We start from the raw sequence: 72,089 nt of genomic DNA, 5'->3' as shown, positions 1-72,089 counted from the left end.
AGTTTAAAAGAGTGTTTTCTTCCTCCCAATATGTAGGCTAAAGCGAAACAACCTGTTGCTGATACTTAAAAAGCGCACTTTAGAAGAAGTAGCACATCCCTCAATTCCAGTGAAATTGTGTGTAGTTGCCTGACCCCCCTCGCCTCAGCTCCGAAATACTGTAGCTACTCTACGTCACAAACTCTACAAACAACGCGGTAAGGTAATTGCCTACTTTCAACGAGTGGGTTAAAAATGATATAGTGAACTTTAAGGACTATCAGAGCAGTTGTGTCTGTACTTCGTGTACCCTGCATTCATAAAATTAAATTTCAGACGCTACTGTATCTTGTTTGATAAACTGGCAGTAAACATGGCTTTTTATGCATGTATCAGGAATGTTTACATGTAGCTTTCCAAGTCTTGTATTTCATATCTAATTTACAATTTAATTGGTCACTAACTGGTCGAATCAAAATAAATTCCATTGGACATCCCATTTTTCACTGAATGGTTAATGTTTATTTTATTGCTGAATTTATATGTTTAAAATAATACATTTAACACCTCCTTTAAACATAATTTTCCAGACAAATACTTTTTAAAATCTATATTTGGCCTACCTCATTGCCTTTTTATTATAAATTGTTGTCACTTTTGACCGGCACATTAAATATTCGGAATGTTTGTTAGACATTGGACGACAAGCGGTTAGCTTAAATTCGGGAAAGACGCAATGTGCAAATAAGTGTCACGTCTTTCACATCTGAGGAACCATGTGAGCAATTACATTACTGAAGTACAGCCTTATGGACACTGCAGTCGCACAGAAAGAGTTACCCTCGTATTCCCTGGTCTAGGGACAGACAGTGCGTTGACTCATGGTCACTGTTTGGCTTGAGGTGCTCCTATTTATCAGCATAACCTTGACAGCATAAATACCAGTCGCCTGCGGCTGCGTCTTCTAATGGATTTGTCTATTTTCCTTTTTTTCTTAGTCCCGCATCCCACCCTGTCTTTCTCCCTCTGGCACCGACTCTCCAGAAAAGCAATACAACTGAAACAACAGTCAATGACCCCAATAACACACACACGCTTTAGAAAAGTACACAGTAGAGTCTCAACTTCATTATTTATAGAGGTGAGGGAATGAAACAGCGAAGTGGTTTAGACCAGTAAAGAAGTGAGCAAGGCGCACCTTGAAAATGACAACAACATGTTTTAACTGCATACAGTATCTCATAATGCATACGCTCTGCAGGGGGGGCAACAGTAACAGTATGGATTTGCCTCATAACCAAAAGTGGCATGTGACTTGGCGTGCACCAAACTGGTGCCGGTGTCCTAGGTCATTTTACTTCGCTGGGGTCCGGGAAGGTGTTGGCTGTTATTTTCAGCTAACTTCATTTAAAACAAATTGCACAGTGTTTAATTATAGTATTCAGCAAATCATTATGTTTTCCCTTTCAGGTAGGCAGTGTTGACTCAGACCGCTAGGAACTGGCTAGGCAATCAGTCAGCCGGAGAAATGGAGTGGGCTTTAGTCATTGTCAAGACACACGCTTAGACGCACACACAAACATACGCGCACGCGCGCACTTAAAGCCAAGTCATTTGTTTTCATAATTTGATTGATTTATTTATAGCATGTTTTGAATGTTGTGCTGCCCTCGCAAAGTTTGTAGGGGTAAACTGCAGAAGCTCTGTGGACTACAGGCTGTTCTCAGCCACGGGAGGCGGGGGTGTTTGTCAAACTGCTAAATTAAAGACACTCCCATGGACCAGGACCAGAAAGTGAACTGTTAAATAATGCCAATTCAGCTAATGCTATTCAGATTCACAGAGAGGTTTGTCTGCAGCTCAGGTGATGACAAGAAAGCATCTACTGCTGTGAGAATCATAGAGGGAGATAAGGAGAAAAAGAGAGAGGGAAAGGGAGGGAGAGATGAGACGTAAAATGGAAAGCACACAGATGGAGTGAAAGAGGGAGGGTGGAGATGGAAGGAAGGGGGAATGAGTGAAATAAAGGGAAGGTAAGAGAGGATGGGGGCAAGGAAAGAAGGTGTGCAAAACAGTGAAACAGGGAAAGTGAAGGAGAGTAATGACGCCATCCAGAGTCTATTTACAATGTGTTTGGAGAATCAGGTGGCAGGGACCCATTTCTCATTTGAAAGAGGGGAAGATGGATGGAGAGGAGGTGAGAGCAGGAAGTCGTTCATTTGCATCCTGTCAGAAGGCATCGGTCATGCTAAGAGTCTGTCAGCGTGGGAGAACAAGGCTTATGGGAGGGAGAGAGAGAGAAAGAAATAGAGAGGAAGAGATGAAAGAGAGTCACCACCTTGAGCCTTGAGTTTGTATGTGTGTGTGTATGTGTGCGTGTACTGTGCGTGATACACCTGTGTGTGAGCACATGTGCGTGTGTGTGTTTGCGGTTATGTTAGTGCAAGTGAAAACTGTTCAATATGGAATAATTGCATCTACAGTCAGTATTGTAGAACACAATGCATGTCTGAGACTCTTGCCCATCCCTGTCCCTGAACAGGCCTCAGGAGAGTGTGTTAAAAGAGTGTGTTAAAAGAGTGTGCATGCACTCTTCCTTCAATACAAAATAACGGTCACTCTGACTGCCGGCACGGAAGTGACTGCTTCCATCAAATGGCATTTGTTTCTTTACTTTGAACCTCTTTAAGGTTGAAATTAAATGAAGAACATGCCATGCACAATGCATGGTGGGCAATCATTTGACAAAGCAAACATCTTTTTCCTGTGTAGTAAGAGAGGGAGGCTAGCAACTGTTCTTTTTAAGGGGGGAGGGACAGCCTAATATGGCAGCTAGAGGTGTGATTGGCCTTACAGGAACAGATTACAGTCTCTGCTAGTCGTCTCTCCAAACGACTGTTTGGTGGGTAAAACAACAGCCACACTCCTCTCTGAATGGGATCAGAAAATAAATAACTGGAGTGCCGTTAGAGATTCATACTTTTCTCCATCATTAGTCCCGTGTGTTAAAATGCAGAGAATGAGAGAAAGAAAAAGGGAATTGACAGTGCCATCAGGACAAGATGGAGGTCGTTTCAGCTCACATGCTTTTCTGTTTCACGTGCTGTCCACAGTGGCCAGGGCAGGGGATTTGTGACATATTTTTCACCGTATTTGAGTGAAAGAAGAACTGGGCTTTTAATGTGACACAAAGCCACTCTCAGCTCTTGTGGATTTTCTTTTTCTTTTTCCAGGTCATCTCTCACCTCTGGGTTGATGGCTTTTGACATGACTGCACCTTGGGTCTCAGAAGTCTGAATTTGGGATGGTGATGCGGGTCACATGGAACTCCCTGTGCTTGCCAAACACACGCACACACACACACACACACACACACACTTGAATTGCAGTGCCCTGTTCCTTTGTTAGTTCCAGACAGTATTATTGGCCAAACATTTGGCTGACTCCTCAGATGCAGGGACATTTTTCCTTAGCAGAAGCCAAACTGGATTTACACACTTTCATAGACAAATAAAGGAGCCACAGGATTAGAATCTTAATTATAGTCACAATCAATAAATATCAATTTAAAAGCTCTAAACAACTGTAATTCATGAAAGTGATTAGGTGAAAGTCTATTTGGTCTTGTGAATAACAAGGTATGAAAAATGGACCTGGAATAAAATGATGCCAATATCCCCATACTAGTTTATGCCATAATTGATTGTAAAAAAGCACCAATGATTGCTTGAAAAAAAAAATCAGCAGCAGACAGTATTACAGCTGCAGAATTACAATATGGGAGAGAACTGTCTGACTAACTTCCTGTCACAAGAGACATTTGAAATGTCAATATGGTCTGAGTTCATTAATGTGAATAGCATGGCTACATAAAGAAACTTGATTCTCTGAAGTGTTCCCAGGGGTCCCATTTTCCCTGAAGCAGAAGATAGCGATCATTATTCACCTTGCTGATACATTCATGCAATGTGGATACTCTGGATCATGGTAAGAAATGCTTTGCCTACCCTACTTACCCTACTTACAATATGATGTCTTCTTAATGATGTCTCATGTCTGATCTCTCTCTCTCTCTCTCTCTCTCTCTCTCTATCTATCTCACACACACACACACGCACACACACAGAAAAATCTCTTTGGAGAATCCATAACCTTCATGATTTCTGACCTTTCCCACACTCCTTTATAAGTTAATTAGTTCCATTTTATGACATTTTTGGCATGGGCACTAAACAACAAATTCATGAGTTGATTGATCTCAGCTGAGATGAGGTAGATAAACTCCAGCTCACACAAGAAAAAATAATGATTAGATCAGGAACATGAAGAAATAGGCGTCTTGAGGCACTCCTATCATGGACAGGAAAGAACAGGCCTACACTTCCTACAAGGCCGATATATCTGTATCTGTGTTTGCCCAACTCTCTATTTATCTCCTTGTGATGCTTCCTTTATTGGTTAGTGATTACTAATTCTGCATAAGGTAATTCGGTTAGCTGTAATGTTTCACCTTAATATATCTCTGAGCCTTATGTGAAAGTTATTTGAGAAAAACTACATAGACAAGGAACAACATGTCAAACTTGGTTGTGTCCTATATGTACTTTACATGAATGCTTAATGCCAGTATTTTGTAGTTTTTTATAATGAACATGGTTATCAATTACCTAAAAAAAAAATTTAAAGGGAAACTCAGGCAAAAGAAAACGAATAGCATACTCTCTACAGTCCCATTGTCTGTTAAAGTATTAGTGTTTAAACTGGAGTAGATGCCTATTGGCATGACAATCACTATTGAAGGACAAACATACGTATGTGTTTTAGAAGCTCAATCACTTGATTGAGTAGCCGTCAATAAAAGCATTAAAACACTGAAATATGTACAATTGAAAGAAAAATCCAACTGCTGAAAACAGTTTCTTGGGGTGCATGGAAAAACAAGTGAACTTAGGCCTGCAAGAGTCCTTGAGTAGATGTTGTTCAAGCTGTCTGCAAGGACACAGTCTACTGGCAAATAGGTCTCCTGGTGTGCTCTGAAAAAGGTTAGCACAAATAAATGTGACATTTTCAATTACTGAGAGTGTGCAAGAGTTTATTCTATGCAATATTCACTGGTCTTCCTCCAAAATGTTTGTTTTCCTGTTAGAGACATTTAATGAGGAGTGAATGCAGTTTGTCTGGCTGCCAAAGTTTTCGCTCCTTTAAAAAGCATTCAAGCTGGCAAATTAAAATGCACAGCAGAAGAAAGGGTGATACATAAAATTTGTGTCTGTTACCGACTCTGCATTTGCGTTAAACAACTTAGGCTTTCTCTGTCTTACTTCATTCATTTCCTTCCACAAATTAGTCAGGGAGGCAGATGATGTGCTACTGATGCCTTTGTTGTGGTGGGTTAAGTGATAATGCATCACCAGTACACACAGGCTCTCTGCTATAGCTCATACTCAAAGTCTGTATGGTGTAGGTTGGTTGCCTAAATTGTTATGAATTGTAACTCTGATTCAAAAATAAATAAATAAATAAATAAATAAAATAATATATTATATACTTTTGTATTAAATGCAAATTCACCTTTATAAAATAAAAATCTTCATTCATAGAACCAAATTAATACACACATCTGGTTACAAACTACTAGTGAGTGTGTATGTCCTTGTCCCTTCAAAATGGTAGAACTTCTGTGGGATAAGATGTTCTGCATTTCAGGGACCTTCAAGGTTTATACAAGTTATATACTGTATTGATGTCAATATACGCTGTATGTTTAAAATAAGCAAGGTTCTGATGTGTTAAACGGCCCTTTTAAGATAGAGTTGGTCCCCCTTTTGCTGCTATAACAGCCTCCACTCTTCTGGGAGGGCATTTCATTAGATTTTGGAACTTGGCTGCAGGGATTTACTTTTATTCAGCCACAAGAGCAGTAGTGAGGTCAGGCACTGAAGTTCTTCCACACCAAACTCAGCAAATCATGTCTTTATGGACCTTGCTTTATGCACAGGGGCACTGTCATGCTGAAATGCTGAAATAGGAAAGGGCTTGCACAAAGTTGGAAGCACTTGTCGCTCTTAACATCGCTCTGATACAAGTGAATCTTGGTCTCATCCATCCACGAGACCCTTTTCCAAAACTCTGCGGACTCTTTTGGGTACTTCTTAGGAAACTGTTACCTGACCATCATGTTTTTCTGCTAACTAGTGGTTTGCATCTTGCAATATGGCCACTGAAGTTCTATTTGTTAAGTTTTCTGCTGACAGTAGTCACTGACACATCCAAGCCCACCTCCTGCAGAGTCTCTCTGATCTCTCTGACAGGTGTTTAGGGGTTTATTCTTCATTACATTACAGGCGTTTAGCAGACGCTCTTATACAGAACTACTTACACAACATTTATACAGCTGGCATTTACACTGTATCCATTTATACAGCTGCCATTTATATAGCAATGAAGCAATGTGCACAATATGCTATTGAACACACCTGACTAATCAGAAACACCTTTGAAGCCATTTGTTCCAAACATTATGGAGCTCACTGTATGTGTGTGTGTGTGTGTGTGTGTGTGTGTGTGTGTATATATATATATATATATATATAGAGAGAGAGATAACTCAAAATTGGCCCACACATGATGTTCTAAAACTTAAACTATGAATAAAGTGAAGTCATATGCTGCCATTGAATGCATATTATCGATATACACACGCGACTAGCCATATAAATATGAATGCATGCTGCGGAACTAGGGTTGGCCAGACATAATCACCTTTCATAAATATTCATTGTCACATAAATATTCATTGACAAGGGTTCCCTGCCGAGGAATCTCTTTTTCAACTAAATGGATCTTTGTCACAATATTGTACTTGTGGTATAATGTGGAAGACCTCTGGCTCCGTCCTGAATTTTAATCTGGCAGTTGTTTCAATAGCTGTAGAAATGTGAAAACAAACATTGCTGGCTAGAGAAACTGCATTTTCTCCCCATGACAGGAATTTTCCAAGCAAAATGACACCCATTTTCAAGGACCCTTGCTTGTCCAAATTCAGATAGTGCTAGAACCCTAGGTCAGCCAGGTGGATGAAGATGGCTGCTGGCTAGAGAATCTAAAAATGTGTTTGTTTTTTTTTTACCACTGTTCACCACAGGTCTGGGATACCTAATCCCACCACTGTCTCCTACCCCCTTTCTTTGTTTTACCCTGGTCTTTTATTTTGCATAGGAAGAGGAATAAATCAATAGAACTTTTAGCTGGATGTCGAGCGATTAAGCTGTAGCTGGTAGCCCTGGAAGTTTAATGGACCAGGAGACCGGACCATTGCTCACCCATACTCTAAACTAGAGCACTGTTGCAATCCAGCACTTTCTCACTCACACACCAGATCCCACAGAGTATGAGTCCTTGCTGGTATTGGATTTTTCAAAAGAAACAACAGAAATTACCTAAAAGAAAAAGAGAGGAGGAAATAAATAAATAAATGGACTGTGTTCTGGCTGTGCCTTTCCCAGAATGCACTGCCAAAACAATAATAACAGCGAATGCACAATGCCGACTGAATGCGCTGCATGGGCAGTGGTTTGCTGTTCTGTTGAATTGTTATATGCAAAATCAGTCTCTTTGTCCTACTATGTTACCTGGGCCTTAAAGTAAAGTAAAATTAAAGAAAGGATAGACTTATAAAGGAGTATGAAAGGAACAATGAACGGGTGAGGACACACACACACACATATACTGCCTGCCATTAATTTTAGGATAAATTAGTTCCTGCTTGGCTTTACATCTATAGGAAACGCATGCAGAGAATTGGAACATCCGTCAGGCTGAATGCATTGTAAAATCTCCCAATATGTAATAACTGGTGGTAAACTGACCACAACGAGATTATTATTAAGAGTTACAGCCTAAACTAAAACACTGCTGAAACTTGTACACTTTGTAACCTTGAGGTGACTGGACACCCTGTGGGCTAGGAGAGCACAGGAAAGGTGAGGAAGGGTTGCGATTTTAGCATGGCTTATCAACTTAGGAATGCAGGTGTCCTTGAGCTTCCTACAGTGCACTGCGGGCGCTCTACAGAACAAAATCAGCTCACTTTTGCATTCCAAGCAGAGCAGGAGACGACATAAATGAAAAACACGGCGCAGCGTTAATGTTTAAGAATACATTTGATTTTCCATAATAAATGTGAGCTGCGGTCTGCCTCTGAATGCAAAATGACGATGTGAAACACACGTCCATCCATACCCCAGCATCAAAGCGTGTTCTCATCATCGGGGCTTGCTGGCACTGAAAATAATGATGAGTGTTTGTAGCTGTTTGTCAATATTGACGCCAGCGCAACAACAGCTGGTTAACACTGCCACTCCAGGCGAAAACGCTAATGTTCCTAACAGCTGCATTTCATGTTTTGTTTTTCTCCCCCTTTTACAGTTCCGACTGACAGCAATCTGAGCAGCACAGGCCCAGCCAAGGGCTATCAATCCCGTCGTTTCCAGTTTGTCAGCTGTGTGGCTTCGTTGATGGTCTTTTTTTTTTTCCTTGGTCGAAGCGCTTTGAAGTTGTAGTTCCTCTTCGCCACCAACAGATGTCAGGAAACGCCCTGTAATGAGCAGTTGGACTCCGGGGTTGGAATCCTGCTGAGAGCAACCAGCTGGTCTTTGATCACTTATTCATTCTCATCCATAGCTGAAGAATAATAAATGTTCAGAAAATGGGGCACTTGTTGTTTACAGGTCCCTTGGATTCTGGCTGAGTGATAGCTTGACAAGTTGAAGATTTGTTTTAAATTCAGAATGTGGCAGTTTTTATTGAAGTGATTTTTTGGTTTTGTCTTAAATCAGGAATTGTTTGGTTGATATGGCATATGTAAGAATACAAAGGCACCATTAGAGAAAATATGGCTCCTTTGATTATTTTATGCATACGAAGCCAACTGAAACTGCATTCATACGCAATATCTTATGACACCAGCACCTCTACTGTATGTAGGGAATCACGATTAATTGGAAAACACTAATTCATACATGGCATACAGACATTCATATGCACACACAAGCGCACACTTATTCTTAGATTCTGTGGTAGTATGAATATAGACTTATATTCAAAATGTATACAACTGAGAAATTGTGTTGAGTAACATAATATCATGAGGTCTTAATTTAAAACCCCTCAAAATTTCTAAGCAAATTACCTTGGCCTTATAAAACAAAATCCTGTGCAGGGTGGTGCATAGAATCCAATGGTGATTGGCTCCAATCCTTGATTTTAACGTGCCTTCAGATATACACATATTTTGTAGGTTTGAGGGTTCATGGGAAACTGAGTCAAAGCCTAGGTACAATAAGAGAGATTCCTTGTTGGTCCCTCCACATGTGGTCAGACCATGATAGGAGTGATGCAATGTCAGAGTAACACTGCTCAGATAATTCAGGAGAGGAAAGCTATGTGCACTCACTTTAGGCTATATATATCCATTCATTATCAATACCCGCTCATCCTGGTCAGGGTTGCGGAAGGTGCTGGAGTCTATCCCAGCATGCATTGGGCGAGAGGTAAGAAAACACCCTGGACAGGTCAGCACTCTATCGCAGGGATATATATATATATTGTGGCTCCCCGATCCCTTATCGGTGCTCCACGAAGAAACACCAGCAACACCACGGCGGCCAGCCCTATCGGCGCTGCTGACCTCTAGGACAAGTGGTGGGAGGTCATTACCTCCCCAAATACCTATTGGAGGATTTCAGGACCAGGGAAAGCACTGTGCAGACCAGGTGAGATTCCACAGGTTCAGCACCATGGACAGAGCTACAGCAGAGTGCAGGACTGTGGAATTTTCCACTCTGCTGCAGCACACCTGAGGCAGCTCAAGTTGATTAGCTCACAGGGCTTTTAAGGAGCAGCAGAACAACAGAGTGGCAGAGTTGCTGGGGCTTCTGATTGAGCCACACCTGTCTTCTCTCCTCACCTGCTCCTGGGGCGGTAAGCGTACGTGGGCCAAACTAATCTCCTCGAACGGGATTATTGAATAACTGAAGAATTGAAATATTGTAGTATTGGAGTACTGCCTCGCCTGTGCATCTGGATTCTCTCACCACAGCCAGAGGGCTGGAGGACAATAGCCCTAAGGCCAGAGGAGAAGTTGGAGAAAGGATACAGCCAAGGACCTGACTGCCCTGTCCCCCCCAGCCACTGTCTAATGCCCTTCCCCATTGTCTCTCCCCAGGAGGAGCCTCCGTGCCCTGGAGAGGAACATTGAAGCCCAGACCGGGAAGAACTTAAGTTACTTTTCTCCCCTTACCCTTCCCCAGTAATTTGTTTCAATAGATTTTTGTTAACCACAACCTTTGACTCTGACTGCTCTGTTTCTAATCCTGTTTTGTCAACTGCAACCTCCGGATTGGCCGGGTAGCCCACGATACATACATACATGCATACATGCATGCATACATACACAGCCATATCAAATTCATGTGAGGAAATCCCTGGCATCATTTCAGAGGATTTGTCAGACAGTTCCTCTGCAATTACCTCAAACCTGTTTTCCTGCATGTGTGGATGTCAGCATCTGCCATACATTTTTCAGCCAGGTCTCTAGCAGTCCCCCTGTTCCCCATCTCCACCTTTTCTTTCTGTAAGTTTCTGTTTTGATATCTACAGAGATGGTCAGCAGCTTCACGTTAGCCACCAGGTACTACTGTCTGTTCCCAGGAATAACAACACTTGTTAGACCACTTTCTGGCAATCTTCCCAAGTTCTACTATGCATTGGCAACTCTTGTCTATATCAAATATTCCGCTATTTTAAAGCAGCAGTTCAGGTCAGTATGCACCTGACAAAACTGTGAGCACAGAACAGTTCTTACTGTTAGTGTGGTAGGGTATATTTTACCCTGATAGTCACATAAATATTGACTATTTTATATTGAGTCATATGTGGCCTTGTATAACTGCTGTTAGTGTTAACACAGAACATTTTCATTTTGCAGAACTGTAATCGTTCCTGGTAGACCTAGGACAGAAAAGGACAAATGGGTGCCAGATCTTTATGGTTAGGCAGTTGACATTTCTAGAGAAGTGGATTTATGCTTTCCAGTAACGCCCTCCCCCCCCCCAAATTGTTTGAGAAATTCAGAACCAGTCTAAATTCTAGCATTTTACCTTTGCCATCCACAAAACCAACACACTGCCACAGGCCTTTTAGTGGTGGTTTTCTTTAGCATGGTAAATATATATATTTTTTGTTCTTATGTGTTTTCGTTTTTAATCAGGGCTGCAACTCGCATTTAATCAAACAGATCTGTTTTTTTTAAAATTCTGTATAGAGAATACATGGAACAAAAATGTGGCTTTCATGGAGTTGCTGCCAACATTCTCTCAACAAGAACATGTTCCATCTAGGCGATGAGGTTGCCAAAAAAAAGAAAACCTCCTGCAAGGAGACCGGTTGCGGCGACATGGTTGTGACATTTAAAATTGACAGGCATCTTCACTGAAGAATTGTCTGCCCCCAATATGTTCTGAAGGGATGCGGCTCTCTGGCTAGCAGACATTTTTTAATGGGTCTGACTGCGGATGGGCAGATCTGTCTGAAAAAAGGCATCATTCTTTGAGTGATCTCATCTTCAGAGGTGACGTCCCCTAACCCTAACCTTAACCCCGAATTCAAACTCTGACCCTAAACCCCAACCCTCAAACTAACGACATTTGTCAATTTGTAGAGAATAGCCACAACAAGCACGTGGAACCTATAGACAGGATCACGGGGAAGAGGTTTCTGTTTTATTTTATTTTTTTGACAGACTCAGCTCTTATATCCATGGTGACCATCTTCAGGCATTCAAAATGGGAGGTGATCTCGCAGAAGAAATCCATCAGTGATTTCTGCAGTTCCTGCAGTGCTATTTTGAAAGAGAGATGAAAGATAATAACTGTGAGCGGTTAAGCAAACAAACAAAAAAAAAAACTTATATGGTTACATCCCATATTCCATTCCTCCTTCATTCTTCTGGGCACTTTAATACCTCTCAAGGGAGGAAAAGATATGAAATCTTTGCTGAGAGGAAAGAAATATATATGCAGTTGACCAAGACGGTTAAGAGATAGATATATTAATGTTGAAAAATATTTGCGATGTGCACAATCTATATCTGTTGCAATTCTGTTTATGGCTGAAACTTCATAGTTATGTTTACAATGTTCGAAATTGAAACACGGTAATTAGTTGGAAATGTCACAGAGGGACGATTGTTTGTTTCAAATAAATGACGTCATTTCAAGAACAATGTAGGACACAGGAGGCGAAATCGCTGCTTGTTTCTGTGTGTCGCCAGAGCCGGCCGTTTTTTCTGCAGCGCTGGCTCGAAATATTAAAGCGGTAAAAAGGCGGCCGTGATGCCTGTCATCTCCGCTGAGTGGCAGCGAGCGACGCTGTTTATTAGAGCCCCTGGGTAAAGGACCCACCCCCCCCCGTGTGCCCCCGCTCCACCGTTCGATCGACGGAGAGAAGCGCCGCGGCTCTTTGGTCGTAAAACGTAACACCTCAATTTACTCAGATCATAAAATGGCCATCAGCGGCGGGCCGTTCCGCGCCATCAGCGGTCCGACGCCGTGGCGTTCTCCTGACCCCCGCGCTGCTTTAAATCACAGCCGCCCTCCGCCTGGAGTCCGTATCAGCTTTCAGCTGGGAGACCTCCCGCGGCGGGGGGGTGGGGGGGGGGGGGGCCTGAAGGTCAGGGTTGTGGCAGGGGCTGCGGCTGCTGTGTTTTCACAGGGGTCAAAGGTCGCCCTTTTGGATTGACAGAGCAGTTCGGTCGTTCCGTCTCCAGCGCTTTGTGTACCAGCATGTCTCCTCCCGCTGCACTGGTGTGCGGTCCAATGTAAGTACAATTAAAGTACTTATTCAATTTTCTTCTAATGCGCTGTCCTTGACCATGATGCTGCTGAGTGGAGGGAGGGCTCATGTCCTTCATGGAAGTAGCTAAGTGTCCGGTGGGGGCTGGGGAGTGGTTATCTTGGCGGATTCGTGTCTCTGAAGGAATCAGTTCGTCCTGCGATGAAACACAACAGCTAGTGAAATGCAGAGTATGGTCAACTGGCACGGACAGTCAAGAGAGCTTCTGGAAACAGGCTGTACAATTGTAGAAAGGTTCTGGTCTGAAACGTGACAGTTGGGTGCACCTCAGAAGTCTCAGTTAGCAATTCGAGGAGGTTCTCAGAAGCTTTGTGTCTTGCACCTCTCAGTAACAACTGAACAAGCATCGGGGAGGAGTCATTGTGTCTACTGCTGTCCTAATGATCAGCAATATGTAAAGGAAACCAACCCATCCCATGTGAAAGTAGTAATATTTACTTATTATTTTTTAACCAAACCAAAAAAAGAACTTGTTAAAATGAATTTGTTATAAAAAAGAAAGACAGCCAAGGAGTACTCATTAAATTTCCCTACACTCATTTCATCTTACCATTTTAGTCATATTTTGTTATTATAAATACTCAGTGACAGGTACCAGGCTTGCAAATAGCAAGAAACTGACCACATACTATGACTCAAGTGAGAAAATGGAGGACGACAGTAATTTTGGTATTGAGGTGAACCGAGTTTGAGAAACTTTTATTAATATTCCCCTCCAGCAATGGCCTACACTGTGGGTGTATTAAGTTGGCAATTTCTCATAGAACACCCTGCCGAAATCTCGCTGAGCTCAATTTTAAATGTAATTTCAATGCCTATTCAGATTGAGTAATGGTAGATTGGTTTGCTCTGTGTGTTTGGAAGTGGGATGGTCCTTCCTCTTCTGGGGGTGTTTTAGCAGTATAGTGGGACTGGTTCTTCATCTGAACCACAGGACTTTCGTATTTTTCCCCCCTGCTGTTTAAGAATTAATTAAACACTTTTGTCATAACGATGCCCAGCTAGGATATCAGGTAAAGATATCAAATAAGGGAGTATATAGAAAGTTAGAAGTGACAAAAATCAGATTTTATAATGCTTTTGTGTCTGATGATTGCATACCCTATCATTAAGTGCAGTTTATACTTTCTGCCTCACAAAGGAATGAGCCTGTTTTCTCGCAGAGAGTCACATTTATTTGTTTAATGCCTTTGGGAATACTCTTGACTACAGAATACTAGAGCCTATCTTTGAAGCATGTTCCTGGCAGCCCCTCTGTTTTTTTATGAATTTAAATTACACAGTAGTGTTGTGGAAATTAAGCCAACAAAATGATAGCGTTTAAGAAAAACCTCCATCGGTTTCTTCAGATGGCACCAGAACTTGGACGCTATCGCTGCTCATTTACATAATACTCTGGAATCAAACTTATTGGTCATAGTCCCAGTTCAAGTTTATTAATTGACATATGTAAGTATGCAACAAACACATTTTAATTCTAACAGGAATAAAATCTAATATCTAAAAATAACATAATAACAGTATTCGCATTAAAAATGTGCCTGATGTGGTACTTTGTTATATTTTATGTATTTGCTTTATGTCACTTACTGTTGGTCGCAACACTAATAACATTACTACAGTATGCTTCCCCGAATAGTTTTGTGTGCACAATCTAAATCATTTTGGGTAGGAACATGAACATGGCTAAATGACTAATGTATATGTAAATATGGACAAAGAGGAAATCCTTTACATGAATACGTTCTGAGATTCTACCACCGTAGGCATCTCATACACCATCACTGGATGCATTCTCGTGACCTGCATATCGCCTGTCAAGCCTAGCAGATGCTAAATGTCTGTGGTGTCCTGTGAAACAGCGAGGTCCTCCTGAGATTCACAGACGCTCAGGTTTTTGTTCCACCTCACAGTTTGATTGCTTAATTGCAGTGATTGTTTGGATGAGAAATTGTACCATCTGCCATTACAGATGTTCTTTGGATGCTGGCTTAAAATTGTCTGATATTTTATCAGGATGTTCTAGGAGCAGAGAACCATTACTGACGAGTAGTACATAGCACATTATGTACAATTTCACAGGACCACATAAAAATAGAAATGCTATTGTCTATTCAAATGCAAACACTGTTACACCTTTAGTCATTGTTAATTAATGATTTCTAGAGTGATTTATGCCTTTGTTCAGAAAATGTTGTCTTTACACACAGAGCCGATGTGTCATTTAGTTTTCTTTATGGACACTGTATGAAGCTAAACATGTTTATTAATGAATGGCTTGTGTGCCGTGGGATGGATTGGTGACCTGCCCAAGGTGTTTTCTTACCTCTCACCCAGTGCATGCTGGGATAGGCTCCAGAACCCCCACGCCCCCAACTCTGACCAGGAATTAGCGTGTTAGATAATGGATGGATGTTTATTAATTCCTCGTTGTTATATTATCATAAATTACGTTTGTAAATACATCATTTTTCAAATTGTACTTGAAACTGCTAATTGGTATCCATGCAAATTAATACTTGGCACTTCTTATTTACATTTTAGCAGATGCTGAGTCTTCTCCAGAGCGACATTAGATTATTAGATTCTTCTTACATGCATCCATTAAACTGCTGGATATTTCTCTGAAACAAATTAGGTTAAGCACATTGCTCAAAGTTATAATAGCAGCGCCTTACCTAGGAACAGTAATGTTACAGACTGTGGGGTAAAAAATTGTCATGAATAGGGGTGTTATGTGTGAAATTTCAGGTTAATTTTACATGTGTCATAAAACAGACTGAATGGCGGTGGCTGCTTTCATTCAGTGCTGAAACCTGCAGCTCATTTCTGACCCAGAATGCACTCCTCCACCATTCCTTCACTGACAGCTCATTCTCTCTGGCAGCAGTGCTGTGACTGAGTCTGCTCTTAGGGTCTGATTTACTGAGACCTTTAGCGCTTGCAGAACCTTTCAGCTCACGTAAAAACCAATAACACAACCAATAATTGGTCATGGTGTTTGTTTTGCACCAATCATGGGTTGCATTATTTGTTTTGTGTGGTGCTAACAGGTTTTGTATGCGCTAAAGTAAATCAGGCCCTTGGTGTATTGCCAGCCATAAGGAGCAGAATTGCAGAATATTGCTTTTCCATGCAGTTAAACTAGCTGTGCAGTTGTGGTTTGATTCCGCAGCTTACTGAACCCATCCAGACTGCGCACTTTTAATAACCCTGCCAGTCATTGCTGTATGCACTTTATGTTCAAAGCCATTTTGGGTTGCAACCCAAAAGTAAACTTGTATGAGGACAGGATATGTATTTTCCTCATGAAAAAATCTGTCAAAATGTTGGTCTTCGGAAGCTGTGGGGGAGGTATCAGGGGGGAGCCAGTCTATTTTCAATGGCTGCTCAGGTAATATATCTAACCCAGCATTATATGCTGTACAGTAAATTTTTAGATTCTTGCACAGTGTGGTTTATTAACTTGGGTGTCCCCTGAACCACTGTTTTGTTAAGGAAAAATGTAACGCTTGATTAAATTCCTCACTCAAAGTGAAAGCAGAAACAGTCACACTGGAATGCTTCTCTTCCCCATTAGTCTGTTGTTTGTTAAGTTTTCCTTTTGAAGATGTGAACCAAACCTTATCGGGCTGCAGTTTGTCCATTCGCCTCGCTGTACACACAATGCTTCAAAGAGAATGTGAAGTTTTTTTTTTTTTTTCAAGAACCATGCAGAGACCCAAACAACAGAGAAAGAAAGTGGAAACTTTTCCTTTGCTCACTGTCCATTCTAGTCAGAGATGCTCTCATTGATGGAGGAGGAGGGATGGGGAATGGACCAGAAATTCGGCTTATGTAGATTTACAGCAGAACTGACCACAATTGTCTGCACAGAATGCATCCGCACTCCTTTCCTGGATCTACACCGATGTCAAAAATTGTCTTCAGGATGAGCTGTAAACATGTACATTGAATGCCACCATGTCTTCATGAAAATATGTTGGGAAATATATAGTAAAATATGAAAAATAAAATATATTGGAATATGAGTAAATTATTACAGATCTATTCAATGGATTGTAGGATATATATGTCAGAAGCCCCAATGACACCGATTATCAATGAATGCTTTCTATTCCCTTTCACAAGTCCAGAATGTACCAAAGCATGGTAAATAAACTTTAGTAACAGTTCCATTCACACAATGAACACATTGTGAAGGAGGCACTGATATCCTGTACACTGCTCCCCTCTTCTCTTCACCCAGTTCCAACCCAACTGCTCCCCTCGATGAAGATGCCCTGTAGGTAAGTGAATGCACTCGGCATGAAGATTTATACACTGTCTTATCAGTTTCTCACAGAGTGAAATAAAACGTGAACTCTTGTACTCACCTCACACAGTTAGTAGGGCACACAGTGATCTTTTCCACACCTGCTGCCCCTCACTTTCCAAGGGGGAACCCTTCTTCTGCCAGGGGAGAGGATCTTCAGGACCCAGAAAACGCAGATGGAAAGAAAAACATCCCGCTGCCCGGATGCAGCCGCTGCCCACGCCACTCTGCCACTCTGCCACTCCTAACTACAGCTAGAGTTAAAAATAAAACAAGCATCGGCTCCCGCAAAAACGCCTCCACTCCAGCTTGCCGGGTCTTCTTTTTCAGACAGGTTACAGTCATCCAAGCTGACGGGGAAAGCAAAGGCATTTCAGCCCAGTGATCGCTCTGTAATCAGACCCACGCTGCCCCACAGAACCCTGGCACTGCGCACATTCCGCACGGTCCCTCTGAAGGTCTTCACATTCCGGTCCGGGTTTTCCCCGCTGCTGTCTCCCGCAGCCCCGGTATACTGACTTTGCTTCTTTTCTCCTCCCAGGCGGATCCTCGAACCTCAAGCCGTCCACTGGCTCAGGCCCAGGTAAGCCTCGGCATATCCCTCCACCTCTATGCATCAACACGCTCGTAAACTACAATAAATGAAACCCAACTGAGAAACTCTTCCACACAAATGTGGCCCGTAGCAGAAATGGAAGGAAACAATTCCATGCGAGGAAACACTAGTGATCTTCCCCAACAGTAGCCCACCATTTTTATTTGCTCCCGTGCTCCCCAATCACAGGCCCACTGTGGGGGTACCACACTGCCACAATACCAGAACCCCAACTATTCTAATCTACTCTCCCACAGATTCTATATATACCTTTGTTTCGGATTAATATTAGAAAAGCAGATTCAGAAGAGCTGGTCATACTACACCCACGTGTAGAAAGCCATATCAGCGCACATTGCTGTTTATCCAGTTCTTCCAGGCAGAATAACTTTCAAGAGCTGAAACCTTTCAATGGCAAAATCTTTGCAGTAAGGGCTGTGGCTGAGCAAATATGCTGATAGCCCCTTCCCTCAAGAGACCCACAGACCATGGCCTGGCCAAGCCGTGCCTCAACTCTTCATTGTCCTTTATTCCACAGATGCAGAGAAAGCTGATCTCTGAGGTCAGTCTTGCCTAATTTATCTGCACTTGGCCACCCACTCTACCCACTCTCTTGCAAGCTCCAGTCCTAAGGACAGGCGAAGGTTGAACTACCAAGAGAAAAATGGACACACAAGGAAGGGGTGGGGGGGTTGTGTAGACAGTCTTAAGGACAGAGAAGAAAAGGAAACGTGTGGAAAAATAAGTGTTATTTGAGTGAGGAATTCACCTTCTGAAAGGAGATAGGAAAATATTATGGGAAATTTCTTTCTTTGGCACAGTGGAGAGGATTCCTATTTCATGCAGGAAAGGAGAGGCTTATGGTTTTTACGCCACTCATAGATTTGACAGAGCCTTTGAGGGGCACATGACTTCAGGTTGGACAAGGACTTTCTGACGCGTGCAACAGATAAAATATGCCTCACCAGAGCTTCAAACCTGCGGCGTTTCAGGAGTAATTTTAAAACTAGGATTTTGTCTTAAATGGCTTTATGAAAAGAGTGTTGAGGGAGGAGGTCCCTAAGCGCCATTTTGTAAAATGAGCCCTGTTAACATCGTCTGAGTCAGACTCTCTTGCGCTCCAAGCGCTTCTCTGAGTCGATGAGGCTCGTCAGAATTCCACTCAGTCTGTAGACCATCACATCATTTATTCATGTATTCCAAATGTGAAAATCCACTGTCAGGGGTGCCTTAAACTCACCTCATTCCTCTTTAACTGATGAACCGGGCCATCGGGACCTTCACCTTGACTCCTAGGGGGGTGGGGGGGGATGGGGGGGGGTCAATGTTGTGTGCGTGTTTGAGTATGTGTATTTTGTGGGCTTGTGCGTGTGCATGTGTGTGTATTTGCCTGTACATACAATGGTATTGGTGGCAATGGATCGTATAATTTGAGGATCTGGGTGAACTACATATAGAGAATTAATTCACTGCCGCTATCTTAATCCAGTTGGATCTGGATCTGATGGTGAACTTTAAAAATCACCAGGTTTCAAAGCTCAGGTTTTGGATATTTATGGACCAATTAGTTTTTCTGCATCCTTTAAATTGTCATGGTTTTCTCATCTTCTTGAGCGCTGGTTATAAATGAGAGTAAAGCTTTGTGTGCTGTTTGCTTTTCCTACCTAGTTTTTTTTTCCACAATAGAAAGAAAATTGTGCTTTTACACGCAAAAAAGTTGAACAATTTTTCACTCTTTCTGTTAATAAAAAATAAAAAATCATGACCCAGTTCTCGGAATGAGAAAGAGGGGGAGGAACAGACGAGAGGCAGCCAGAGAGATAGAAAAAGCATATTTGAATTTGATTCAGAGAGTGACAGAGAGAAGGCGAGAGAGGGAGAAAGAGGGAGAGAGAGGCGATGTCTGTGCCCACGCAGCTGTAGAGCGGGGGAATGGGCCATCTGACCCCCCCCCCCCCCCCGCTGACCCCTAGGCGGTGATGAATGATTGGCTGGGGCCGCAGGAGTGGGATCCTGCAGCAGGCAGTCGCAGGCCATCTATCCGAGCACCCTTATCTGTCCCTAATTGAGCAGGGAAAGGGCCACATATAGGTCATTATGCACTTATTTATTTTGCCGGCAGACGGAAAACAATTGTAGTATTTTTCTTTGCCGGGGCCTTATAATTGCCGGAGACACAAATGGGGCTTCCAGCAGGCGGTGACAGGTTGGAGCACTTAAATGCAGCTCAGGTCCTGCAGTGCTTACACCATTAAAGCATTGATGATTACCTGAGAACTGGGTCACCGTGACTGATGTCACCGGCACCGCGGACACTTTTCCCCGCAATAAAGGAAACCTGCAAATGAGACTTTATTGCCCGAAATGAAAAGAAGATATTTGTTTCTGGGGGGAGGAGGGAATTCGGGCCTCGATTACATCTAATAAAGGAATTCAATCCTGGCGGCGGTTTATCACTCAGGAAGAGTGGCCCTGTGGCTGTCACGGATTGTGAGAAAGGAGGGTAAATCATGGAGGGGGGGGGGGGGGGGGGGGCGCGACGCCGAAGGGAACATCGAGCCATAGGAGCTCTCCACACCCGTGCAATGCACTCGGCGGGGAAATAAATGTACCGACAGCCGAGGATGAAAAAAAATGTGCTTCGTGTCAAGCGGTATGAAAAACGCGCTCGTCTCCCGCGTGTGCGCTGGAACTGCTCTGAGTGAGCGCCAGGGCGCTGAGAAACGGAAAGAAGTTGAATCCTTTTGGCATCAGTTCATTAAGGTTCAGGAAAACCAGGTATCATGGATAATGAATGTAGGAATGCATAAGAATAAGCATAAGAATGTATGAAGATGACGACAGGCCATGCGGCCCATCCAAGTTCTCTCTCTCTCTCTCTCTCTCTCTTGCTCTCTTTCATAAAATAGCAAAACATCCCAAATCTTGTCTGACAGAGACTATGACATGATTGCCAGTCAATCAAAATGAACATTTGTTCCTGAGTGAAAGCATCAGCCGCTATCAGCAACATCATTTTCTTTCGGTCTGTCAGCATCCGGCGCCTTCTTCTTTCAGGGGAACTGTTACGCCCAAATTCATGAGCAGTCTGGTCAGAGCCGCTGCTGTCTGGGTCCTTTGGCCTGTCAGAAATGGCATTTTCTCACGGAGAGGGATTTGCATTTGCCAGCCATACCCTAAGGCGGCTGTTCGAGGATCCGTGTGAAGGCTGGCTGGATTGCCTCGTGCTGAAAGGTATATTATCACGAGCAATTTCATGCAATTTGGACATTTCCACTTTTATTTTCAACCAGACTGAATGGACGGCGATGCAGTGCGTGTGCAGTTTAAAGAATCTCTTACACCAAATTCAACCAATCTGTACTTAACATGGACTCACATATAAAATGCAATTGTCAGTTTATGTTTTTTTTCCCCCCACAAACTCACGTGAGGATGTTAATCATGCTGAACTCGCCAAACCTGTTTTCATGAAAGACAGGGATACATTTTGATTGAATACAGGCCTTCGTTTTCATTAAGTAAAATGCCAACCCAGTTCTGACATGCATACGGTCTCTTTGACTACAGCTTGGTTTCCTTGCATGTGGGATGACAGTGGCAAAATAAGATATTTGAGATGTGTACAGGCCATATGAAAGTTGCATGCTAGAGAAGCCTTTATGGCTTGTGATTTATCAGGCGCCAGCTTAACTGACGCCTGATAAATATTACGGAACAATATTAAAGAGGCAAAGATCTTTAGTGGCTGTTGAGTTTGTAAACTGATGGAATAATAAATCTTGATAAATACTGTAAGGGACCGTCTCTCCCAAACCAATTCATTTTCCTTCTGGTCTCTGTTATCATTTTATCTGCGATTATACATGAACGCCTTCTCTGTATGCATGACTGTGCATGTGTGTTTGTTTGCGTGTGTGTGTATTCGTGTGTGTGTGTGTGTGCGTATGTGTGTGTGTTGTGTATTTGGTTTTATAGGTGTATATTTGCAATTTATTTATTGACCCTGGTCAAAGCAAAAATGCTGAACTTTGTTAACCTTCACACTTGCCTGAGGATGTGACGCCAACCACAGAACTTATGCTGCCTTCATAAAATGTTAAATCTTTCAAGGGCGTTATGACCTTCAACACACGATGCTGTAAATGTGCTATCAAGGTGCTACCAATGTTTGTATGTGTGTGTTTGTGTTTGAGTGTGTGTGTGGGTGTGCGTGCATTTGTCTGTGTGTCTATGCACATCTATACATGTATGTGCAAGTGCACGTGTGAGCGGTACTTGTGGGCATGCGTGTGTGTTAGAGACAGAGACTGAATGTAGTCATAAAGTAGAAATGGACTTGGTAATAGAAGCTGGGTGAATCCCAATCTCTCCTCGATTAAAGCGGTCCATCCTGATCTTCCCCTAATCCCGGGTGGGAGATGCGGGGCTTCTGATGGGCCTGTCAGGGGCGTTGGTTATCGCCCGAGAGACACCTTGTGCTCAGACGTCTCTGTCAGTCACAGCGCATTCGGACAGCTCCAGGTTGACAGGGTGAGGTGTGCTGTGTGTCTCCTGTGGACTGCATCCTGAGCAGACTCAGGTCACTCCTCCTGCCACAACCATAGCCCCTTATCTCCTGTCCTTACCATGATATGATATATTTTTTCTTTGATTTGGCTCTGTACTCCACTATTTTAAATTTGTAATCAAATATTTAGCATGTGGTTAAAATGTATTTATTCACTTTTGTTTCACCAAATTCCCCCTATTCCTATGTCCTCATATGTCCCATACATTATGAAGCTCATTGTATGTATGTGTAATTATGTGTCAGTGTGTGTGTGTGGGGGGGGGGGGGGGTGTGCCTCATACACCCCACCCCCCAGTTGCCCTCACCTGCTGAGCTGTTGCTGTGGCAGCATACTCACCCAGCAAGGGCAGGGGAGACAGACTCTCCGTCTGCTCTCAGTGTTAGCGTGGTTGCTGGGGGGCGAAGTCCGGAGCAGACAGATGGAGTGTCCTCATTCCCCTCCATCACACGTGCACAGTCACATGCACCTTCAGCAGCCTAGACAGACAAAGTGCATTAAACGAGCAGGGCATTACCAGGCCCAGTTAGCTCATAAAGCCGATGCAGCCCAATTTCCCCCTGGGGCACTGGAAACAACAAGGGCCACAGCATGCTGAAATTGACTTCTGTTCCTTTCTCTGCTCAACAGCTCAACAACTCTGCTGTTAACTGTTATCTCTTAACCCCCCCCCCCCCTTTTTTTTTTCCTCTTTTGGGTGCTGATGCGGTTGCCTAGCTACAACTTCTTAAAGAAACAGAGCAGGCAATGCATCGTATTCTGTGGAGGATGACAGAATATCCGTGTGGGCCTCTGTTTTGCTGACCTGTGGTTTGGTCTGGGCTATCACAGATCCCTGTCTGTGCTTTCTGGAGGAGCTGCTGTAATTGTCACCCCTGGGACGTGGGCTCATTTCTAAGAATGCAGGGGCTTGTTATTCAGGTTGGTTGTGTAAATGAGAATAAATGGCGGTGTGGGCAAGACCTTTTTTTCGGTCTAGATAAGGTACATGTATGGGTATTCAAAACAGGTTCAGATGAGAAAGCATGGGTGTTTATTTGGTGTAGGTTCTGTGCATAAATATACACAGAAATATATACATCATAAGCATGTGAAGCAATGCAAAGTGGGATATAAGATATGATATCAATCACATTAATATTTGCTGAAATTCGTAAATATTCTCAACTGGAAAAATATGGGGCAAAGAAAAGATCAATTGAAACTGTGACAGAGTATCAAAATGTAAATAATTACTTTGTAAATCACCAAATTTGCTAATCAGCACTTCACAGTCACTGTTAACATGTAAACATCCTCGAGAAGCCATGTCCTACAGACCTGCCAGAGTCAAGATAGCATCAACTGTTTTACCAAATCCAGCGCTTTTTTCTTTCTGTCTCCTTGTTTAAAGGGGCAGTTCACTGAAAAATGAAATAAAGCTGTTTCCACTTGCCTGGAGTGCTGTTTGTGAGTATCCCTGTCATCATGTCTGGAAAGACACATTGCTGTTGAGTTTTTTTAATGTAAGGTTTTGATGCTTCGAGTGTGCCACAGAACTTGGGCTTTTTGAGGTCTGTTGTATCAGGGTTAGCTGCTGTGGATATCTAGAAAACTTGTCAAATCTCAGCAAAACTATCACGATGGATAGATAGCACTCTGGGTAAGTGGAAACACAGCTTCATTTCATTTTTGGGAGAACTGCCCATTTAACAGTGACACCGAATACCAAATGCATGTGAGTGTGAAATTACTGTCCATTTGCTCAGCAGATATCAGGACCACTTACACACACACATCCTGTAATCCATTTACCAACAGGGACCCTGGAGCTATTAAGTAGTACTTTGTGCAAGTTTTGAGCGGCCGTGCTTTGCTGGGGACTTGATCCCAAACCCACTAAAGCCTGCTGTAATTGCTGCTCTCTGCGCAATGATGGCCGAGTTCCATTCCGCTCTGCTCTCCGTCTCTCCGAGACACATTGACGTCAGCCTGACGTACGTGTCTGACTAACGAGCCGGGCCTACTGCCACCCTCAGCACTCACCTCCTTACTTCCCACATCTTCCATCCTCAGTCATTCGCACCTCTCTCTCTCTCTCCCTCTCTCACTTTCTCTCGCTATATCTCTCTCTATCCCTCTCTCTCTCTTGCTTTCTAGCTCTCTCTATCTCTCTCTCTCTTTCTCTCTCTCTCCCTCCCTCCCTCGCTCTCTCCATCTCTCCCTTCCTCTGAGCTGAGGACCTGTCCAGGTATGAGGGATGCCTGATACTTCCACTCTTCCCTCTGATCTACTTGCTTCTCCTCTCCTGTCTAAATACCCAGACTTCCACCATTCCCATGTGAAAAACAAGTCCGTTGCACGCTGTTCCCAGATCAGCAGAGAAATATATTTAGGAAAGGGGACACTTGTGTCTTCCAGGGGGTCTGTGAGCTGCCTGCTATATACCACGTCTGCTCAGATGAAGATGTTGGATTGAAGAATGCAGTTAAAAAAAGTTAAGTAGACGAAGCCCCTCAGATTACAGGACAGATTGAAATGTAGCACAGTCTGCTTTAGACGCGATTAACTTTGATCTGATGCCATGACAGCGGGCTTTCACTGTTTGCAGGACCTCCTGCTGAGAATCCTGCAGACATGATTATTCGCATCCGCCCCCCCCCCCCACCCTCCCGATACAATTTGCTTAAATTATTAAAGCCTGCACCTACAGTTCCATCCTGCGCTAAAAAACTGCCCTGATAATTCACGTGTGTGTGTGTGTGTGTGTGTGTACGTGTGTGGGTGCGTGTGTGTGTGTGTGTGTGTGCGTTTGTGGGTGCGTGTGTGTGTGTGTGTCTACGTATGTGTGTGTGTTATTACGCAGACAGTTCTGAGAGCTGGAGATAGCGTATGGATGTGTCTGGGGGGGTCGGGGTGGGTGGGGGAAGGGGGGGGGGGGAGAGGAGCCTGCCTTATCCACCCTTCTGAAAGTAATGTGATACAACGGCGTCTGCGGGATATCGCCCCGACCCCAGGTGTCACCGTGTGATCCGACCTCAGCCGTAAGCGAAGGAGCCTCGATTGGACGGGATCAGCCGCTCGTCAATGAAGCAATTTCCTCGGATGGGCGAGCGCGGGCTCGATGCGCCGTAATGCCTGACCTGTCCATCAATAGCTGTAGGACTGGATTAAAAATCAACACCTTCACCTGACCGTGAGTCACAAGTCACCCGCTTGGTGCTGGATAGTTATTTATTACGCTCTTGGCTGTAATGAGTTAGAGCATACGTTTTACATACATACATACATACATGCATGCTTACATACGTACATACCAGACCTGGGTCAAATACGTATTTGTTTCGGATTCAAATACTTTTCTGTGCTCCGTTGATCTTGCTGGTGTAATTGAGCCTGCCAATATGACCAGAAGGCAGGGTTTGCACTTTTTGAGAGTATTTTATTGGTTTCAATACAACAGACAAGATGAGTAAAGTGTAGAAACATATTTGTATCCAAAACAAATATGTATTTGTCCCAGGTCTGATACATACTTAAATACATACATATACACACATACATAGATACATAGATACATACATACATACATTTTAAAACATGTTTTGCTGTTTCTGCTGTATATTTATTTACACAATTTGAGGTAGGTTCCATGTTCAAGGGAGCAGCAGGGTCCTACTGGCCTTCTTGTGTGGAGCTCAATACCCCAACCTTTATGCCGCAGTCTAACCTGCATTGCAATAAACTGTTCTGGTTCTGCCAAGTCCTATGGGTAAATGTGAGATTAAAGAGTAGCCTTGCTTGCAATTAGTGTGAAATACTAGATAACTACATATTCACAATGCTCGCGCTCATTTTAATCCTCCCAGGAAGATAAGTTGAAGTGGAATATCATCAGAATGGCAAAATCTGCTACAAATTTGTATTACGAAGCAATTATCAAACAAGTTTATGGCTTTTATAATGACACAGCTTATCTCAATAAAATTTGCTTTTCTCTTGAAACTAAGCTTGAGCCCTACCGCATCTATCCCTTCTATTTATGCAACACTTTACCTGCATTTTTATAACATGCAAGATAATGTTTTTCATAATTGTAAAATTTCTTACTGATACAAAATTTTCTCCATGAACTGTGCAATTTTACAGGTATATTAGAGTCAATTGCACACAAAGTCATGACCCTGACATACTGTTTTTTCCCTCTTCCATTGTTCAATGCCATCCAAGCAGTCCACCTGGCATTGGAGAACCCACCATGGGTTCTTTGATGGAGTGATTAGCAGAAGTGAACATACAGAGTTTTAATTGCAGCTTGGAATCGATTTCTGCTGCTATGATGAACAGCAAGCATGAGTGAATCACTGAAAATCGCTTGGGGGGGGGGGTGAAAACAAGATAAAAACGGTAAAGCAGACTTGTCACATTGCAACACTATTAAGATGTCAAGGGCTCGGCTGAAATCTGTGAAAGCTCAGTGTCAGAACCTGATCTGAACAACCATTAATGTTTTCAGCTTTAATTATTTGTCCTGTACTGGGAGAACATTTGTGTGGCATTTGTGTGCTTGGACATAGAAATAAAGTGGCATAGACTTAGCAGGTCATAGGCAGAGATAGCCTTGTGGCTCAGTGTTTAACCTACAGGGTACAAGTTAAACTACGTGTCGTTCCCTACACTTGGAACTGTACTTCCCTCTAGGGTTTTCAACACACTTGTTCCTGGTTTTGGTTATACACTTTGTTGTACGTCGCTCTGGATAAGAGCATCTGCCAAATGCCTGTAATGTAATGTAATGTTAAAGAACAGATGAGAGTGTTCGCCACCATCCTGTCACCCCCTTCAAGGGTCACCCTTATTATCAAACAAACAAACAAAAAGAAAAAAGATTGACAAAGTAATCATGATTAAAGACAAAGAACTGATGACATTGGCTCAGAATTGAATGGGTCGATTCCAATCTTAGACAAGGTGTGTCCACCCACTTCCATTGATAACACTAAGGTCTAAGGGTTGTCCCTATTGATGTTCTAACTGCCTTCACTTCTTCCTGTGTCCTTGGTCTTCAGTCTCGAGTAAGCACATGCAGAGAACATCTCCTTCAAATCCCAGCAAAGTATTCCTTTCTACCCACCAAAACAAGAACTCTTTTGCTGGAAAACTTTAACTGAGAGGACACTGGAACTTGATAAGTAATTAATTATTAATGAGGAAATTAATCAGCAATTGTATGTATAACAAAATTCATACGGAAACAAGAATGGATTGGCAGCACAGGAAAAACAGTTATTCGCAATCAGCTCATTTGGCCTCTGCAGTGTCTGTTATTAATTTGTTTTATCCTATTCTGGTAAGCCCTTCACTGTATGCACATTTGTAATCTTACTGTGTGGTCACAGGCATTTGCACAATACAATAAGTCCATGGGCTATTGTGACTGTGGTCTGGATTCAATCAATGTGTTAGTCATTTGACTTTTTTGTTTTCTTTTCACCACAAAAATATAAAGCAAAAATCAACCAAGGTGAGTTAACTGTTTGATCACCTTCTTTCAATTGATTAGCAACTATAACTATCAAATTAACAGTCCCTGTAGCTCTCCTGGACCAAGGATGTAGATCCCTGTTCAATTCAGTGATATTTTCTAACAGACTGTGAATTTGGTTTTCATCTCACATTGTATTTGTTCCCAAATGACTGTCTGCATTCTCATGTTTGATGTTCAAACAGCTGAAGGTGGTTTGCCTTGGTATAAGAACCACAATCCCTTTGGGTAAATCAGAATGATAGCATACACAGGCATACACAGGTTTTGTGACTAGCAGATTCCATTCCAGAACTTTTCTGAACAACGTTCCCCCTTTGGATTCTCGGTTTGTTTCTGCTTTTTCTTCAGTTTCAAGACTGTTCCCCCATTCATCTTTCTCTTGTACTAGGCCTATTTTTGTCCACTGTCCTCTTGTCTTTGCCTGACACAATGGGTGGCTGGGCAGGTCTCTGGAGCCTTACCTTCTCACAGACCCTTTCCATAATGCAACAGTCCCCTTTGCCCATGTCACCGAATCAGAATTCATCACACACTTTATCTTTGAGTGGCAGAGACTAGTTGCCATGGTGATGATAACCAGGTGTCACCAGGTTCTGGTTCGCAGGTTTGGACAGGATGCATTTATTATTATGGATTAATCAGGTGGTCAGCTTCAGGATTCTCTCATTCCTCCCATTTTAGGAAGTTATAGTAGCACCAACTGAACCTGTATTTTACTTGGTTGCATCAAATTGGAATAACAGGTGGGTGACAGAAATTTCTGATTTACGTGCATCATCACTGGGCAAAGGACTGGTGAATTAACTGGGAACCAGATTGAAACATATTTATTGCCTTGTTTTGTTTTTTGAGTTGGGGCAGCCAGCCACAGCCAGGCATGTGACTGGATATGTGACATGTCCCCTGCTGCCAGTAGGACAAACTAAGGATTTTTCACCCGTCTTCCTAAATACAAGCTCTCCAAGGGTTTATTTTGTATTTTTGTGCCGTGTCTGATGTATAATGTACATATATAACCTGCCCAGACAAATACCATGTATTTTCCAAAGTGGACTATTGAGGTTTCTGTTGGAGTTTGGTGACCCTGTTCAACTGTTCAGTACTGCAGCGTCACACAAGTCAGCATATCGAACAAAGTTTGACAGAATGCTCTTTTAATGTATGCTATTTCTGTAAAAAACAAGCTCGTTTAGCCCTTGGTTGCTACGTCAGTATCTGTCACTGTGTTTTGCCAAGGAAGGCTCCTGCAAGCATTTATGGTCAGAAGAATTATGTGCCATATGTCCTGACAGCCTTGTCCTCACACGGGGTTGCGAAGTTTGGCTAAACTAATCACACACCTCGTTGGCCCCACATGCCCTCCCCTTAAGAAGGGACCAGAATGGCTTGAGTGTAAGTAGGAGATTTAATGAATTAACGTAGGCATGCAATGAGCTTTTGATTCGCCACGTAGCTGTGCCGTAGCACCGAAGCCAGACGCAAAACAGCTGGATCTGGTGATTGGCTCCCAGCTGCTGGTTATCAACTGGTTCCCAATGCGGGTCTCAATATGCCTGAATACGCTTGGTGCGCACCGACCCCTTTGTGGATATTCCTGTCCTTTCTTGCCACCATATTTTGAAAGAGCTGGAGTGATCGACAGTGTCCTGCACGCGCTTGGCGTGTGTGCATCCGCAGCGTTCCAAATTCTGAGAGGCGCATGACGAGGCCATGCGGACGGTCCTGTCGTGCAGAAGCTCGCATGCACCGACTGCCACGAGAAGCGTACTAAGTCCTTCAGGTAGAAACGTGCCGTTCTTTGATGCACAATATTTTCCCCTCAATCCATCCCCTCCCCCTCAGCTTTCCTCTCTGAAAATATGTCATCTTGCATATGTATAGATATGTGGTAACGGGGAGAAATGCTGGCAGTTTTTAATCTATCCAAATGAGCTCGCTGCCTCTATCTGGCGAGTGACGATGATCGTAACATGCACGCAGATCTTCCGAGCATAATTGGGGTGACCTTGCACAGCGTTTTCTGTGCATGCGGTTTTGAACTGAAGGCGGTTTGGACCTTGTGAAGAAGAGGACTTTTGGCACATGGGATTCCCATGTGATTGCCATGTATTAATTATAACACTGATGAAGGCAGCTGAAGGCGCAGACGCTTCCAGCCAACAAAGAGGCGCGTGGAAATCAGAGGGAACGGAGGGAACATCGCTTCTTGTGCTTCACAAGAAAGGATGACAGGAGCCAACCGCAATGATGTGTGAAGGTTTTTGCCGAACCTTTCACCTGCTAACTACTTTCAAACAAAACACTCCCTCGCTCTTTCTCTCTCTCCGAATGTTTTGAGTTATTATAGTTCTGATCTCATTGAGCATACTGAAACCAACTTTTCATTTATGTTTTGTATGGCATTAAATAGACTGGAAAAATAAGTCATTTTGTAATTAATATAATTTAGCAGTGTAGTTATCAAGAAATGACACGAGGAACATCTATCAGGCATGTATTTGGGTGAGAGCTATAGTTTTTGTTAAAATAAGAAATTATTTTGAAACTGGAATGGAAAAGGTCTGTCATATCCATTGGAAAGCGGAGAAATTGGAGACCCCCCCCTCCCCCCCACCACACACACACACACACACACACAGAAACACACACCTTTCATTGGGTGTCTTAGATATTGAGAGAGAGTTGAATTCAACTCTGTGACCTTAGATTCCTTTGATTATTAGCATGGTCCACCCTGTCACCTTACCTCTCAGCTGTACCAGAGACACTGACAGGTGCTCTTGAGTTTTTGTTATAATTGTAGCCTATGTGTGGAAGCTAGCTATAAAAACTAGTGAACTTGAAACACATTGTGAGAACATTTTGCACACTTCTGACAGATGTTTTGTTCCTTTACTTTACAGCTCTGTACTGAAATGTCACTTATTTCTAATTATCTAAGATGTTGACACTGATGTGACACTTCATTACTTTATGAGAACAGTGCTATATATACAGTGTATTGTAATGTTACCTTGCAGCAACACAACAAGCATAGGAAACAAATGGAAGGAACTGTGATTGCTGCACTTTTTATGCGGGGAATGCTAATACATTGGATTATGGCTGAAGAGGATGATGTGTGACTGATTCTTCATCCCAACACATCAAAGTATACACATCTGCTTCAGTCTGTTGTACTTTTGGCCACTGTGAGCATAATGCTGGACAGGAAGCTAAAGGAGACCCTTCCTGGCTCTCATTTTTGCAAACCAAAACCAATTTTCTTTGACTACATTTCATAAAAAGAAAAAGCTACTCGTGAAAGTGGCACACTTTTCAGCTTAACCCAAATGGGTCTATGTCACACTTGGGAATTAAAATGTTTGTATACCTCAAGGTAAGCTATATGGTGATACACCATATAGCCAAATATATGATGCAGCCTATGCAGCATTGGCCTATTGAAATATGTCCTCTGAACCTAACTGCCAACCCTTAGCACTTCTGTAAAAAGTTCTACAAGGGTGAAATGATACACTATGAACAGCAGGGGTCAGACCAGGTCTGCAAATCTGGTAAGCATATGCTTTTGGGACACAGTGCACATGTGTTACACATACATACATGCACACACACTCTGCCTCTACCTCATACACACACACACACACACACACACACACATATTTATGTGTACGCATAGGCACAGTGATTTATCTGCAGCCATATTTTAATTCAGTGTGCAAAGATACCCTCCTCTCTCTCTCCTTTCTCTGGGTGCCTCTTGGTAAGCATGAGGGGCACATGCAGGGCTCAGGGGTGAAGGGTGAAGGCAGTGGGGTCCATGACGCCAGCACAGATGTGATGGAGTGACCGCGTGTTTCAGAAATAGAGATGAGAGAGTGTTCTATTGGAGCATTCCCCAAAGCCAGCTGAGTTTCTTTCCTTCTCTTTTTGTTCCTCTCTGCCCTTGTGTCTCCCTCCCTCCTTATTTCCCCATCAGTTCATTTCCATTCAAGATGCCTTTTGGCATGACTGACTTGTTCATGTAACCCAAACATATTCACAATAAACAAATAAAACAATCAAACAATAAAGCAGAATTAAAACAGCAATTAAAACAATAAACTGCCATAATAAATATGCATGAACAAAGATTTAAGAAGCACCACAAAACAATTTACTTATTTCTCTCTCTCTCTGTGTCTCTCTCTCTCTCAGGATTAGCATATATAGATAATGGATGGATAGATGGATGGACTGTTCCGTGGTTGACTCAATCTGTAAAACTGTTGGGTGAGAAAACGAGAGCAAGGAGGAGCAAAGGACTGAAAATAAGGAGGTATCTTTGTGGATGACTTATTGCCTTTGCGCATATGAATGCATGCTTCTGTGTCTATTTGTGTATGTGTTGGTTGGGAGCGTATACTGTACATTTGTATGTAGGTGCCTGTAAACATGTGAGTGTGTGTTTGTGTGTGTGAATTGTGTGTATAGCTGCATGCATGTGCGTGCAGGTGTGCGTCTGGCTGTGGTCATATCTCTGCATATCTATGTGCATATGTGGTTATGTGTCAGTTAGGTAGTGTGTCAACTTTTAGCATGTTTTGTTACATGTGTGTACATGTGCATGCATATATGTACTTCATGTGTGTAGAGGAAGGTTTTTTTTGGAGGTTAAAGGGAAAAAAAAGATGCACATCCCAGCTCTCGGTTACCATGGCAACAAAGCTCGGTGAGACCAAGGTAACTCCCAGTTCTGGAGACCCTTTGATAGGACGGGACTGATATTTGAGGTTGCCTGGATTCAACTCTGACCAATGGACCAGTGGTCTGGCTCTTCCAGGGCAACATTTGTAAATGGGGAAAGAGCAGAGTGGTTGCCTAATGCCTCTTTCCAGGATGGATGCGCCTTAGATGCAGCAAGCCAGCCCTCACGCGAACCTCTGAAGCTCAAGCGAAAGTTAAAAACAGAAGAATGCTTGAGTTTTAATTGCTTAGTGCTTTTTTGGGAAGAGTTTGTTATTAAAGCCTGTGGTTATCTCATACCCTTGGCCTTTTGCCTGGCCAATAAAAGATTATCTCTGAAACCTCTCAACTCACATTATGTGAAACCCTGTGTGTGTGTATATGTGTGTTTGAGTATCCACAATGCATTGCCCCCAGTCACAGCCCACCAACTATCTAACAGTCCTGTGTGTGAGGTACATTGCAGAGGATGAAGGTTAGTAATGAAAAAGTTACTCCTTTTTTTCTGGGAGATACAGAAATCACTCAGACATTGGAAATAAAGTACAAAGTTGACCTAGTTTAAAGACTAATGGAGAGTTTAACACAGAATTTGCCTAATTCTCTCTCTCTCTCTGCACATTGTACTTTTGAAAACATTGAACTGTTGTCACAACTATTTATGTCAAAGCACTGGACCTTAACTAATTTTTTTGCAAAGAGCCCCCTGATTAGCTTTCACACAATATGCGATTTAAGAAAGCAGTGACTTTAGAAAAGCTATCCCTGGGCATGCACTGATATTGACCTCAATTTTGGTCGCTCAGGATTTCAAGCAAAACTATAGGGTGGAATCAGATTGAATAATGAAGAAAATAATAATAATAATACAATCACATTTTCTCCTTGCTGGGTACAGATTTGACTTCCTAATAATATTGTGTAAAATAAAAGTGGAGCAGTATTTTTCTTGAGCATACATTTTGACCATAATTCTGTTTTTAGGCTAGTAATTTGTGGAGAGACGTGTTTTGTTGGATGTTGTTGCTGTATGAACACAGAAGAATTATTCTGGACTCCCGTGTGATTCAGTAAAGATGTTAAACAGATGCGGAGTGATAGAGAGCTAAGGAACACTAACTGCGAGCGATAAGTAAGATAAGTTAAAGGTTTTACATAAAACGCATAGCCTAAATGATTATAGCTACATCAATGAGCGATATGTGCGTGTCTATTGATCCATATTGTGGCGAGTATAAAACGAGGTATGTGTCCAGTATTTACATATTATTTGTTTACTTACTTGCCTATTATTAATCTCAGTACCCTTGGATCTCACGAAGTAGTATTAATGGATTAGTGGGTAACATCTGGAAAATATTTGTAAATTAAATTAAATGAATTTCAACTAATTGAAAATGTTTTCGAGTTAAAAGGCTACTCGACAGCCTCAGAATACCAAATATTTATATAAAGAGACTTGAGGGTAACTATACAGGTAATCAGTGAATCGAACATTGCTTTGCCTGTGGTATGGAAAGATACCACCCACCTCATTTGCTCCCTCTGATTTTCCCTTTATCCACCTGAGCCATCAGGTCGGAGGTCAAGAAATACAGCGGCGGGGAAAGGTTTTAAAAAGTGAGATTACAGGGTGTCTGGGAGGCTAATTAATCGGCGTTTTGTTTTATTATGCGGAGAATTTTAGTTTGGCAGTATTTTTGTGTTTCTTTGCAAAACTGCTGGGAGTTTCATTTCAAACTTTTTATTTTTTCTGGACTTTCACTCTTGCCATTTAGCTCTCCCGTACTACGTGTGTTTTTGTATTGTTCATACATCGCGGAAGGAATGTTTTTTTCTTTTTGTTATTAGATCCAAAGGCACACAAGCAAACATTTGAACTTGGGGAAAAAGAGGCGCAATGAATCGGCATTCTGACAGAGCCCGGAGCTTGGGCTGGCCTAAAATAACCACCTTGCTGCTTAGGTTGAATCGCCATCTTCTGGTAAGTTCGTTATTTTTTTGTCTCAAGTGTTCTGGGCAGTTGGAGACCACCTCTGCTGGCAGTGCCGCGGTTATATGTTTTAATGTAGTAATAACCATCATTGCAGCACACTTTTAGGTTGCACTTCTTAATTAGCCCTTTTACCATCTACCACGAGTTTAGGGACGAAGGAAGCATCTAAGCAAGAGTTGATTTTTAGCAGAAACTTTTACTGTACATGTCCATATGATCGCATTGTTGATAGGTTGAATCACTAAGTTTGCTGGGTAAGTGTCAGATCCCTCCCAAATCTGGAACATGGATAAAAGTTAAACGAACTGTTGAGGGTTTTACTTGGTGCAGTTACCCAGCTAGCTCAGCAATCCTGCTTCGTGATACTGGATCCAGGCACGATTGATGTATGATTGTGTTGTATCCATGTATTGTGTCATGGTATTTTATTTCTCACCAACTATGTTGTTTTATGCAAATTATCTTCCCCATTTGGGATAAAGAAAGTCCAGATTTGAACTGTGATGGGCACAGTGGGATGAATACATTTCACTTTTGTTACTATATCCCGTTTAAAGGAAAGACTAAGCAAAATGTATCAATCATTAGCCTTTGTGTGGATATAGGCAACTATGCATCCATGTGCAAAAAGTGTTTCAAGAAAAAGTTTAAAACTATAAAAAGACAGGACTGAAAGTTGTGGGTTGGGGTTCCACCCAGGATATTAGGCCCCATGAAAACATCTCACATTACCCCCCCCCCCCCATATGGCACCCCTGCTTGTGGGTGGAATGTTTGAGGTTTGGGCTGCTGTAAGGATGGATGTAAGCTGAAGACATAAGGCAAATAGGGTGAAACACCTGAGCAAAAGCCTGACATGTTAGTGGGTTCCGGATACTCTGTACGAACTCTTGTGGAGAACAGTCCTCTAATACATGGGCTTTAGTAGATCTGGTGCAGATGCTGTAGTGTAGGGTTTTGGGGATTTGTGCAGTAGAATGGAAGGCATTGATTATAAAGATTGTCTCTCCTTGGTGAATAAAGAGTGGCGAGTGAATGAATCCCATTCAAGGAGAAGATCGCTCGCACCACATCTTGTTTTGTCAAGGCTCAGCAGGACATTTTGGCGTAATTACAGACCTCGGCCCTCGGTAGACTGCGCCAACAGAAGGGTTAATTTCTCATAAGCTACCAGCAAATTAAATTTCAGGTCTCCCCCTATCAGTTTAAAGGTAAAATTTGAATCACACGATTCGTGTGGGTTAATGCCGGGCCCCGGCGCAGTAAAGATGATAAGCCCGCGTCTCTGCGGTTAATCTTTCTGGGGTGAGTGTTGGGCGGTGGGGCGCTAGCGATGCCGTGACGATCAGCGTTAATTACACGCAGCCGGCCGCGGCCACAAGCTCCACGGCATTAATACAGAAGCCGGTCCTTCTCGCGGAGTGTTTTATTTTATGACTTTCAGCCGTGGCTGCGATATACTGTGCGCGCTCCTAAGTGCCACCAGCTTAGTGAACTGTATTATACATGGCGGTTCTGCCGTGGCGCGGTTAGGGAGGCCAGGCCCGGAGGCTAATAATATTTGGTGGATCGCGCCGTATTTATTAAGGTTGATAACGTGTATCTGGCATTGATAATGAATCCTGGGTCGCGGTAGTTTGTATTGAAGGGGACCGGAGGCGGGGAGCCCGTGCTGATGGGGCCCGCCGGTTTGCCGGCGATGTCAGCTTTAATTTCCAGCTGCCGCGCTCAGCCCTTAACGATTCTTCCTCATAATGCGGGCGAGCGAAATGGATCCATTTTCGTGGAGGGCTGGGGAAAGCGGCCCTGTGTCGGAATGGCTGGGCAGCGCTCTCTCTCTCTCTCTCTCCGTCTCTCTGGCCCTGTCCTCCTCCTCAGTCCTCCTGCGTGCGCTATGCGGGCACGTTTATCAGCACGCTGCTTTACAGTGTTGTGCAGCGGTCACAGGGACCCGGGCCAAACAGGCTGGCCACAGCCCTGCTGGAGTTTTAATGATGGCCAGGCAGGGACAATGGATGAATATTTCATGGCTTTATGGATGAGCCCTACAGTCTGAAGCTGGCCTTTAGTAGCCTGGCAGAGAAGGCATCGCATGCCCACAGCCCCCCCTCCCAACCTTTCCCTGCACTTGTCGGCACCAAGTGATCTGGGATTCCGTTCATGTGTCCTAAAACAAACAAACCCGCCCCAAGTCCTTTTCCTCCACTGCCTCTACAGATTAAAAGGTGTAATTTACTCAAAAAAAACCCATAGATGTGCTACATTTTCACACATCCGTCCAACTACTTGAAAAATCTGGAGTAGAAGTGTGTAAACCAGAAAAAACGCGTAACCCGTATGTAGTAGGCTACTTGTTTTAACCGAATGGTCTATGGCCTATTTGGCATTCCAAATTCCATTGAAACAACAATGTAGTTATCAAAGTACCAATAAAAACTGCTAAAATTACAGCCTTGTAAGCATTTGCTCTGAACTCTGAGGTCTGAGTGCAGGAGAGAACGTATCGTAGTAATGTGCTTGGGGCCCCGTTTCACTGTAATCTGCCCTGGGTATTTCCCCTCTAACTTTATTATGAGTGTGTTGTTGAGCCATGTTTATGAGAGCATATATCAGGCTGGTCAACCCGTCTATAGTTTACAGTACCTCATCCACCAAAAGCTATGGCTCTGAACTTTTCTGTGCTATTTAAAGAAAGTATTTTTGCAGCAACCTCTTCCGTGACTTCAGAAGTCTGAGAAACTCCAAAAATGGGGTCGAACTGTAGGTAATAATGGCATCGGTCATGGTCATGTTTCAAAAAAATACTTTTAAAGCTAAAATGCTTTCTGTTATGGTCTGTGTGTGTTTTACAAAACTATTAAAGAGCGAAGGGTTTATACGGATAGAATTCCTCTCGTTTCACCACTTTTATATAGAACAAGCATCTCAGAATTTTACTTGAACTGGCCGACCAGTTGTGTTGTGGTTGTATTGCCTTGTCCTGACAAAAAAAAAAAAAACATTTTTGTTTGTTTACTTTGCTAAGATGGATTTAAATGCTTTTCTCTCTGTAGTAGTATCTGTGTGTAGATGCCTCACTGGCCCATTGAATGCATTTGCAATTGCCCTTTGATTTGAACCAAAACTTTGGTCATTGTGGATTGCACAGACCGTGCACGTACCGTCAGGCCGTGCATTTGAGCCAATCCACATCCACTCGAAATCTCACGGATTCAGCCTCCATTAGACTGACCTGAAACAAGCTGCAAGGAAAGAAGCGCAAGGGCAGCATTACCTTGGCACAACAGGGTTTTTTTTTTTTTTTTTGCCTTTTGCAGTGCTCCAAAATGCTGACATTTTGCTAACCTTCTGATTGCCTCACTTTAACTGCACAGGAATTAGGCTAGATTCTGTGCCTTATTTTCTCAGCCAAATGTCTTCTGCGTTCAACCCATCTCTTACTCTTAAATTGAGAAGGAGCTGGAGTTAAACCCGAGTTAAGGCAGCTGAGACGATGGATACTGTGCGTGATAGCCGTGTTCATATATTTATCTACACTGATTTTGTCAGAAAATTCCCTCTCTAAAACTGTTGAGGAGGGGAATGACCTTCCTGGTATTCTTCCCACTGCACTGAGGACTCCTGGAACCTCAGCATAGATGTGATTTAAATGCAACTTTAGCCTGGCTGCTTGTTCCTATATATGTACCGTTACACCTTTCATGTGAACAGTCTTGCAGGCAAGTGAACTGAATGACATCTCACCCCTTACTGAAAGTCCACATTTTAAAATAATTTTTTATGTTTAAAAAAAAAAAAAAGGTTAAAAAATAGGCTATATATTTTGCAGCAGTGCATAAAAAAAATCAATATACTAAAGTTGCAATATCTGGAAATGTAAAATTAATGTGTGTATTTGCCTAGATATTGTAAATTGCTACAATATCTAGATGGTATATTTTGTTTCAGTGCTTTCCATATTCCGTATCTATAAAAGGCCCTTCCGAGCACTTGTACTAAACTCACATCTTCCCTCCAGCAAGAGCCATGGGCCACCTTCTTCAGCCGCCTCCCCTCTCACCCCTCTGAAACTGTAGACGGCGATTCTGAACACTCGGTGCAGAACCAGATGGCATGGACAAGGCCATTGCGGAAGAAAGATCCTCCATGTTCCGAGAACAGTTTCGGCTAATTGTTTTAATTAAACCTGCTGGGGTTCTTAATTGGCCATTTTGCCAGCGTGAGATCGAAGCTATTTTGCAGGTTCAGGTGTGGGTTGGAACAATCGGGCAATTACCCACCTGAGTCCTGCATCACTCTACTATGGATTTTTGTTTTTGTGTGTGATGTGTAGTTGGCAAAGGCCATGAAAAAGAGTTTACTTTATCTTTTTAAACTGCAAACGGGAGAACTACCAGATTTACTCCACCGGGAGGGGATGTGCAGTGATGTGAAAATATACATGTGAGCATAGAAAGAATGCTCTGGTGTTTTAGTGATATTGCATCTCCACTCTGGACTTGCCTTGTTAGCCAGCTTTGGCACTGATTTCTTGTATCGATCAGGTAAATGCACTTATGTTTCTCCTGTGTTCCAAGTCACTAGATAAAATGGTCTCCTAAATTAATTGTATGTAATATAATGCAATGAATTAGCAAAAATATGAGGCTGCACAGCTGCCATACTAAATTATATTTTCAAGTTTAATAGCACTTCCTCCTGAATCCTGCTGACCATGACCTGTAATTGTTCAGTCCACAAAAGAACTTATTTTGCCACAAGGAGCTGAAGACTGTTTTTGGAAAGTGTGAAGCTGTCTGTTTTGGCTTAGTTTCTCTGCATCAGCACAGATAGAGTTTTTGTTCTTTGGTGGCGGTCAGGGAAAGGATTGCATAGTCTTTTTTTTTTTTTGAAGACTGAGATGGTTGCAGATTCTGCTCCCAGTTTTTATTTGCGAAATGTTGGCGCAGGCGTTCCTGGATCTGTAGCGTTTGCTCACATGGAACGCTCTGCAGACTTTCCTGGATCCTGCCACAGTTTGCACAACTGCGAGTTGAGCCGGAAAGAAAGCCTTCTCCGAGGATTCCTGTCTGTATTTCACAAACTTCACTTCCTCAAAAATCAGCGAGAAGCTGGACCGCGCTCATGTCCCTGTCGAGGTTCTAAAAAATCTAATGAGACTCGAGGTAATCTCACGATTCATAAACTCAATATCAAAAAAGGGGGGAAAACGACGCGTACTCGCCAGCCATATTCTATATGAGCCGTGGAATTCTCCATTCCCGCACAGACTGGTGCCTGGAGCGCTCTTGGCTGTTTAGACACGCGGATCGGTGTCCGAAGGCATCCTACGCGGACGCGTGCCACATAACAAGGCCGAGAGAGCGGACTCGGGTGCGAGACCTCGCCTTTGTCCTTCACTTAGCCTACCTTGAGCCGGGCTTCTGTGCCACGATCCCGAGATTATTAGCATGGTGCCGTAGAGCGCGAGCGACAGGGCGGCGTGCCCTCGTTACGAGCGGAGGCATGTTGTGGCGTTTAGTGCATGTTTTCTCTAAACACTTTGGCTTTTTTTTTTTTTTTTTTTTGAAGGGAAGGGCTTTTTAAATAACACTTCCTCCCATAATAAGGATAATTTGTGTGAATTTGTGAATGCCTGCTAGTTTGTGCCAAACGGACACATCAATTAGCACAAGCCCTAGTTAAAGAGGACCGGATGGTGTGGGAGGATTTGGACGTGGACCCAATCAATGGATAGCGCTCTCGGTTAGCAGCAGCTAACTGCAGGCTCCAAGTCTTAATTGGGCCTGGCCAAAGGTATAAATGACAGAATGTCGACAAAGTCGTTATGACGACGGCGCTAATGATGGCGATGCCTGGGAAGGGAAGAAAGCAGTGCGATACGCGGGTGGGGAACAATGAGAGGTGGAGGCCAAAGGTTTGAGTGTGCGACTGCATCCAGCCCGGAAGAACCAAACATTAGAGCTGCAACTGCTGTCGAAATATAATTACATATTTTTTTAAAATATCGGACGATTTGTTCAACGTTTTTAAAATGTGAACGTGTGGGGGAGTGGGAGATGTGACAGGCTGTCACAGGACACACCGCGTTCAGGGACGGTAACTAAGGGAATGATGAATTCCTTTCTTTTGGAAAGCAGCGCCCTGTGGTTATGTTATAGTCGTAAAAAAGATGTAGGGCAGTGGACGGATTTATAAAGAGAGCCTGTGTCTCTTGACTGCCTGTCTTGATGGCCTGTTCCTGGTTTAGGAAATGTTTTGTACTGTTTGAAAATGCCCTGGCTTTCTGTGCCGTGGGGACAAAATGAATTTTCAGTCAACTGGATTCTGTCCTTTCTAAGCTGGATTCAAAACAGATCTAAAATAGTAATGTTGGCCAGCTAGATTGTTTTGTATGCTGTCTTCTTTCCCATCAGTATGAAAATGATAATTTTATTAATATGTACTTTTATATAAATAAAAGTAATGAAAATAACTAAATGAAAATGAGATTAATGGTGCACGCTGTGCTGTAGCTTTGCTTGTGCAGCTTGTGTTAGTGTTGCCACAGATGGTCAGACTTTGGCACCCATGGGTCTTGGGTCTGGAGTCCTGCTTTGCAGTGCATGCTGGGTTGGGGGGTGGGGGGGGGGGGGGGGGGGGGTTTGGTGCGGTGAGCGGTGCCTGTGGCGTGCCGTCTGGGGTGAGGGATGGCGCTGGGGCGACACGGCTCTGCCAGCCTGGCTCCCTCTCTCCTCACGCCAGGGGAATGGATCTGATCCTCACCGTGCTTGACCTTTTCCCACGGACGCTTTCTGCGTTAAAGGAGCCCTGACCTGAGGATGGGTGCCGATCCGGAATAAACGCGTCCCCGATAGTCTGCCTGTCTCTGCTGACGTCGAGGCAGAGGCAGGGGGAGGGGGAGGGGGGGGGTGGCTGGAAATGAAGTGGGAAGGTGTGCTGTGAAACAGCTAGAGAACCAAGACAAAAGGCCTGGAGTTGGACCTCAGTTCAGCTGTATGCAAGTGTTTTTAGCTCTGTCTGACAGAACAGGGGGGCAGGGGGTGAAGACAGACACATTCTCATTACTGCAGCTGCAGCTCTGCTGTTTGTAATGAAATGGTTATAGGGATGTAAGCAGCTTTCCTCAATATGCAGGCTCCAGTCCAGACTCAGGGCCCATAGGAGACCTTGTCCAGACTAGCTGGCAGCTGCTGTACTACGTGAGAATTATCGCTTTTCTCAGTTTTATTTCAAAACTGCCCGTGTGTGCATAAAAAAACTGATTTTCTGTGTGAGATCAAACCCCTCCTCCCAGGTTGATGTACTTTTCTATGATGGGACATTGTCCAATTGTGTGCCACTCTGCTTGGGGGGGGGGGGGGGGGGCCTGATACGCTGCTCAGCCTTGGTTTCCTGTGAAAGGATAGCCAGCCCGTGATCAAATCGCTGTTGTCATATTTGAACAGTGGTGCATTCAGAATGCCCAAAGGTTCATTCTCAGCCATAATAAATGGCTCGGAATGGGTAAGTGTCGTGTTTGCGTGTGTGCGTTCGCCTTGACTGGTCTGCTGAGATGGCCCAATGCCAGTCCCAGTCCAGTCGATATAGTCTTTATCGCAGACTGAGACCCGTCTGTGCAAGCTGCTCAGAGCCACCCCAGGGGTCACTCGGCAAGATCCATCAGGCATAAACAGACAATGAACGCACATACATTATCCAGACGTCGATAAATCTTTGATTCATTTCTGCAGCGGGCACGGCCTGTCAGGTTTATTAGCGTACGCCTATTTTTACTAAGGTCGCCCCCCGTCCAGTGAATTTATCAAACTTGGGGGGTCAAGGAGCAGGCTGATTACATCAGTCCACATCACTGTTCTTATAAAAATGCAGCTTTGAGTGTGAGATCGGGGGTTTGTCTTTGACAAATGGCAAAGTAAATAATTTTGTGCCATGAAAAAGTACTTGCCGCCGTCCTAATTTTCTCTATTATTGTATATTTGTCACACATTGTTTTGTATCTTTAGATAATATCATAATATAGGCCTATGAGTCTGGAATGGGTTACAAAATCATTTCTAAGATTCTGGGACTTCACCGAACCACAGTGAGAGCCATTATCTCCAAATGGAGAACACATGGAGCAGTGGTGAATCTTCCCAGGAGTGGCTGGCTTGCCATAATTTCTCTGATGGCACGGTGACAACTCATCCAGGAAGTCACAGGGTCCCAGAAGAACATCCAAAGAACTGCAGGCCTCTCTCGGGCCTCAGCTAAGCTCAGTGTTCATGACTCTACAGTAAGAAAGAGACTGGGCAAAAATGGGATTCGGGGGAGTGTGGCGAGGCACAAACCACTGCTAAGCAAGAGAAACGTCAGTGCTCATCTCACATGTGCAAAAAAGCATCTCCATGATTCCCAAGCCTTTTGACGTAATGTTCTATGGACAAATGAGTCAAAATGGAACTTTTTAGACAGCACGGGTCCCAATATGTCTGGCATAAAGCAAATACATTATTCCCTATAACGACATCATTCCAAACATAGTGGTGGTAGTATGATGGTGTGGGGATGCTTTGGTGCCATGGTACCTGGATGGATTGCTGTTATTGAAGGAACCATGAATTCTGCTCTGTACCAGGTAGTTCTTAAGGAGAATGTCCGGTCATCTGTCTGTGAGCTGAAGCTGAAGCATAATTCGGTTAGGTATTAAGATGATGATCCAGAACAGAAAAGCAAGCCCACATCTGAATGGCTGGAAAGAAACAAAATTAGTTTTGTTTTGGAGTGGCCTAGTCAAAGTCCTGACTTGAACCCAATTGAGGTGCTGTGACAGGACTTGAGACGAGCAGTTGATGTTCGAAAACATACCAATTTGTCTGCAATAAACCAGCTCTGCAAAGAAGTGTGGGCTAATATTTCTCCACAGCGATGTGTCTGATATCAAATTATAGGAAGCATTTGGTAGCAGTTATTGCTGATAAAAGTGGTGCAACCAGTTAAGTTTAAGGGGGAATTGCTTTTTCACATGGGTTTTTATTTCATGAAATAAATGAACTAATCATAAAAAAAGTGTTTTGTGTTTATGCGGGCTACCTTTGTTTATTAAATTTTGTGTAAAGATCTGAAGCCATTCATTGTGACAAATATAAAGTATTAGAGGAAATCAGGAAGGGGGCAGATATTTTTTTCATGACGCTGTAAATAAATAAATTATTAATCATTTACTCTCTTATAATCACTTGGAATGTCCCAAATAAGTATCTAGCAGGATAAAATGGAGAATATCTCCCAATCTGATTCCGTTCTTGACTTCCCTCATTCTAATCTGATTTAGCGATAGTCGTTGATTTTGTACCTTGCTAAACACACACCGGGGTTCCAGCTCGTTTATACGCTCCTTTTAAGTTGTTCGTTAGAGGCCCCCATTGTCCACAGACATTAGTGTAAACAGAATTTTCTTCCACAGGGTGTCCCATGAGACTTTATAAGTAAATAAAGTGAGGCCCCATTATGCTTATCCTCATCACCGCTGCTGTTGTTCCTGACAGTACAATAATATTGCAAAGCTAGATAAGGTGCTTTGAAGAATGTACACCTTCATCAGATGTAGCCCTAAACGGATTACTAACAACTTTGAAACTTTCCACTGTGTCGCATTCTATATCTAAGTGGCAAAACCGCAGTGGAGCGTGGTTGCCCTAGGCTGCAGCATTTGCATCATTAGTCACCCATCATAAATGCCATTCATCAGCGCTCTGAGTGCTATACCAACAGAGCTGACAACACAAAAACAAAATCCTTTCTAAAAAAAAAAACAAAAAACAAAAAAAACATCACTTTTAGCTATTGAAAATATTCACGGAAAAAGCAAATGCCAGAGAAGATGAAGGGGAGAGGGGGGTGTCTGTGGATGAAGGGACCCAAGTTGGGCATGTCCACAAGGCTAGGAGTTCAGACATGTTTGTCACAATGGCAACGTGTTATTTGCCTGCTAAAATGATCCTCTTACACAACTGGGTTTGTTTAGGGGAACAAAATCAACTACTGAAGGAATGACTTAAATAGGCAAATAAGTGCATAGTGCTGCATTTGCAGGTAAAATGGGAAAACCTACTGAAGTCCTCAGGCTGTTATGAATGATCTAGGGAGGTTGGGAACTGTGTGGAGAGCCGAGTTTCCCCTACATGAAGCCTGATGGTGACCCTGCTTATGCATTGAAACCTGCCAGAATCTAGGTTAGACACTGCCACTGGTGCTACACAGCATTTACTAAAGTGGAACAAAAAAAATGCCCTGTTTGTGAAACAAACGTTAAAGCAATGCCAATACAAACACCATGTTTGTGGGAAGTGTTTCTGTGCCCGTGTGTGTTTTGGAGAATGGAGAATCTTCTTCCCGGAGGTCTTGGTAACCACTTAAGGCAGAGTGCTCCAGACCATACAGCTTCATCTGTGCAGTCAAATCCATCAGCCAATCAAAATCGTCAGCCATGCTAATTAGCATTGTCCAAACAAGGCGCTCAACACACTACCTATCAAAGCCTTGGTTTTTCGCAGACACTTCAGCTGGAATGGGCTAGGCTCAGTATCTATCCCCAGGCAGTTTCACACCGCAGACATTGTGAGAGAGATTTATGACAGTATGTAAAACTTCTCCAACGGTTTGCTTCCAAATATATAGATTTTTTTATGTGAATATTTCTTTAAATACTGGTCAATGGTGTAACGTTATATGTTGGGGCCCAAATACCTGTATGTGATTTCAGTGTACCTACCGTGCACTTCTGTAATTGTGTACCAACAATCTTAAGGGGTAGGCTATTTAGGCAAGCTTATGCCATATAAATATGTACCAGAAATCTATATTATGACAGTAATCTTATGTTTACCTCATGACCATGATGTAAGTTCAGATAAATCACTAGCAGTCAATGAAAGAAATAAGTGTATAGTTTAGCCCTAGTGAGCGTGGTGGCTTTCTCTTGCTTCCTATATAGATATTTTAATCCAGATAAATAGTGCTCTTATAATAGATGCCATTGGCAGGCCTGTTTATTTACAATAGCTTTTATAAGCCCCAGATTTAAATTCATAGAAGCAAATGCATAACTGAAGGAGTTCAAGTAAGGCATATCTTTCAGTGAAAGATTTCCCAGAGATTTTCACCCTGCAATCTCCATGCGCTGCCGTGATGGAGAAGCCCAATGTGCGGGGATCAGTGGGAAGAAAGAATCCCTTCATTTCTAATGATGCGAGAATTCCATGCAGCAGTTTGCTGCAGAGTTAACAGCTGCTAAGCCCTGAGTCCTGCAGAGACATGAATAACACCCCCCCCCCCCCCTGACCACCCTCCCCACACCCAGCCTCCTCCCCACCCCCCCACACCCTCATCAGCCCCCCCCCCCCTGCCCATCCATCCCAGTGGCCCCCCTCCCTCCAAGGCCTTGGGTTTTCTTGTTTTTGTTTTTGCAGATATAACAGTGCAGAGTATAAAATACTTACAGGATTATCCTGAGGCGGTTCCAGATGTGGAACTAATTGCTCCGGAGACAGGGACTCCCGTTCCGCGTCCCAGCAGCGGATTGGCTCTGATCCGCGCTCGTTAAGATTCCGCTGATAAAATCCCGCTTTCCTGCACTTTCGGCTCAAGATCCTGCATTTAATTTTTAATTTTTTTTTTTTTTTTGAAGAAAAGTATGAGTATTTACTCACGTTGGCGAAATATTGCTGATTGGCTGGTGCTGAAAGAGAGAGTTGGGGGCAGGCGAGGGGGCGGGGGGGGGGGGGGATTAAAAACGAGCGGCGGTGTGGGGCGGTTTAGCGGTATGACGGCGGCTCTCTTGGCCTCTGGTGCTGGCAGCGGTGGTCTCATTAATAAATGATTGAGTTTTCTCTGAATATTCAAACGCATCTCCAGAGCAACTGACTAGTTATTAATTAGCTGAGAGTTCTCATGTGTCAGGGCCTGTCTAAAAATACTCCCTGTGCTCACCTACTGATCTCATTTTAACCCTTCGCTGTCCAGGAAGGGTTCTTTCCTCTTCACCATGAAGACTCATGCATCTCTTGTCATTTCTCACATCTTATTAAAGAGGTTAGAAACCCCCGCATTTAGGAGATCCTTCAGTCAATTTAATAATCATAAATCTCTTGTTTTAATCTTTTCTCCTTGGTAAAAAAAAAAAAAAAAACGTCTAAGTTCTAAGGTGTAATCCATAAGTCTAAACGCCACCTCTTTAAATGGCTTCACATTTAAAATTCTAAAAATGTAAATGGGTAGCCTTTAAAGAGATGAGTTTTTGACTGCCAGTAATCTTTTTGATAAATTCAGACAAACATAGCCAAGAATGAACTTCAACTTCAATAACTCCAAATGCAATCCAAATATAAATGTTGCATTCATACGTGTTACAACTGGTTCAGAAGGGACGCATATAGTAATTCCAGAAATTGTTTTCCATTGCATCCAATGGAATCTGCGCTTAAGGAGACTGAGTACATTTCAGTCAGTGGTTCGATTTGAGCCTGATGCCAAAAAAAATAAAGATTGTTTGACCTTCCATCCAATTAGTGGCACTGAGTAAATGACCCTCTGCATTGGCCGTGGAGCATGACTGTGTGCTCTGTGTCTCCCTGAGAATAGGACTACAGAACTTTGTAGCGAGGACTGACGCATGAGAAAAGGTCTCCTTTTTTTAAATTCGGAGCCAGGATCCATTACAGGTGAGGGACACTGAACAGGGTTCACTGGCTCTCCCTATACCTACCAGCTCCTGCCCGCTCTGTCCCCCAGTGGCTCCAAGTTTATTCTTATTTATTTTATCCTGCGCTTGGACGTTTATCAGGGCCTTTCAGCACTGTTAATGAAAGCCCTATGTTAGGCTGTAACCCTGAGTTATACGGGCCTCTGTAAATGGCTGCAGATAACTGGGCCAGGAATCTTATTTCAACGGTTATGCCGGGATTAATTTATCAAGACGCTATCCGCGGAGCGCAGTAATTCAAGGTGAATTCATGATCTTTTTCATAGGCATCCACTCCTGGCCCTGGAGATATATTGTCCCGGGGGTTTTAGAGACCGCTTCCTTTAAGCACCTTTCAGCGGCTGATTGACCGCTGGAACAACAAATGATTGATGTTTGTGTCCAATCAACTGTTCTTTGTCACAGAATTGTACACAAGTGCGAGTAAGGACTAGATCTCTATTCGACACCTCAGTTTGTGTGTTTGCGTTTGCGTTTGTGTGTGTTTTTGTCAACTAAAATTATGACTGAATTTTTTGTCAGTGCCCAGGTTTTTTGATGATAATGCCGTAGACAATAACATGATGAAAACGCCTTTTTAGAACGATGACAATGATGAATTCGTTTTGCATTTTCAACGAGGAAAACTCGAACGAAAAGAGAACGGACCCAGACCTTTTTTTGTTGTGGTTGCTTTGTTGCACATATAAATATATTTCAACCAGGGCTTGACATTAACATCCGGCCAGTTGTGTGTAGAGTTTGGTAGAGGCGTGTAATTCGTTCACTCCTACTAGCCTTTTTGGCCGGTGACCTTTTGGCAGTATTTTGTATGAAAAAGTAAATATTGTAGTTTACAAAAAGCATCTGATACTCCAGACCCTGACTAAATCAAAACCTGCTGGCAAAAACAGCACTGGTGTGGTACGTGTGTGTGTGTGTGCATGCATGGAGTTGTGCAATGACTGTGTGTGGCTGTGGGCACATAGATGTGTTATCGTACCTTAATGAGGCGCTGTTTCTTTAAAGGTGGCCTCCTGCTGAGGTATAGTATCATTCTGCCAGATGTTTCACTCCTTTGAAATGGATAAAGGAAATCGGTGTGTGAGGAACGCTATCTGACCCTCTGACTCTGCTGCATTTCTTTTCTCACACAACAGGAACAGTGCTCCCAGGAATCCTGTCGTACTGTGTGGTATCCTCAAGAGAAGGTTGTTTTAACTGTGTATCCTCTTTTTAAACATGCATCTGGGGCCTGTAATCGCATAATTGTATTTTGATTACACTTTGGAGTTGAGCTATAAGGCTTTGATGTGATGTGCAGCAAATTGAGTGTGAGCAAGAACTGGCACACCTGACGTTCGTAAATTTGAAGTCATGCAGTACGAAATTCACACAAATCTCCGCACGTGCCTTCGTCGCTTTCTTTTAACACAAACATTTAAGTGCCACTTTGGGAACTAACTGCAGTAACGGCAAAAACGGTAAATGATGTATGCTTGTCTTTCTGCACAGAACAAACTGCACCGTGTGCCTGAAAACATTCATTACTCTAAAATCGTCTCTGGAGGCTCATGAGGATTTTAATATCAATTTTCAGGCGGTATTTATCTGCACTGCTTTCTTCTCCATTGTATTATTTTTAGATCTTAAAGCCGTACTGCAGGAACCTGCTTTCTCTTTCTCTGCCCTAACTCGTTCTGTTCGTTTCTACGGTGGCCATTTTGACGTGTGACCAACCCCCCGCCCCCCAGGCAGGCAGTATTTGACACTATAACGAGTACGCTGTGCTCGTGAATGTGCAGACCCCCGCCCCCTCCCCCCACCCTCCTCGCGTCTGACGGGAATGGCCCCTTCTGTTCATCAGAGGCTCAATGCTCTGTTTATTTCACAGGACACGCTTCCCCTCCCAAACCTTCCCGAAATTTGTTCCCGGTTGTAGTGAAGCTATAGAAGCAGCCCCTAATGCCGATCCCCAGCTGCTCGATGGCTGGCTTCCAACGATGTCTGCCCCTCTCGTTCTCAAATGGCTTTGTCAGCACCCCACACCGTGCAGCTGACACCCCCACCCTGCAGCTGACACCCCCCCACCCCCCTCCCCGCCGCTCACAGAGAAACGCTGTGACCACCGCCGGGCCATTGGCTCCTTCACCGTGATGACGTAATAACGGTGTCTTGGATGACTGACCAGGGTGCATTTCACACTAAACTCAAAGAAAAATACAAAAAATGGGAAAAGAACAGCGCCCAGGAATGACTTGACTTAGGCTACAGGATATAGGAGGAATCCAGACTGAAAACGGTATTTTACTTAAGCCATTCTCCATAAAGCCAACATATTGTTGGCATAAACGTGACAGGACAGTGCTATGAAATGTTTTGTAAGCTGTGATATGTTGTCATAAAAAAGCCTTGGCAACCTATAACACTTATGACAGTTATCTTAACAGCGTTATCTAGAATTACTGTAGTGTATACGACACGTTAAGTGTTACAAAACACATCTGTCATGCTACAAAGGTATTTATTACTCTTAATTAAAAAAATGAAAACGCTTAAATTTCATATATAAAGCGCATTGTGTGCACTTGCTTGTGTGCGTGTGTGGTGTTGTTTTTTGACATTGTTAGCAGGTTGCACTGACACAAGCCAGAGGAAGACTGTTCATGCACAGCTCCACAGGCAGAACTGCAGGCGCCCCAGAGACTGCTGGTACACGATGAGATGCTGTTATCCCAGCCCTCTGAAATCCCCCTGTCCCTGTTCGCCCCCCCCCCCCCCCCCCCCGCTGTGCTGCCCGCAGGCCTCAGTGGGCCCTGGCTCGACCTGGGGCTGGGGCCCGTCCATCCACTTGGGCAGTGCCTTAAAAGGATGAGCCCACCCAGCAGTCCCCACATCTTTTAATGCAGATGCTGCTTTAATGGTGAAATGAATGTCCTTTTGTGCATTGTGACTCAGCCAGCGATGGCATATCAGTTGGAGAAACTCCTGACAGAACCGCTGTCAGGTTCCTGTCTGGTCCCACGCGGGGGCCGTGGAAGCTCTGGTCCCGAGCAGCACGTTCGGCCGCAGCCAGCAGAGCCGGCGCGGAGCTCGCCTGTTGAGCTGGCGCGGGTGTTAAAAAAACCCGAAACCGCACCGCCGCGCTCGGGTAATACATGGCAGTTCGGCGGGGCTCGACACGGCCGGCTCCCCCCCTCCGGAGGGGCGACCCGCGCACCGGCCCGCCGCGCCGCGCGGCCTGGAGCCTCCCGAAGCCCAGCTCATCCATTTCGCCCGCCTTAATCTGCCTCCGAATCTCCGCCTGGCTGGCCGGCTGCACGCACGCGCGCGCTCTCTGTGGCGGGAGGGAGGGACGCGCGCCAGGAGGAGCGAATTAGGAGCGCGTAACAGGAGGCGCGATCGAGCCGGAGGAGGCGACGGGGCCGGGGCCACGCTCACCTCCTGTGAAAATGGCTCTTTTTTTTTTTTTTTTTTTTGCGTTCGCCGTGTTCTCGTCGGGCTTTGAGTTTGAACAGCGGCGTGATAAACTGCCGCTTTCCACCCGGCCCTCTATTGGCCGAAAGGAAAAGGCCACGCAGCCTGCAGAAGCGGAACCCTGTCTAATACTTTCATTATTTTTCATTCTGAAAACATAATTGTGATTTTAATATTAAAAGTTAATTTATTTGAGCTTCAATTAGTTTGGTGGCTGACCGTGCCTTAAGATTCATGGCTTCTCCTACCTTGGGCTTTAAAATATGAACTGCTGGGCTCATATTATGAAGTGAAATTCTAGAGGAGGCAATGCTACTCCATACTCTGAATATATTTTCTGCGTTACCAAAGCTTTACTACCATGACAAATCATTAAACGGATGCTTATTCTTCTGTGTAGCATGTACACCAGTCATACAGAGATTACATATTCCCTCCCTTTTATGGGGAAACCTACTTGAAAACCATAAAGAACAGTGACAGAACACATCTCCGCAGCTCCATTTGGTTTTAAAAAAAGGCTTCCTGCTCAGAAGCGGTTCTCCTCCACCTTTTTGTGTTTTCTGAGAATCTCGTCGTATCAGAGCGGAGGGGCTGGCAGCTGCCAGGATTCCGCTGCGGTTCTGGAGACTTTAACGGGGACGAGGCTCGGGAAATGCGCTCCTTCCGCGCTCGTCGCCATGGCGGGTGACAAATGAAAAATGGAACGTTTCCTCTGATGAATGAAGGCACCTTCCAGCCGTTATTCATAAGTGTGCGCATTAGTAAAGTGTTTCGTTTTACCAAAGCACGAAAAGACAAGGGAGTAAAACTAGACGCTTTAGCCTGGCATATCGCTACGCTTTCATAGTCTGCCTGGAACGCCAAACCTAACCGAGTAAAAGCATAAACACCCCAACTCGCAGTCTTTCATTTTTTCTTTCTTTTTTTTAAATTGAGCTGAACACACTCCTGCCAATCACTTATAATTGGATAAGGAATGGTGAGGGATGGGCAGTTTATAAATAATTTCAAAAGAAGGAGCGGAAGTGGCGCTGTGGAGACGCCTGCGCCTTAAGGAATGATTCGGCATTACTGGGGCGGGGGGCGAGGGGGGCTTCGCAGCGAGGCTTCTCTATGGGGGGTGGGGTGGGGTGGGGTGCGGCAGGAGCAGAGAAGCCGTTTTCGTGGCTCTCCATGCACCCCTGTCTGTGAGCAGTGTGGGGGTGGGTCTGCCACTCCGCCTGGGAGATCTCATTATGCCCCTCGTCAGCTGTAAGGAATGCGGTGGTCAGCCTGCTAAACGTGGCCACGCTGGCGCTGTGCTGCCTGATCCATTAGGGGCATCCAGCCCTCCTTCCTCCACCGTCCCCTCTGGTCTGTTTTTAATGTGGGCCGGTTTCCGTGGAAACGCTGCAGCGCGGGCAGGCCGGTTCACCACCGTTGCATTTTGGAGGGCTGACTGCTGTGCCTCCTGAAAATGAGTGAATAAATGAAATGTAAAACACAAAGCACAAGGCTTACAAATAACCAATATAAAGAAAGCTCAAAGTTTTTGTGATTAAAAAAAAATATATATAATTTCTAAAATTGTTTTATACTTGTTGACTCATCCTCCACATCTTCTGCACTGTCCGTACATAACTGGGAATGACATTAATGGCAAAAGAGGAAGGGACTGAGTTGTGGGTTATGGCTCAGTCCACCAATCAAAATCACAGGGCATTTCTTCTCTAGCTCCCTGAAGTCCCCTCTTGCTGCTGAATTTAGTGTTGTACTATATTTGGAAACAGTGAGTCATACTCAGTCCTCTGTACTTTCGGGCCAGTGAACAAGGAAAGCGCGGTTTTGATATTTTTCGAGAAAAGATACTCTTTCAGAGCTGATTTCACACTTGAATATTTTGTGCTTGGTTCTACCAGGGGTAGTCATATAGAAATCTGAATAGATGTGCGTGGTGCCATGAAGGGTGGTGGTGCGCTGTCCCTTCAGCACCCATTTCAGAGCTGCTGCCTGTGAGAGCTGCAGAACCATGGACAGCGCCGGCTCCACTCACAGCTAAGGCAGCAGCTGTAGCCCATTGTAGTTTTCACAGCTGTGGCCCATTGCCTAATTATAGCACTTTATAAAAGGCCTTGCTCCCAGGCCTAAAGAGGAGATGTGACTGTTGTTGGTAGGTTGCTTTGCCGGGAAAGTTTTTGTTTCTCGTATAATAATTTCTAAGTTTCTGAAGTGTGTTTTGCCTTGTTTTAAGTTCCTGGGCTCAAAGGTGGTAAGCCAAACATTTTGGTTTTGTCTTTGCCATTTGTGACACTGTGGGCCACCCCAGCACTGCGTGGCAATGGTTAGCCTTAAACATGCCATTTTCAGTTGGTGTAATTTTCAGTTCCATTAGATACAACCGCAGGCAGTGACACACAATCAATTTCCTGATCTCCAGCGCAAAGGCGCTGGAGGTTTTTCTGCATGCTTCTAATATACTGATGAGTAGCTGGGTGTTGGGTTCAAATAAAAAATTGAGATGAAAGCAATCTCATCAAAAAAGGCAAAAATTCCATGCAAGTTTTCAGGAAGCAATTTCATTTGAAACATTTAGTGCATTCAGTGTCAGCCTGGAGTCTGGATTACACTTGGCTACATGGAGGGAAGGTACTGACCTCTAAGAAATGAATAAAAGAAAAAGAGGGAGATGGGGAGGAGGCTAGCACAAGAGGGTGTGGAGTGGTCATTTGTTTATACTTATTAGCAAAACTGGTTTTGGAGGTAATGACACTGAAGTTGTCTGCAAAATGTTGAATATATGTTTGAAACTGCATATAGTAATGGCACCTAAATATGTAAGATGCTTTGTGTTAATGTGATCAAAAATCTCTCCTTGCTTTTTCTCTCTCTCTCCCCCCTTTCTCTCCCTCTCTATCTGTCTGTCCCTCTCTCCCTCTCTATCTGTCTGTCCGTCTCTCTCTCTCTCTCTCTGCCCCCCCCCCCCCCAATCTCTCTCTCTCTCTCCCCCTCCCTCCCTCCCTCCCAACTGCCGAACCTTGCAAGCCCAGGCCTCCAGCACTGTGTGGTACCGGACCCTGTACACGGGCGTGCAGAGATGCCCCGCCCCCTGCCCCCCCTCCTCGTAGTGTCTCGGCTGAGTCACAGCAGCAGGGTGTGGCAGCGGAGCAGAACACAGCGCGCGGTAGGCTAAGCCACGCTGCTTTCTGTCAGCTGCCCTGAAGCGTCTCCCTGCTGAGCGAGTGATTGATGGAGGGGAACCCATTTAAGGATGTCACGCTATCCTCGCCCACCGTACCGCCCCCCTCCCCCCTCCCCCCGCCCCATTACCTCCCTGGACCTGCTCCTCCCGTCTGGATCAGGTTGAAATGGGGGGGGGGGGGGGCTGGTAAAAGAGGGGGAGCTCAGGGCGATGGGAAGCTTTATTTATCCAGGAGGAGACCATGTGTCCATCAGAGCAGCTCGCGGGGATGGAAGGGGTGGAGGAGCACCAACCGCGCGTCGTGTCAGTGCACAGCGACGGCCAGTCGAGACCCGTTCCCAAAATAGACGGAGGAAAGGGTCATGTTGTGCTGTATCTTTGGAATGCCTTCTGTCAGAGTGTAAGTCCAGGAGGTGCTCTGAGCCCATATGGCTAACCGGGCTATCGGGGCTGTTAGCAGTGTACAAGGCTAGAGGTCAAGTGACTAAGTAGCCTATTTGCGGATCGGTACAAATGGCGCATTGGCAGGAGGTTGCAAGCCCTTCGCTTCAGTGTGCCCAGAATGCCACAGGATGGGGAGGCTTGAGAGTGAGAGTGTTTTTCTCCACCATGTTCATACTCGTGGTGTAGAATCTGATCGTGTCTGCTTCTTATTCCACCTGAACATGCGGGGGAACGCATGTCTCTCCTTTCTTCCCCGCTCCATTGTTGTAGTCTCATGCCCTCTTTTTCAAGAGAGGGGTCTCGAGTTCAAATCCATCATCCGCTGATCACTCCAGCAAGATAGCGGCTTGGCAGATGTCCGATCGATTCATCTTTCAGCGGCTCGGTCCCCTCCCCTCCAGGCTGGTTTACGCTCGCGCTTGATGTGATGTGCGTATTTATAGCGAGTATAGATTCTGAGTCTTTTTGTATGAAAAGGCTGCTGTTGTAGCATTAATCCGTCGGGCGGTGACATCACTGCCATTGTCCCGATGCGGCGAGTCGCTGAGCTCTCGGGTAAAAACGCCTCTTGTTTACTCCTCAGATAATCTCTTCTTGCTCATCTCTGTTTGGTTTTCCGTGCCCGCGTGTACACTGAGATTAGCGGAGAGCCCTGGATTCCCGCGCTCCCTCCCCGCTGGCTGCTGCGTTAACGTTCTCTATGCGTGTGCGCCGCACAGTGGCTCGGGAGTCCTTAATTCACCGAGCGGTGTCCTCGCCGGTTCTGCCGGGACGCGGGACCCATGCTGTCTCCCCTGGCACGGTCTGTTTGCTGCATTTGCATGTGCTGCGGCAGTGTCTGAAGCAGGACGGTATCTTATTATTACCATATCTTATTCTTTTACTTATTTAAAAGAATAAGCAAAGTTTATTCCCCTGTTTTTGAAGTATCTGTAAAAATGATCTTTTTTTAAAAAATCCTGTATTTTAGAATGCACTTTCTTATCTTAAACATTTCTTATCCTTATCCTTACTCGCTTCTGCTTGAACCTCATCTTTTGGATTAACTTAAGTGATTTCACATGAATAAAAATGTATTTGAATATATACACACACACACCCAAGCACAAAGGAACATGAATGCTTGCTCACCCATTCAATCAGATACCCCCCTTGCACACAGCCTTCATCCTCTTCCAGATGGATGTAAATGACATCACTGACACCCCCCCCCCGGAATATTTCATCACTCCCCAGTGGTCTTGCTCGCCCTGGTCTGGTACTCGGAACGCTCAGGACCTGAGAGATGAGCCCGTTTGTGCGTTCGGGTGGCGGTGGTACCTGCAGCGAACTGTTATTAACCCTCCTGAGGAGACCTGCTGCGAGGGATTCTGTGCCTCGGACTAATCAGCCCCCCCGGCTCACTCTTCATCTCGCTGCGGGGAGGGGGGGAGGGGGGGACCGAGCGAATGAGTCGATAAATGGAAAAGATAAAGCCAGGGGTGTGTGGCAGGTGTGCGAATGAAAGATTTCTGATTTGAATACAGTCGGTGACGCGAGATGGCCAGCGATCAAAGCACTGTGTGCCACATTCAGATTACCCGCGCGTCAGGGTAGATTGAAAACATTATCTAATAACAAGCATATTATTATTTTTAACTGATTTAAAATGTTATTTGGTTGTATTTCTGCAAACCTAAAGCTGCCAAAGTCCTCTCTGTAGATCCATGGCAATGATTCTCAGTGGCACTTCTGTTGTGACAAGGTTTGCTTTCATCAAAGCAGTGCAAACTAGTCTAACCCTTTGTTATATGACTAGGGACATTTGTCTCTATCCTTTTACTCACCGGGATCTACACAGGGATTAAATTCAATCATTATCCTTCAGGGGTACCTATAGGTGCTAGCGCAGCATAATCAAGTGCATATGTATACGACTGACTGGCTAATTGCGAAATTCACATAAGCGGTTAGTTGACCCAATATGGGGAGAGGGCAAGGAAGGAGGGTGCATGTCTTTGGGAGTGCAGCAATATCCACCTGATGCACTTCACACAGGGGTCCTGGGTAATTTGACTGAATTCACCTTGTGAGCATCATTTGGAAAGCATTATTGGTCATCCTCTGTGCTTAAGCAGTGGTAACTATAGTAGATGACTGGGGTTGTGAAATCAGGGTAATTGTTTGACATGTGGCTTAACTAAATGGCTGTAAACCTCTTGTTGGCAGAGGACTGAAGAACATCATGAGGAAATGACTGTAGATGAAACTGGTGGACCATCTGGTGAGTCATAACTCATGGCAATGCACAGTTGAGAAATTCAGTTTTATTACACGGAAATTATAGATATTAGATTGCAATGCAAGCATATCATTTTAGAAATGTCACTAGGAGTTGTTTTCCCCCCTTTTGTATCATGTATGCATTTTTAATTAAACATTTAGCTGAATGTTTAGGTTAAGCGCCCAGGCTACTTTTCCAGTAAACTGCATCAGTGTTGCCCATCTCAGTAATGCAATATACTTGGCCTTTTCTGTTCTCTACATGCAGAATATGTGTGAAATATAGAGCATTAGACCTTGGTGGAGCCATGCTCTATGCTTCGCAGAAACACAAAGAATTGGACTGTTTTGTAGATATTTACTCATTTTTATATGATCAGGGGGTAATGGTATGGTGTAAGTTGTACTGAATTTAGATGAGGTTCAACCCATTTATATGTAAGTAATATCAAATGGCTATATGGTGTGTATGGGCTCAGCTCTCCAGTGTGGCTCAAGCTCTGAAGCATTCAGTTGTAGTGCAGGAGGGTAATAACTGCACTCAGCTGAATTGAGTTGCCCTGCTCGCTGTGCCATGATGTGATTCTGTTAGATAAGAGAGGTACCCTGTCTGGCAACGGTAGCAAAGCCTAGATTACCTGATCTGCTAGACTGGTGAGGCCCGTCAGACATTTAAGAAAGCAAAGATTTCATAATCCACTGAAATGCCCTGTCCTACCGAAATGGAGATGCTATGATCTGCTGAACTGACTCTCCCTGTCAAACATTATTCACAAACCAAGATGCTGAAATCCATTACACTGAGATGCCCTGTCAGGCATAATTAACATAACCTACGTGGTGTGATCTATTGGGCTGAAGTGTCCTATGAGACATTATTGACAAACCCAAGATGTTATGATCCATTAAACTCAGACAGAAATGTGATACTTTCAGCTCCAACATTTTAATTTGAGTAAACAAACAATGATGGTTCCGATATTCCCCTTGTAACCGAGTAACTCCTTGCGACTCGTGCATACGCAGGAACAAGCTCACCTTACTATAAAGCCATTTTAAACGCAAGCTATTATGTTTTCATAAACAATGCAATATACATGATGAAGCGCTTCGCCTGCGGTATGCTGGGGAAAAACAAAATGATTACTGAAAACATCACAGTGACTTAATTAATCTAAGGCGAACTGAGGGAATCTGAGGAGCAGAGAGAAGGCAGTTTTCCTGTGGGAGACGTATAAGATCTGTACTCTAAAAACATTAACTCTAAATGGGCTCGCCACAGAACACAATGTTAAGTGACATTAACTTCTTGTAAATGTTCTGTGCTTCACCGCTTTAATTTAAAAGTTTGAAGACTGAAGAAAACCGCAATTAACAGGGAAAGGTTGAAGCTATTTTTTCTCGTTTAATTTTCTTTCACTGAGGCAGGATCAGGGTCAGCTTTGATTATTTAAATAAAAATTTTTAAAAAATTGAATGCCTTCTGGTTTTCTGTTGTTCTTTTGATACAGATGACTGACTGTTGGATCTTATTTTTTCTACATCTACGCCCTCAAATTCTCTGTATTTAAATAACTGTCTCTGATATGAATAGCTGGCACCTTTGAGCAGCTCTGAATATGGGAAGCATATATTCACAGCGATGGTTAATTCGGTCAGTGCTTTTGATCCACTGGACTGCAGTGACCTGCCCGCCATCCTCAGAAAAGCAGAGAGGACCCCCTGCAGACCAGACGCTCGGTTCTGTTTTTCACGGAGCCGTTACTTCTCATAAGAGCAGGGGGGGAAACTTCATGTAGCCTCAGGAAAATGAATAATGAATCAGATGTGGATTATTTTTCAATGTACTCTATTAAAAATGTCTAAAATCAATAGTCAGTCATTTTTTTCTCTCCGCCAGTTCAGCTTAGGTTACACACAGCGGGCTCCTCTCTTCATTACCCATTCCCCCCCTCCCCTCTTTCTTTCACTCATTCGGTCTGTTCCTTCTCCCGTGAACCCCCCGCTGAGACTCTTCTCTTTATCGTCGTTCCCTAATTTCTCCTCTCCTCTCAGTGTCTCTAAATCTCATTCTTCCCCTGTCTCCATCCCTTAGCCTCTCTGTTCTGCTGCTTCTCGGTTTCCTGTCCCTGTTCCCCACCACTCCCCTCCTCATATTGCAGTCTCTTGCATTTTCTCTCTGTCCATCGTCACGGTTCTCTTCAACAACACCAGTCGTTCTTTTTTATTTGCTCCCCCCATCCATTCCTACTTCTCTCATCCACTCCTGTGCTCTTTCTGCCTTTCCTGGCATCCTTTCCCTTTCTCCCCATTTCATCCTCTCTCTCTCTCCCCTGTGTGCGGAAGGCTCGCAGTGTCCAGCGTTTCTCTCTCATTGTTTGAGCCGGGGCCCTGGCAGGGCTGAGACGCCCAATCAAAGCCCTTTGTCTGCCGCTCTTTAAAAGGATCATTTCCTATTAATGAAGAGCTCTTAACAGCAGTGGCACCCATTGTGAAACTGGAGCGAGGGAACTACTGAGCGGGTCTCGAACTTTTGAGTGAATCAATTTGGCTACTTACCTAGGGGAGGGAGAGGGTGGGGGCTCAGCGAAGGCTGCGGCAGTAATGGGCAGAATGAAAATGAGGCTCATTCCCGATCGCAGTCTCCTAATCCTGCTTAGCAGAGTCTCTTACCCCTTTGAGAGATTCAGTTACTCTCCTGTCAGATTATTGCACGTACTTATTCAATCTGCACGCTCGTGGGATTTTTTTGTACGTATTCTGATTAATGCAGACTGCACACACATTTATTTGTATACTTTTTTTTTCTAGCATGAAAGCTCACGCCTTCATCAGGAACATATTATGCTGTTAAAATCAATGCAAATAAATGTCTGTGTGCAGTCTGCATTTTTCATCAGTTTGTAATTGTTTGAGAGACCGGGACCTTAATCTTTTGTGCGGGTGTGATGAGCAGTTCTGTTTTTGAGAGATTTTTGATTGCGGTTTTTACAATTTGAATGAAATAAAGAACACAGACTGAACACTGGGTGCCATTACAGTATGTATACAGTTTCGAATGTGCATTCAACATTTTGCAGATGAATTTGTGAAGTTATTTCCTCCAATTTTGCTAACAAGTATGAACAAATTACCAATCTTCTACACCCTCTTGTGCTAGCCTCCTCCCTTTCTCCACCCTTTTCTTTTATTCATTTTTTTTTTAGGTCAGTTCCTTTCCTCCATGTAGCCAAGTGTAATCCAGACTCCAGGCTTACACTGAATGCACTCTTTCCCTCATTTCATTTTTTTAAAAATTTGAATCCCACACCCAGCTACTCATCAGTGTATTAACAGCATTAGAAAGAGAGGGTGAGAAAAAGGACGAAGAAGGACAGAAGAGAGGGTGCTGTGAGAAAAGGAGATTGAGAGAAAACGAGGACGAGAGGAACGGAGACGAAGGCAAGGAACAGGTGAGAACAAGTACAGGGAAGGACGGACAGGAAGAGAGGGAAGGGAGGGTGGGAGACATCAGAGAAGAAGAGAGAGTTTACAGCAGTCACTGGCCTTCGGTGAGAACCTCTGTCAGCCATTTGTGGGGCTAACGAACCCCCGTAACATCTAACGTAAAGACCAGCAGTGCTAACCAACCCCAAAGCAGAGTAAACCTAATTATAAAACAGAGCAAAAAATCCTTGTGTTGCTACTAGTACACAAAGCCTATATTCTGGATAGAAACATGGAACACAGGACATAGAAACAAAAAACAACTCGAGGTAGAATGTTGTAAAGCCCCTAAAAAGAGAGGAAGAGAAATCTCCATCCATCCATCTTAGATATGTGTAATAGGGTGCACAGCCCTTTCCTGAGAGCTCTGGGTGATTAAGAGGGAAGGTGCGGCGTTCACGTGTTTGTTTACTGTGTGCTGCATCACTTGCGTCATACATGCATACATCTGCCTCCAGGAACCGAGCTCTGGGCCTCTCTGCAGCATTACTGAAAGTTTTCCTTGAGCAGGCACATTTAAGAGGGTGTGTTGAGAGTGTGTAAGATTTTTAATCTCCCACTCTTTTCTGTGCCGTGGAGAAGGAAGAAGGACTTTTCCCACGGATGAGAACTCTTTTACAAGCTGCGCATCAGGAGGTTGAGAGGATCTGTAGGAGGCGTAAACAGCACCTCCTCCTTCAGCTATTTTTGACTGTTTGAAACGGCTATGTTTGCATTTCATAAGGAAATGATGGCAAGCCTCTATGTGATTTGTGCCTGTATGTGGGCTTATTAATGCACTGATCTGCGTGCGCGCGTGTGTGTGTGTGTGTGCCCCTGCGCAGGCACGTGTTGTATTAATTAATTTTTGTTCGCCGCACATCCCACTCACGCAAGGGTTTGCTGGAGCTGAGGTGCTCCTCCGCTGCTTTCAAGCCAAATATTCTTATTTACGCAACACCGGGCACACAGTACTACTGGAGAGGTATCGCTGACTGGAAGAAGGACTCACCAAAAACAGCTGCTGCCCTATGGGAAAGTGCCACACGTTTAGGAGGAATACAGCGGTGATTAGGTCAACTGAGTCCCGCCGCAACAGACTCCCAGCCACAGTCCTGGGCTGACGCGGCTGTGCTGCATAATGAACGCGTGTATGTGCATGCGCATATCTGGATGTGTTGCAGTGCCTGCGCGTGCAGGCTGTGCGTTCACAGGCGTGACTGCGCAGTGCTGTGCAGATTTAAAGCTGGGCAGCTGAGAGTCGTTTGGGGAAAGTTTTATGGGAGAAGAGTAATTGCTCCATTCCGTAGGACAGAAATGGAATTGGGGGAAAAAGGGGCCAGTTTTCAGATCTGCAGATGTTAATCAAAGGGACAGGTTTACAGGTGTTTAAGCCAAGCAGGCCTTTTAAAGGGATAGGGATCTCTGCTCCCCCCACAGCCTGTTACCTACCCTCCATTTTCACAGGGAGAAATGTAGATTAGAATTCAAAGCATAAGACAATCATTTGTCTTGTCTGGCAAGTGACCCAATCCAACCCCCCACCCTTTCAAGAATTTCACTTCTGGGGTTGAAAGGGGTGCCTCAGAATTTTGATATTTTAACTGCATCCCGGCCCCCTCCCCCACCATACCGAAATATATGGGTAATCAAAATTTTGTTCAAAATGTCTTCGTGAACTACAGTCGCACAGAGAACTTTCAAATTCAGTTTTCAATTTAGCTGGAACCCTTCCTTATTTTCAGCTAGCCGGCTGCCATTCTGTGATTCTTTCAATGGAATAATGTGTGTTAGGAGAGGAAGTGTTGACTTCAGCCTGCCCTGTATGGCAGATATGACAATGCAGTTTTTTTTAATGTCCTGTATCTTTCATAAAATCCCAGGCAGGGGACCCTGACCCGGAAGATCACTGTAATTCAGGCCACAGATCCGGCAGGTAGATTAGAGTTTTTCAGTTATATGGAATTACAGGCTATCAAATGGGTGTGCCTTCCAAATACTCCTCATAATAAAATCTGCAGTTGGCATGAATTGGCACATTTAAAAAAAAAAAAAAAAAACTCATAAATCCATACAGATACTACTAGTCAGAATACTCATTGGACTGATGATTTAACCAATTTTGGACTTGACAATCTGTGACTAAAGACTTGCAGATATTCTTTGGGTCAAAATCACAAATTCACCATTTTGCCTGCTGTGAAAACAGACCCAGGGGTTTAAGAAAAGTGTTTATCATAGTGCCATTTAGCATGGACAGTAAAATAATAAAATCCCCAGTGAGACTGATAATGCATGGTATGGTGTTATATCAGCAACATCTAAACCCACTGCTGCAATTGATCTCTGGCTTCAGAGAGTATGGGAGAGATGGATTAGGGCAACCTTACTTCAACGGGTTTGTGTAACATCCAGGAGTGTTACATGCATTACTTATGAACAAGCGTTACCTATTGCCACATTCCATAGAAATCAGTGCGCACCAGCTCTGTCCCTGCGAACAAGCCGTCTGGACCGAAATGCTGTAATGGCTTATCAATTACTGAAAGTAAAGCCTTATAAATCATACGGGCAAATCCGCTCATCCGTCAGTTCCCCTGCGGCGCGGGGGTGGTTACTGTGTGGGCTGAAAAAGCACAGTAATCCAGAAACGTGCATGCTGTTCATAGACTCCTTAATGTGGATTGTATGCATGCATGCACACATGCTCGCTTGTGAAAATTGATACAAGTATATAAGAATATAGCGAAGTTCCTTTGCTGAGGGCGAGCGAGAACGAGAGAGAGCCTGTTAGGCTCTGACACTGTATTAATGGGGTCCCTTGAATCCCGAAGCTTGAACTATTTCAGAAGAACATAAACACGGGGCAACAATTTAGCTAATGGGTGTGAAGCTATACATGTTGCATACGCTGCAATCTGTTGTGGAGTTAAAGGTGCAGATATTGGCACCTGCAGCACCTGGTGAATGCTTGGGATGGGGATGGAGGGCGGTCTGAGAACGCGCAATTTGTGCCACAGCCAGCACCTCAAGGCTAAACTGTATCAATTATTAAAGCATTAAGAGTGTTATTAACCTCGCGGTGCCTGACTGGTTTCCTAATTGCCTGTCTTTAACAAATGATTTATGTTTGTTTTCCTGTTTTACCATCAAATAAATGAATGATTGCATGTTAATCGAAATGTTTGTCAACAATTTATGAAGCCCCTAAAGCAATTTGTTTGTGATTAATTGCAGCCAAAGAACTGAACAGAAATGGTGTTGTCTTAATCTGCACTTTGGTCCAACTCTAGAAAGTCATGCAACTTGGAGGTTGTTGTATATTTTGCATAAAACCTCAAATCATGAAAGCATCTTGTGTCAGGAAGTGTGAAGCTTGTTAATTCTTAATGAGCACTGTCTTGCATGTAATTCAAAATCTGGAATTGAACTGACAAAGAAATCTTTTCATTATGACAATGCTGAGCAGCATTGGGCTTCAGTGCTGTAGGTTCTTGTGGGGTGAAGGGAGCGCAAATATCAGTGTTCCTCACTGCAGCCCTGTGCAAATTAGGCCCTTTCTGTGGTTAGCGCTTATCAATTTTCCTTTATCCTTGAAATGTAATCTGTTTCTAAAAATCAAATTTCAGCAAAGAATTTTGATTGGATGCATGATGGGCGAGAATGATTTTGGCAATCGGCTCGCTGCATTTTAAATAAAGCACTCTGCTGAAAAAGACAGCTTCGTAAATATTCATGAACCGTTTGTGATTTCATCTGCCCTGCTCGGAGAGGTCGCTGTGTGCGAATCTGAAACTGCTGGGCTGCATGTGGATGTGCGTCTGCACATGTTACAACATACAATTCAGAGCCAACAACGAGGATTCTGCATTGGAATCAGAGCCAACATATAGCTGAGATTACTACGTTGAGATCGGAGCCAACCGAGAACTCCTCGCACAGGAGGATTCCCACAATACATCCGAATCAGAGCCAACATTCATAGATTCCATCACTGAAGAGGTTAGCGCATACAAATTGGGGGGCTTTCTTGCCTTTTAATTGCTAAACGATACTTGAAAAGTGGGAAGGGAACCAAATGATCCAAATTCCCACAAAGCAGAAACACTTAGATTGTTTTAAAAAAAAAAAAAAAAAAAAAAAAAAGCATGGAAATCTGTTTTAAGCAGTATGGCAGCCCACTGATTAAGCTGGGGAATATGCTCAGAGCACAAACATGGGGAGAGGGAGGGAGGGGGGTGAGCCCCAGATTGTCGGAGGAGGGAGCTCCGGCTGCATGACAAGTGTGGCTCAGGTGCGGTTTGAAAAACAGAGAGAAACGGGATCTGCTCAGCCGAAAATAACAGGCCGACCCCGGCTAGGGGCAGCCGAGCCCCGCTGATACACCTAAACAGACGGGTGGATAGATGAAAAGGCACAAATAAAGCGCTCCTCGTATCGATGGGAGACGCTTGCCGCCCAAACGGCCGGAGTCTGCTCGGCCCGACGACGACACGTAGAGGAATGAGCTCGCCCGCACGCGCTCTGTTCCCGATTACGAAACCCCCCCCCCCCCCCGCGCCGCCGCCACCCCGTCGAGCACGCCGCCGCTCCTTGGGACGCCTCCAGAAAATGAGATTTCTCACCCCGCCAGTTTCCTCTCCCACTTAGATGATTTTAGTAAATAAATAAACAGCCTTTCCCCGCAAGGCAGGAGAACAGGCCAAATGAACCTCCCTGAAAACGCGGCTTTAAAAATGGATAACATGCATTTTCAGAAAAATAAAATAAACGCATAAATCATAAAGCGCACAGTCCATGTGTTCTTTATGCGGGGTTGAAGTATATATCAATTTTGAATGTGTCACACGTTTGCGGTGTAAGCATTAAAAATACGCTATATAATTTATATAGTTATTCTTGGCAGGTTGTGGTGAGGAATGATGGAGCTTGGAGCTGAGCTGTCACACACGGTGTGTGGGGTCTATCTGCCATTTGATAAAAACGAGAACAAAGAGCTCTGGTAATCCTTCCTTCCCTCTCCAATTCAAGTTCTGTAGCATACAGAACAGAACCGAGTTTAATTATCCTAAAAAGCCTAGTTCTGTAAATGCAGTATTTTCTGTTGGATTGATCCAAAGCACTCATGTCGGAAGATTAGGTGGTTGTGGTTTCCATAATTCCAGTATACCACTGGAATAAACTGGAAATAAATGAAATGAACACCGCCAAATCAGCCACTGGGCCATCGGACTTCTAGCCCGGCTCAGATACGTTCAGCCAACATTACTACGCAATCCAGCTCCAGAAGAGTCTACCCATAGCTTGATTCATGGTGGAACCAAAAAAGGCTCTGTTCTTTCATACACATAAGACACCCAAATACGTAGTCCATTAATGCATGTTCAGTTTATGACATAAACAGTATATGTAAATGTATAGTAACTATATAGTACATTTTGAACAATGCAAGGAACTTATTTTAAGTAATAGCTGTAGCATAGTATTCACGTTACCTTCATACGGCTACAAACTTCCTTGCAAAGTCCCACGGTGCAATGGGGTGATTCTTAAAGACTGATACCGTAGCCATTCAGTCGTCTGATTGCAACCTGCTGAGTCTGTTGTTTACTAGGTTACTGCATGATTTGGTCAGGGTTTTCTTTTTTTTTTTTTTTAATTTTTTTAAAAAGATTGGGCTTTGCTGCATCGACTCACGCAGCTTGCCTTTCAAAATAAAAGTATATGACGAACCTTTTTTTTTCTGGTACAATTTTTGCGGGGACAAGTTTCACTGGTACCAATATTGGGGGCACATAATCCCCTCTGTCCTCCTCGCTTCCTATGCCGTCGTCTGTTTACGCTGATACGCGTTCCCTGAGCTAGGGGTTGCCAGAATTTTTTATCTCAAGGCTCTCATGTACTGACTGCCCTGTGGCTCCCCTGGGACTCCTTTATACGTCCTCGGACACTAGTTCAGGAACTCTGCTCAAATTGTCCACGCAGGTGGAATTCATTGCTGGATACACCAAGCAAGCCAAAGCTCACAAACAAGTAGCGGAGTGCAGAGGCTTTGGCCCTACGAAGGCTAGCCGCGCGCCACAATGGGCACTGTTCCGTTCTGCAGGACTGTGCCTGTCCTTCGCACGACTGAAAGCTCAGCTGAACAGCTGTGCAGTCATCACAGCAAAGTTTACCTTTTCTTTTTTAATGGGCGGATGAGGGATAAGAGACCTGAAATCTCCCATTTGCATGGCTGTCGAGCCCCATCTGTGGTGTGTGGCAGTGACAGCAAGGAATGTGTAAGCCTGAGCTGTAGAATCAGTGCAAAAAATGTGCAGCTCCAGTGTCTCTGTCTCTCTGTCTCTCGGTCTCTTTCAATTTTTTCAATTCAATTCAATTCAATAAGCTTTATTGGCATGGTAAGGGTACACTTACATTGCCAAAGCATTCACTCACATGACAAATATAACAGACAGGCAATAACAATTTAAGTACAATAAACAGAAAAAATATAAAATCCAGACAATCCACAGAAATAAAATTCTACATCTAGAACATAACACATACAAAGTGTCAATTAACTATAATAATGTTACTTTTCTGGTGTCAATGTTACTCCCTGTCCCTCAGTTTGTGGCAAGTGGCAATGTATTGTGCTGCCAAATCTACACATTCCCTTCTTTCTCTTTCGTGCTCTCCCTGTATGCAGAAAAATAACTGAAGGACAATTCACATATAACAGGAGAAGACTTTGTTTTATAGAAAATATAGTTCATAGTCTATAATTATTTACATTTTTTAACAGCTTAGCTTTAGAATTTTCTGTTTTTGTTTTTGCTTGAGGATGCGCTATATTATAATATAGCTTTTTAATGTATTAATATATAACATTTTTATGTATTAAAGTTACCTAAGCTTTAGATTACTCAAGAATGGTGTTCTAGTCTGGGAAAATTGCTGATGACCTGTTGATCCATAGCTATCAGGGAGATTTATTGCATTTTAAACTTTGATATTTGCATATTTTGTAAGTAACTGCTATCTCACAACATACATAAAATAACTTCAGTTACAGATATTATAGATCGTTCTAACTGCATGTAATCTGTTACTACCTCACTGATATTACTAACTAATGTAACTTTTGTAGGCCTCGATAATATGTAGTTAGCATTGTACTAAATGGTATATTTATTAAAGGTTGACACAGCTTAAATCCTAATTGTCAGCTTGACAGATATTGCTTATTACATTACTACATGTTGAATGTAATTTAAACATTTCAGGTAATCACTGCAGCAAAAATGGTACAAGAGATTTGTTCATTTATTTATGAGTTTATGAAAGATATTGACGTGTTGATTCTAAGGATAAAATAATTGAGCACAGTGGAATTCTAGAGTAAAAACCACCATGGCTGGCCTCTTGGATGTATGCTTTTGTTGCACCTTGTTATTTATTAAAATCTATCATGCCATATTCACCTCGTAAGGCATTGGCGGATATACTTTCAATAAACTGTGGGGAACGATGCTAGGTTTTTAATTAAATATAGTAATAGAGTATTATTGCTGAAATGTTGGTTTCCCAAACCCATAGTCCTTCGTTCTTGAGATAGATAAGGATCTCCAGACCTTGCAAATTTATAGAAAGGCTACGAAAGGGTCAGACGACGGAATGTTTTGGTGTGACATTCGGTGAACGTCACCATCTCACATTCACGGGGTCAACCACGAAAATCCGGTGGGTATAGAACCCCCATGGGAACCATGTTCTTCACGATGAACACGAGTAATGGCAGAGACTTTGCGACTCTGGAGGAGACACTGTTAAAGCAGAAAAGAACAGACTTATACTTTTATAACGCGTACCACACACCCACAGGTGAGAGGCCGTTTATGGAGGAGGTGAGAAGAGGGATTACGCTGTCTCAGGTGGTGGGAGGGGGAGATATTTATACACACCAGGCCCACCCACACTTTGCGTTTCTTCCTGCAAACTTTCTGTCACATTATCTTATTTCTCCTTTTGTTTTTCAGGGCCCCCGAACAATATTGTTTGCAACCCTTACAAATGTATGAAAGGCTGCTCCGCTCCTCCTCTACAGTGTGTCACACATCAAAGCATCTGTGACAAGGAGCGACACACTTCACTTAATGAATTATTCATTTTTCTCATTCAATTTTTTATCATCTCGACAAGTAAAACCCCCCAACCCCCCACTGGGCATCTGTATGAGCTTTCTTCTCATCTGTTTCCAGAAAGGGAGAGATTTTCTTTCATTGTTGTTATTGGTGTTCGATTATTTATTCATCTTTGGAAAATGGATGAATAATAAAATGTTATGCCATTTGATTCACATGGCTTGAAATTGCTTAGAATCCCCAAATTTAATTTCAATCAGTCATGCAGTACTAGTCAATTTTAACTGATCACAGAAAATATTTTTTAAAATAAAATCATATGCTGTAAAGCCTGTAATGACTGCTTTAAAAAAAAAAAAAATCAGTGTTAGCTGGACTGTAATATCTGAATGTTGATGACATTAAAAAACTGAAACATTTATCCCATCCCCTTTCAAATGGAGTATATTTTTTCAATTTCAGTTTTTTTAAATAAAAAATTGGCTCGCTCCAAGGCAGTAAACTATAGATGTGAACATGACTCACAACTGGAATATTTTGTAAAGAACATATGTCAATAAGTATGAAATGGGATACAATAAATATGACCAAATACCCAGAATGGCATACATTTACAAAATGGTTAAGAGAGACACTATAACATCTTGATCACATTCTCTCCAGATTTTCTGTGGTCCCTTGAAATAATGTCACTCCCTCTCCATAGTTCATTTCCCTGTGCCTCCATGGCCAGGTAGTTTTAATACCTTAGGCCCACTCATGGACCCTCTGATCTATCACTTTGCCCTTCCTGGCGCAAAACCTGGCAATGACAAATTACGAGGCAAATACAGCAACGATGAAACGAGTTTGACACACGATAAAGAGACTATGGGCTATAATGGAATGTGTTTGACAAATGATAAAATGAGTATGACATGACAGAAAAGAAACAGAAGGTCATGAAATGATTATGACATGTAATGACAATGACATATTCTGCTCTCCAAATGCTGTGTGATTAAGTGGTGACAGCATGATCTGTAATGAGCCTTCATATTAAAGACCTAAATGTATAATTTAGTCCAAAATTTGAGATAGGTCATTAAGAGGACATAAAACAGCTCTGCTTGACATCCACACCCCGGTAGATTCTAAGTATCCAGGTGCACCTTATTCACAGGAACAGGCAGGTACTGTACAGAATTCCACGAATTGACATGAATTGCTACAAAGCATTTATCGGACCTATCATTTATGAGAAAATGATTCTTAGAATTGTGACAAAATTTGCTGATGCTGATTCGCAAGTCAGCTGGGCAGGATGGGGGGTAGCGATGGCAAGATTCAGCCGGTATTCCTTTGGAGTTTTTTTTTAGTTTTTTTAGAAAGGACCTTGCTTGTCATCATTTAGCTTAGTTCACTGTGTTCCTTCCTAAGCCTCCCTACTCTTGTACTTTTTGATTTTCTTCAGTGTTATCCCCTAGGTTGTCTCGCTGCGCAGAGACCAACTGTCTACCCTGCGTGTGTTTCCAGGTTCCCTGTGGTTGGAGGCATGGCATTGCAAACACAAAAACAAGCAGCTGCCAGCAAAGTGCTTGTCACACATACGGCTGGCGCAGAGCTAATAGAACAGAGGCCTCGGGGTGGTGTCAGCATGTCTAAACTTACCGCCATTGCCTTGGTGATCAGCAACCGTATGCCTGCTCCCAGAGACAGTGAGTGCTGGCGAGTCCACAGACTTTTTTAGGATTCAGCACGGGGGCTGTTTTATATGTTGCTCAGTCAGTACCAGGCTTCTAGTCTCCCCCCTTTCTCCCTCTCTCTTTCTCTTAAAAAGTCTCCCTTTTTCTCTTGTTCCCCCTTCCCCCGCCCCACTCTGTTTTTCCCCTCTGTTTCTCACTCTCACCGCTTTGTTTCATCCTATATGTATGTATGTGTCTTGTGTGAATCCACAATCCAACTTTGTGTATGATTTTTTTTTTTTAGAAGCAGATCAGGAAGAATTGGCTTCCCTAAACTGGATTTTAAAATTCAAAGTTCTTCAGCTCTCTCACTGTTTCCCTGACACTCCCTGGTCTCTCTCTCTCTCTCTCTCTCTCTCTCTCTCTCTCTCTGCTTGATGCAGAGTCACGTCACTCTCTCATTCATCAGGACCCTCAGCACCACCTCGGACTCGGCAGTCTTGGGATTCGCCTCTCGGTTTGTTTGCAGACGACCGGGGAGAGTGATCAAATGTTTGCCTTTCAGATTACCATGCAAAGTCTGGCTGGGAAAGTGCAAATACCTCAGAGATGGAATGCATGTCAACATGGTGTCTATATGTAGACGTTTTGTTCTAGACAAATGCTTTAAACACCTTTTACACTTTTTTTTTTTGTTTGATGTTGTCATAATGATTACTGATATCAAAGCAAAGCTGAGTAGCGTTAGCAATGAGGTATCTTTTGAAAACAGCACATTTTTGAGCATGTTATTCAGCTGATGTGCGCTACCAGCCTGGTCCAGATTTCCTAAATATTTGCGCTCTCGTGAAACCTCGAGAGAGCACACAGAAACGTACAAGGATGTTTACCAAACCATGCAATGCTATTTGCATGTATTAAACATTAAAGTGTGGATTTTTGCTCTCTGCGCCTTACCCTCCACACATTTGCAATTATGGATTTTCTGACAGAATTATGCACACACTATGTGTGTGGATTATTGCATATATATTTAAAAAAATTAAATTCATGGGAACTGCTATTAATTTGGGACCTGAAACACTTTGTTTGTAATGTCTGAACAAAAATGTATCTATATAAATGTACAAGTTTGAAAGGCATAATGTGTGTATGTATTCCGCACAATTAGAGGATAGGGTTGTAATATTTTATCCATTTCTAAGGGAGATCTCTGGTTGCTGATCAGAATCCCTTTGATACAACTGGAGACATTTGTTTTAATTTGTTTTAATTTAAATAAATTAAAGCAAATGTTTTACGGCTTTCAAATGTGTGCTCAGATTTTACCTCTGTCCTTCTGGCTTACCATCTCAAAATGAACCCAAAGCATGCTCACTGTGTATAAGCAAGTTATGTGGTGTGGCTTCAAGGAGTCACAACCACGATTGTGAACATGAAACAAATTGGATAAAGCTGGATTTTAGGCAAGCAGTACTGAAAGAAATTGTGACACTGCCCATACTTATTCATTTAGTCAAAGTGGACTGTGGCAATTATAAATACCCACCTGTCATGACCGATGAGGTGCGTGCCGTTAATGGCAACTAGCCATTTAAAGATCCAATTTGTCGCTGTATTATTTTACTAATTATTGAATAATCATTTTCAGTAAATGTGTCACTCACCTGAGGAACACTGCATGATCATTTTCACAAGAGTAATTTTTCAAACAGCCTCAAACACCTTTCTTTGTAAATTACCCCATCAGTGAATTTTCTGACATATAAAACCACACCTTTGCTAATAATAATAATAATACATAAAATTTTAGGAACTCCAGCCTTTGTAAAGAGGAACACTACCAACTGAACCGTACAGTTTACTCGACCAAAAGCCAAAGTGTACATTTTTGATCGTGTACCAGAGGAATTTTTTTGACTGACAAGAGAGAAAGGTGAAATCCAGACCCAGGAATAAAATGAACCCTCCGTTTCCTTTTTTACTGGCAGGTACAGTGTCAGTTGAGCGCTCTTGTGCGCTTTAGAATTAAAAACGCATTTCTTTGGCGAGTGGATTTGCACACCGCGGTCCTCCCTTGGGCCTGCTTGCTGTCTCCAAAGGCGAGATCAGAGGTGAGTGTT

At 43.5% G+C, this 72,089-nt stretch overlaps 1 protein-coding gene and 1 long non-coding RNA gene across 4 annotated transcripts in view; one reads left to right on the top strand and one right to left on the bottom strand.

The window, feature by feature from the left end:
* Positions 1–135, bottom strand: part of lhcgr (luteinizing hormone/choriogonadotropin receptor) — a 13,883-nt gene extending 13,748 nt beyond the window's left edge. The window contains exon 1 of the mRNA XM_035399747.1: positions 1–135. This exon is cut by the window's left edge and continues 204 nt beyond it. The gene's annotated coding sequence lies outside the window, so the exon portion shown is untranslated.
* Positions 136–34,181: 34,046 nt separating this feature from the next.
* Positions 34,182–70,671, top strand: LOC118217816. 3 transcript variants are annotated; one of them, XR_004763309.1, is made up of 4 exons: positions 34,182–34,247; positions 34,479–34,611; positions 56,658–56,712; positions 58,223–58,563. It is a non-coding gene; the product is annotated as an uncharacterized LOC118217816 (long non-coding RNA). The 3 variants fall into 3 exon arrangements; XR_004763310.1 differs by lacking the exons at positions 34,182–34,247; positions 58,223–58,563 and adding exons at positions 69,818–69,999; positions 70,410–70,671 and having other exon boundaries at positions 34,258–34,611; XR_004763308.1 differs by lacking the exon at positions 34,182–34,247 and having other exon boundaries at positions 34,258–34,611.
* The last annotated feature ends 1,418 nt before the right edge of the window (positions 70,672–72,089 follow it).

This window comes from Anguilla anguilla, chromosome 18, assembly GCF_013347855.1.
Source record: "Anguilla anguilla isolate fAngAng1 chromosome 18, fAngAng1.pri, whole genome shotgun sequence".
Classification (NCBI taxonomy): Eukaryota; Metazoa; Chordata; class Actinopteri; order Anguilliformes; family Anguillidae; genus Anguilla; species Anguilla anguilla.
This window is presented reverse-complemented; position numbering and strand designations above follow the sequence as displayed.